General features: G+C 42.0%; 1 protein-coding gene across 2 annotated transcripts; it reads left to right on the top strand.

Annotated features, from left to right (window-relative positions):
• The first annotated feature begins 2798 nt into the window (after window positions 1-2798).
• On the top strand, window positions 2799-37547 carry ccdc47 (coiled-coil domain containing 47). Of its 2 annotated transcripts, XM_060902094.1 has the most exons (13): window positions 2799-2906; window positions 9053-9355; window positions 16791-16874; window positions 16962-17136; window positions 17356-17477; window positions 23907-23972; window positions 24061-24162; window positions 24255-24365; window positions 24474-24559; window positions 29753-29811; window positions 29967-30076; window positions 30157-30324; window positions 36165-37547. In XM_060902094.1, the coding sequence occupies exons 2-13, from the start codon at window positions 9065-9067 to the stop codon at window positions 36243-36245; spliced, it is 1455 nt and encodes a 484-aa protein (XP_060758077.1). In that variant the 5' UTR covers window positions 2799-2906; window positions 9053-9064; the 3' UTR covers window positions 36246-37547. The 2 variants fall into 2 exon arrangements, with proteins under 2 accessions (XP_060758077.1, XP_060758078.1); XM_060902095.1 differs by lacking the exons at window positions 29753-29811; window positions 29967-30076; window positions 30157-30324; window positions 36165-37547 and adding an exon at window positions 25846-29743.
• Window positions 37548-52589: the final 15042 nt, after the last annotated feature.

Genomic DNA, 52589 nt, shown 5'->3' with positions numbered 1-52589 from the left:
TGCAAAGTGTACTGGTCAGCTCGTTTATCAGAAAACTTTAAGAAAAAACTTACAGCTTTATCTCGGTCTTTTCTAAAGCACTGAAACTGGAGACTCCTTCCATAAATGCTCAATAAAATACAAGTTCCTGTGGACATTTGTAGTATGGAAATGATAACATATCAAACGAGTACACTGGTCTGTCTCAGAAACTGGTCTCTCATTTGGGACATTATGGTCAAAAAATAAATTTTCTAATTTTACTTTCTTTTTTTTTTGCATTTACCTAACATTCAATGTTTCTTTTGTCATGTTTAATAAGAATAAAGATAGCATCTTGCTTTATCTGGCCTCCACTGTGGAAATTTTTTTTGATTACAATTCAAATGCTTTTGTAAAATTGATTTACATATAAAATAACTACATCATGAAGAATTAAAGCCCCTCCTTCACAGATGAGAGAAAATATTGAATAAATTTCCTCTTTTTGATCGCTTGGGTTAAAAATGCCAAGTTATGATGACTGAATTGATTATTCACTTAAATATGAATAATATGATACAGTTTGGGTATTTGATATGGCGAAATAGGACACAATGGAAAAATCAAGAACACACCGGAAAGATGAGAATAACGGCGGTGGTAAAAGAACAGCGACTGTACCGGCTGAAGGTCGCACAGGTCTCTGCTGCGGCGCATGAGCAACGGGACATCACTACCGCACTGGGCGAGGCAAAATGACTGGCTGTAGATTCTATCAAAAGTTCGATCTAAATTGACCATGGTTGCAAAATATTGGCCAAAAATATGCAAACACTATGAAATATAAAAGTAAGATGAAAAAGAAACATTCTATTGCCTTATACTGCAAGACTAAAACAAAATAAAACTGTCGAAACTCACCTTTTCAGTGATAACGTCCGAACAGGTCACTCGCGTAACAGAAAGACCGCAAATGGAAGCACGATCAACTTCTAACTGTCGGAGTGGAAAATTCCATTCTACACATGCAAATTGTTAATGTGCGTCCTTCCCCGCACACAAATAACACGCTACGGTAAAAAATAGACCACAACTCATTTTATAGCTCAGAAATTCATACAAGACCAGCTACCATCGTAACATATTCTGTAAGAAACATATTCTATACCAAACTTTCAGCTTTCATTTTAAAAAACAAAATCGCAGATTTATAACTAAATTTTTATATGGCATAGTGATTTTAAGTTACTACTTTTGGTGAGGTCGTGACCTCGACCCTGAGGCTTTCCGTTTAGATCAAAACACACGATCGTATTGGTTTTGGGTCTGCGGAAAATGGCGTTACAGCGGTGATCAAATATTTTGCATGATGTTTTATTCCAGTTATGATTATTCTGTGAGCGCACAAATCCTTAGGTGTATAAAGTTACAACTTTAAATACAATTAATGATAACTGTAGACTTTTCAGTGGACTACAACTTTTTTAAGGGAATGCGATGTAGTCAATCATTTATCATGTCCCAGATCAAGCTGGCATCTCATTCATCTCATTCTCATCTCATTATCTTTAGCCGCTTTGCCAAATTCTGAATATTCACATCAAAGATTTAGTTTTATCTGTATTATTTCTTTCATCATTTTATTTCAAATTAAAACCAACATCACCATTCAAAACTGTATTGACTGTGAGTATATTTAGTGGGGGACCCCCACAGTACCCAGTTTCTGAGACAGACCCATAGACCTGTGATTTGGAGCTGCACTAATGTCTGAGCTGCTGTTATGGAAAATTAATCAACACCTTTTGACCAATGAGGATCAAGCATTCAACAGCACTGATGCATAACTAGATTAGGAAACTGTAGTGTGATATTTACATGATTGTTAAACCTCTAGTGCAAACAAACAAACAAACAAACAAACAAACAAACCCAACCCTAATTAATTAATAAGCAAGGCTTGAATATTAAACATATCATTGCTGATCAACTATATTTGAGATAAGAGAAAATCTAAGACATTTCCACCCTGAATAAATTCTACAGTTACACTTAATGGTATTTTCTTTAATAAGAGCTTGGATATACTTTGAAACCGGAAGCTGATTATTCATAACCGTGGTGTAAATATAGTTAGACTCTTCTTGCGAGATATTTTTGAACTTTTCTGCAAACATCATGGCAAGCCTTGTGAAATGTACGTGTGCGCATGCGTAAAAATGAGATGATTCATTCCAAACGAGTCGGCTCTTTAAGAAGGCTATGTTTTACATGAAGGCTAAGAATCGAGTCTCAGGTATGAGCTGTTTTTTTTTTTTTAATTATTATGATTAATAAATAGATGTAAGAAAAGTCGTTAGTTACACTTTTAGTAATCATTTTATTTAAAATTATTTAATGAAAGCCAATTTTCATCATCTGAGATGTTTATTTGCATGAACTGTTTATTGATGGACTGTATAAGAGGAGGTGATTATCAGTATAAATGAAAATTAATCTTTTGAAGGAAGCACAGACACAACAGACATAATAAATAACACAGTAAAGTTGATACAGGGATGTTTACCATGCACATTTGTATTGTCATGCTGATTTAGTAATGATTTAAACAGATTTTATGAAATGAAATGCACTGCACAGCAATGTTATTTGTAAATTGAGCTAGAAGGTCGATTAGGATTTCATGAAACAAGAAAACTTTGCCAGGTTTAGGGGAAAAAAAAGAAAGAAAAAGAAATGCAGCGAGCTGAATAGGACCTGGTGAAAGAGTCGACTCTTTTTGCTGAGTTGAGCCGAATGATTTGATTCATAGGGTCGACTCTAATGCGCATGCGCGGTGATCATGACAGACCCTGGTAGTCTGGCAATCAACTGGTAACCGTTAGTAGAGGGCCAAGCTTTATATTTATTATTATTTTTTTCTATTAAAGAAGGAAGTACAGCAGGTAAATATCTGAACTGTAAAGCTTTTTGTTTGTGCTTAAACAAATGTCGAAAAAAAGTGAATGTTTCCTCGCTGTTTGGGGTGTTCATATGCTTTAAGACTGGCTAAGCTAGTTAGTTAGCTAGCTGGCTAAGCTAGTTAGCTGTTGCTTCGATTGAGTGTCATGTTATAAAAGTTTTATTTTAAGTACGTAATTTCTGTCACTGGCATATTGAAACGCATATTTTGTGTTTATACACAGAACAAGTGGATACTTGTGTGTAACATTAGCAAGCAACAGCTAGTCAAACTGCTAATGCTAACTCCTAAATTAATGTTACCTCACCAAATAAGCGCACGTGACGCAGGTTTAATTTATCCAGCATTTACTTTCTGGTTAAATTTATCATTTTAAAATGTCAAACAAGCTAAAATGTTTACGATTGGGAACGTATTGTGTCATGTCAACTCTAGCTTAACTAAATAAGTAAGTAAGTCAGGGTAATGTTAGCTAGCTAGCAGGCGATAATGCTAAATTTAGATTAGCTGGACAAATCTGGAGTTAAAGTGGTTTATAATCTGCTAACTAGGAGTACTTGCTAGTTAGAGATCAGTAATTGTAATGTAAATTTCCTCCATCATCAATAAGGTAGTTATTTTTAATATAATATGCCTTATATGTCCTCCTGATTTTTTTTCCTCCCTTAAGCAGTTGAGTGAAGGTTAAATTGACAGTATGAACAGGAATCATTAAGAAGAAAAAGAAGCCTTTATTTGTCACATGCACACTTCAAGCACAGTGAAATTCATCCTCTGCATTTAACCCTTCTGAAGCAGTAAACACACACACACACTCAGAGCAGTGGGCAGCCACACTAGGGCGCCTGGGGAGCAGTCAGGGGTTAAGTACCTTCCTCAAGGGCACTTCAGCCCAAGGCCGCCCCAAGTTAACCTAACTGCATGTCTTTGGACTGGGGGGAAACCCATGCAGACACTGGAAGAACATGCAAACTCCACACAGAAAGGCCTTCGCCGGCCGCTGGATTAGAACCCAGAACCTTCTTGCTGTGAGGCGACTGTGCTAACCACTACACCACTGTGTTTCAATGAATGGAAACTCTAATCCTTGGCTGAATAATAACACATGGCTGTAGACTTTCAGTCGTCACTAAGCGCTTTAATCCTGGTCTGGGTCTCAGTGGATCCAGAGACGATCCTGGGAACACCAGGCGTGAAGCATCTCTCCTCCTGACATCCTCCTTTTTAGCACCTCCCTTATCCTCTGGATACTTTCCCTCCAGCTTCAAACGGCCCCACCTGAGACTCCTCTGTCATCCAGAACTACTGTCATTTCTTTTTTCTTCTCTTCTCCTCTCTGAGTGTGCTGTTGCTAACCAAATCTCGTCTTTTCTCTCACGGAATAACCTTCTTGGCTGTTTGCTGAGTGTTTTGTACTTCAACTGAATATTATTCTGTCATTTGTTCATTCAGCACTCGAACTTTCTTGTCTAGACATTCAGCACGTCGTGTCCCTGACTTTTGCACTTCTTGTATGCCGCTCTGGATAAGAGCATCTGCTAAATGCCATGTAATGCAATGCATAATCCCCAGATGGGACACTGATCCATCCCTGGGGTATCCACTGATTTTTAATCCTGTCTTCGTGTGATTTAGCCCCATGTTTAAATGTGAATGAAGTTGATCTGACACATGTCTGAGTTCTCATTCTAGATTTAAAGAGAACAGAGTTTGTTGTTTTTTATATATATATATATATATATATATATATATATATATATATATATATGGGCGGCACGGTGGTGTAGTGGTTAGCGCTGTCGCCTCACAGCAAGAAGGTCCTGGGTTCGAGCCCCGGGGCTGGCGAGGGCCTTTCTGTGTGGAGTTTGCATGTTCTCCCCGTGTCCGCGTGGGTTTCCTCCGGGTGCTCCGGTTTCCCCCACAGTCCAAAGACATGCAGGTTAGGTTAACTGGTGACTCTAAATTGGCCGTAGGTGTGAATGGTTGTCTGTGTCTATGTGTCGGCCCTGTGATGACCTGGCGATTTGTCCAGGGTGTACCCCGCCTTTCGCCCATAGTCAGCTGGGATAGGCTCCAGCTTGCCTGCGACCCTGTAGAAGGATAAAGCGGCTTGAGATAATGAGATGAGATAGATATATATATATATATATATATAATGAGTGATTCCACGCTTATGGGTACTGAAATGGGGACATGAACTTATTTTTAAAAATTCACCTACAACCATTTCTTTTTTTACCATCAGGTCACGAAACATGTAATCTTTAATGAATGATATGTTAAAAGATAACTTTAATTTTCTGAGATGTAATAAAAACATATTTATATGCCAAAGTCAGAACATAACAGAAGTGTTGTGGACATTATATATTCTCAATTTTAACAATGTAGAATTACTTTTTGAAACATAGGAAGGTGATGTTTTAGCAAATATAATTAATAAACATGTGTAGTAGAATAAACATACACATTCTTTCAATAAGATTAACATGGTATAGAGCTAGATTGTAATTAATTTGTAACAGACGCGAGATGGACAATCGTAACAGAAGTAATGTAACAGACATCATTTTGGAACTCATAGGCTTGACTTTGGCATATAAATACGTTTTTATTACATCTCAGAAAATTAAAGTTATCTTTTAACATATCATTCATTAAAGATTACATGTTTTGTGACCTGATGGTAAAAAAAGAAATGGTTTTAGGTGAATTTTTAAAAATAAGTTCATGTCCCCATTTCAGTACCCATAAGCGTGGAATCACTCATATATTTTAAAAACTCCAAGTTTGAACTTTTTGACTGGATTTTTCATTTGACTTGTGTCAACTATCTTAAAGTGCATATCACGAGTAAATTCAGGAGCAAGATCAATGTCATTCTCCTATTTTATATTAAACTTTGGTCAAATATCTGTAACATTCTGCATTCTCTGCAATTTTTTTACCTTGCGCAATACCAGAATTGGTCCACCTCTGAAAAAACTTGGCATTTGGATTTCCCGGCAAACATTGATTTTCGTGACGTCGCGTGCGGGACGCCTCCTTCTGAATCCTACGTCAGCGCTGGTTTGTTTATGAGAAAACGACCTGGTGGTTTTCTGCAAATTTCTTCAACGTTATCACGTAATTATTAAAATGGTTAACAGATGTATCGTAGGAGGGTGTAACAACACCAATCTTGATGGGATTAGTACTCATCGTTTTCCAAAAGACCGGACAATGAGAGAGAAATGGGAGCGCTTGGTCTACACAGGCTGTGCACTGAAACCGTGCAAAGCTCGCGCAGCCTGCTGGCGCTTCCGCAGGTGACGTCACGAATCTGGCTCCAGACTCCGTTGGGATTTTTCCAGACGCGTTTTATTTTATTTTTTTCTGCTGTAGACAGATGGTCTTGTGCAAAATTACCCTTCTGGATGAGTGTGTAAAGGGACATGCTTTCATAAAAAAAAAAATTGGTCCAGGATATGCACTTTAAAGTAGTTGAAGAAATTCTGATTAGCTTGCTGAATCAAATCAAGGGTTTGCATGTTTAAATCTATGTAGCTCAACAGAACAGGTTCAGAGGACATTCTCAAGATGCGATCATCATTCTGAATGATATTCTGGTTCGCCGGTGATAATTCAGTGCAGTGTCGAATTCTCATCTTTAGTATTGTTGGACATGAATAATTAATCGCCAGTAATAATTTGGAGTGATTTTTCTCCAAATTTCTCATCTTTAGTATGTTCAGTCGTGTCAGATATGGGATGTTAAACAAACACAAGCAATAATCCTAATTCCAAAGTACGGTGAAAAGCCGAACTGAACTGAAGCGCTTTATGTCAAGGTGTTGTTGGTGAGAGTATTAACTTTGACATGCATATAAACAACAGAATCGAAACCGCTCGTATTTCGGAGCAAATCACAAAAACATCAGCTTCACTTCTACTTGTTATATCTTGGCATTTGCTGATTTTTTTTGAAGATCATCTAAATTGAATAAAGCTATTAGAATCAGAATTAAGAAGTTCTTGTAATGCCTTCTGAAATCACGTATGGTGTTTTGGCCCAACGTGCAAGATTCCTGAAGATGGAGCGAATACACTGGGGATTAAACCATGGGTGCAGATAGAGGGTGGGACGGGTGGGATTCGTCCCACCCAGATTTAAATTCACCTCGTTCGGTCCCCCCCACTTATAGGGAGGAAAAAACGTCTATGCTGTCTTTCTTTGCATAAGGCAAACCTCACGGAAAAATCAAAAGACTAATTACCATTCGGTTTATTGAGGTGCACAGCAGTACATACATAGTTGCAACAACTCGCATAAAACAAAGACTGTTATTCGGTTGGTTGAGCTGCGCAGACTGCACAGGTTGCGAGCTCGAGCTTGGTTGCTATGGTTACCCACAACAAGTTTGACAGGCATATCGGGGACAGCTCCTAGTTCAGGACCCCAACACGGCATGATGAAGGGTGCCAAACCGAAAAGGCAGAAAACGATTGCATCGTTTTTTCAAAAAACAACGACACTAAGTAAACTGTGCCTTACTTTATCATATCACCTTGCAATTTTTTGATAGTCTGTTCAAAGTAATGTCGTAGTGAAAGTAAAATCGTACGGAGTAGAGATGCCTTTCTGGTAGCCTCCTTCTTTCGGTGGTAGCCTGTAGATACAGTGCTCAGAAGGCAGTTTTAAGGGCATCAGAGTATATTCCTCGCACAACACGTGTTGGGGGTGGGGTTGGTTTGCTGGCAGCTTTGTCCCCCCCCCAGTTCAAAAAACGTATCTGCGCCCCTGGATTAAACCGCTGGACACCACACACACTAACACGGCCGATTTTAAAGTCACCAAGCTACATGTTCTTTGGACTGTGTGAGGAAACCAAACATGAGAAGCTCAGGGTGGAACCGGAGCATCAGATTAGTTTCTGTTAAAAGGAATTTGTGACTCTGATCTTTCTTTGAGCTTTTGTGTAATGTATTTTTTTTTTTGCGCAAAATAGGCTTAAATAATTTTTTTCACACATTGTCACAAAGGAATGATTTGGTATTATGTGCAAAGTGCGAACCAAATCAGTAAAATAATCCATAGTATAGCGATTTCATCCAAGCAACAGGTGACAAGTTTTCTGTAGAGGCTTTGCACCGTCACGCCACCGTGACAGGAGGCAGCTTGTAGTGCTTCATTCAGACAGGTTAGTTGTTATTGATCGGTACGGGAAGGTTTTGCTGCATTTTTGGATGTGCGACTCGTTCTGAGCAAAACAAAGACATTTAGATTTTTAATTTAGCAAAAGTGATTCATCATCGGTCTAAATTGACGGTAGGTGTGAATGTGAGTGTGAATGGTTGTCTGTGTCTATGTGTCAGCCCTGTGATGACCTGGCGACTTGTCCAGGGTGTACCCCGCCTCTCGCCCGTAGTCAGCTGGGATAGGCTCCAGCTTGCCTGCGACCCTGTAGAACAGGATAAAGCGGCTACAGAGAATGAGATGAGATGAGATTCATCATTGGGGGGGGGGGAATGAGAGATTTCTAAACGTAGAAGGGGAAAAATGGGGGAAGCCATGGCCTAGAGATTAGAAGCTTTGGGACCAAAAGGTCACTGGTTCAATTCCCTGGACCAGCAGGAATGGATGAAGGGCCCTTGAGCAAGACGCCTGGGTGGGGTGGGGTGGGTTAGGGTCCTGTTCATCGCTCTGGATAAGAGCGTCTGCTAGCTAAATGCCTGTAATGTAACTCGTCTGAATGAAGCACTATAGGCGTGCCTTTTGGTATGGTGTTGCTATGGGGGGGGGTCACGTGACGGTGCAAAGCCTCTATTCTGCATCATTTATTTCCTTTAAAGCTTCCATGAGGCTGATCATGTAGATGTGTGTTTAATTTAATATACAAGACCAGTTTCGTTTGGAGGTGAGACTAAACTGGGCGGGGTGGGAATGAGGGTGCTTTAACTGTCGAACCGTCCCTACTAATCTGATCATCTGAGGTTTTAAGTACAGATGATGTGTAACCTCAAAACATTTTGGTTTACTCTGAACTCTCTCTCAGGCCATGGAAACGTATCTGACCGAGTGTTCGTACACGTCAGTATTTAAACAAAACCTAAAGCTGCGTTCATCTCGGGTCGGTTTTGTTTCTTCAGGCTGAGTGAGTGATGAGGAGGCGCTATCTTTTGCTGCTCCCTGCGCTCCTGCTGCTGCTGGCTCTGCCTGACACCAGGGGGCGCTACAACGACGACTTCGATGACACCGAGGACCAAGCTGAGTTCGACGACAACGACTTTGCTGAGTTTGAGGACGTTGCCGAGGAGCTGGAGGTCGAGCCGGAGAACGAGTCTCCAACCAGACAGGCGCCTTCGTCCTTCGCTCAAGAGGACGACGACGAAGATGAAGCCACGGTGGAGAACGAGGACGGACAAGACGAGTTTGAGGATGGAGATGGGCAGGTGAGCCTGACGCACCTTCACGGCTGAGTCGGAAGCTGATCCCTGGGGTGTTCTAGTCTTCGGCTTGTTAACTGTCTTATGTTCCTGACGGGGTTTATATTTTGTGCGACTTTCATCACAGGTAACCCAGGCTGACGGTTTGTATAAGATGATGTATGTACTGTATACAAATTAATATAAAAAAATAAACGATTGTCCAAATTTCACAAATAAAGCTTAGATTGCGAGAAAGCAAGTGTACTTACCGTTTCGTGCACGTATTTGGTCATTTTAAGCGTATTTTAGCCATTTTTGGGGACCCCATACTCTTCTGTTACCTAAAAAGATAGAAGGTTGGAGACTCCAGCGAATCACCACGCCAAGTCACTCTGCTTCCACCTGATTTGATTTTTTTTTTTTACTAAAAACGAGAATTCTTCCAGATTTAAACCCACCAGGCAAAAGAAGAATGTCTAAGGATATCCAGGAGGTATTTCAATACAAAACATCTTTTAACTAATAGTATAAATTTCACCGTTTAATTACGAAAAGCAACAGGCCAAACTTCTTGCCACGGAAAAGCCGGACGGAAACGAGTACGTTACGCCACAGGAAACCCGAAACCAAACATTATCTTGAAGCTGATTGGACCGTTACGAACAATAGATAATTCAAACACTCTTACTAGGGCAAAAGTAGTCCGACAAATCAAAGCTAAGCGGGGGAGGGTACAGTATGAGGGCAGCCAATCAGAAACACACCTGACGAAGCAGGGAAAAGTGTTGGCAATTTTAAATCCCAAACCGGCTCTGTAACAACTGTAAATAAACCAAAATGTTAAACAAAAAGCAAGCTACGGTTCTTCAAGCAGTCAACAGTGGCCACAATAATCTTGTTGGCAGCCCTGCTGGGACTGGAAAGTCATTCCTTGTCAAAGATGTAGTTGGGTCACTAAGATCTCAGGGGAAAAAAAAGTGGTTATCTTGTGCTCCACTGGTATTGCCTGCACTGTCTATGGTGAGGAATTTCGCCTTTTTGTCTGGACACTGCACAGTTTCTTTAGCCTGGCAAGCCAGACTAAATGTGAATATTTAGTCTGGCTTCGATCCGTAGACATTTCCGACAGGTGTAGGAGGAACAACCCGCTGTCTTTCAAACCGTCTCTGTGTGTATAGGCCAACGCTCTGACCAATCAGCGCAACTGTGACGTAGTCAGAGCGACAGAAAGCAGTGGGGGAGACCTTGAAATAAATAATTTTTCAAAATGCGTGTTAATTAATAAACAGGTTCTAGATATTAAGAAGTTTGGAGATAATGACCACAAGTTTGGAGTCTGTACCACATACTTAACATACACTCTTATTTTTTTCAAGTGTTTTTCAAGGGTTTGCTTAAACTGTTTTTGAGAGTTTTTATTTAGTGGTGTTTGGTGAAATAATTTCCCTTAAATTTAAAATAATGGGAAAATAAGAAACAATCAAAAAGTAATGTTTCAAAGCTGTTTATTAATTCTTCGTACTGCACAAACTAGCCCCATCCTTTTGGCTACGAGCGGAGCCAGCTGGTAGATCAGACTTTTGCCATAGCCGGTCGTCAAAACAGCGAAAACGTCCTTCTTGAAAAGGAATGAGCGGAGAGCCTCTTCCTGCTCATGTTTCAACGAAAACTCCAAGTCTAATTCTTCTAAAACTGATTCCAAAGCGGAGTCAAACGCGCGCTGTTCACTAGCGGTAGCCATCTTTCCTGTTGCGCTTTCTCCAGCGTCGCGCAGCTTTGTCGTCACTCCTGCAAAAGCCCGCCCAAAGAATCCAAACAAAAACCTTGCGTTGTGATTGGCGGGCAAGATTTGATGCCCGGGGTGTTTTTGTTTATATGGTGCGAGGCTAGACCCACTTGCTAGGCAGGGTTCTCGCCAGCGCTTTATATGGTTGCGGCCCGCTACGCTAAAATTTCAGACCGCAACGGTAATTTCCCCCCGCTACGCTAAATTTTTAATATAGCGTAACGGTTGTTTTCAGTTGTTCATCACCATCGCCAAAAGTTTTTTTTTTCCTGCGCACTTGAGCAGTTTTCAAGGTGTCAAAATCAGCCTACGTTTGTTAGGAAACCCATGCCTGGAAATCAGTTCCGAGAGAGAGAGAGAGAGATCCTGGCGATAACTTTCTCTTGAGCTGGACTTCGGTGAATGACAATGGATGACGGACCCCCTCGCAAAAAAAGAGACATTCGCTCTTTCTTCACAGTTAGAAATGTAAGTGCACCACTTCTACAGGTTTTCCATCACGCTTGAAAACTTAACCCAAAGCCCTTTGATGAATGAAAACGTCTACTTTGTAAGCAGGTTTAGCAATATGACAGGGCGCACGTATCGGATGATTAGCGCTAATTTACTGGATCCCACTGTGGCTAACATTAACACACTGGTAATCTGCCTGCATGCCATCCATCGTTATATTTCTATAAGGAGACAGGCACAAGAGAGGTTGGAGGAGATGAAGGAAAGGACATAGGAGGCAGAGGAAAGGAGGTAGCAGATAAACGGGCAGAGGATGGAGGTAGGCCTAGTGGGGGAGAGCCCGCTGTTGGAGATAGAGGAGGAGATGGAGGAAGACGAGCAGAGGCTGGAAATTCACAGGTGAGAATGAGGTTAATGATATGATTTTAGTCATGGGATTCAGCTCCAATGTGCCAAACGTGATCGCCCTTGTGGCTTTAAATCAGAGAATTAACAGTGGTTACAATCAAAGTTACTCCCGTGGTGTTAACAGAAGACGGCGAACCAAAACAGGAGAAAATCGGGCATCGACCCGTTGTGGAAACAAGAATTTAAATATGAATTTAAATACAAGAATTTTATATACAACATAAAAAATGCAATTTATCCCCTCCAGGAACGTCAAATATGGCCAATTTTGGGCATGATTTTTCAAAATCTCCGCACCATCCCCCCGCTCGGTCGCTACGCTCCCTCGCCATAACCCATTACGCTAAAAAAAAATCCTGGTGAGAACCCTGCTAGGCAAAAATAATTTTGGCCGCTAGGCGGGTGGGTCTAGTTTACTAGGCTACAGTTTCTTTGGCATTGGAACGGCTGATCTCCCAAGCTCAATGGTCGTAAGTCGTGCTCTCACCAAAAATCGAGTTTGTGAACGTGTAAAGGAGACTGACACTATTATAATTGATGAGATAAGCATGGTGAGTCGCAGAATTTTTGAAATCGTAAATCACATTGTAGAGGCTTGTTCTTAGTGAGACCTTGAGAAAGGTGCTATAGCTTACACTGACGAAGTCTCTGACCCAAAGTAGCTGTTTCCACTCTCAATGTCCATGTGCCTTGTAATAAATCCACTTGAAACGTCTTGAAAGTTGAACTTTAATCCTCGTTTTAACAGTTACAAAACACACATGAACTAACTAAACTAGCTACTAATGAAATAAAAAGGTTCTAATGTCTGCCGGAGATGCAGAGAGCCAGGTAAGAAAAACTGTTCGCTTCCACGGCTCCTCACGATCTACCATGAGAAGCGCGAGACCGTTCCTATGGTAGCCGAGTTGGAGCCGTGGAAGCGAACAGTTCAACATCCATGAACTTTATGACGACGAATCGCTTGTCAAGTTTTCGCCTTTTGGTGGGAAACGGCTCGTTTTGGCTACTACTTTTGCCCAAGGTGAAGTTTACATTAGACCGTATCTGTCTCGTTTTCTTCGCGGATGCACTGTCCGTTTTCATTAAAACGCCGGGAAACGGGAATCCGCCAGGGTCCACGTATTCAATCCAGATCGTGTCTGGTCCGGTGCTGTGTAAACATTGCGGATACGCTGTGCTGAGCTCTAGCTGGCGTCGTCATTGGACAACGTCACTGTGACATCCACCTTCCTGATTCGCTGGCGTTGGTCATGTGACGCGACTGCTGAAAAACGGCGTGGACTTCCGCCTTGTATCACCTTTCATTAAAGAGTATAAAAGTATGAAAATACTGCAAATACTGATGCAAATACAGCCCATTGTGTAGTTATGATTGTCTTTAGGCTTGCCATCCTTCCACTTGCAAGTGGTAAGTGACTTGCGCACAGCAGCTCAGTCCCGAATCACTGCTCGTGCACTACACTCGCGCACTCTGTGAGCTGCGCAGGGTCGGAGTGCGCACCCTCCAGAGGGCACTCGCTGTTCAGGGCGGAGTGATTTGGAGCACAGCCGCTGAGGAGGAAGCGATGAGCCGCACTGACACATTTCAACTTGCGTGCCGAATTAGTCATGTGATTAGCGTATCCGTGTATTGGCGTTGCTGTGTGCACGCTAATCGTTTTTAAAAACGTTAATCTGATGATCCGCTGATACGGTCTAATGTAAACCCCACCCTAGTAAGAGTGTTTGAATTATCTATTGTTCGTAACGGTCCAATCAGCTTCAAGATGACGTTTGGTTTCGGGTTTCCTGTGGCGTAACGTATTCGTTTCCGTCCGGCTTTTCCGTGGCAAGAAGTTTGGCCTGTTGCTTTTCGTAATTAAACGGTGAAATTTATACTATTAGTTAAAAGATGTTTTGGATTGAAATACCTCCTGGATATCCTTAGACATTCTTCTTTTGCCTGGTGGGTTTAAATCTGGAAGAATTCTCGTTTTAAGTAAAAAAAAAAAAAAAAATCAGGTGGAAGCAGAGTGACTTGGCGTGGTGATTCGCTGGAGTCTCCAACCTTCTATCTTTTTAGGTAACAGAAGAGTATGGGGTCCCCAAAAATGGCTAAAATACGCTTAAAATGACCAAATACGTGCACGAAATGGTAAGTACACTTGTTTTCTTGCAATCTAAGCTTTATTTGTGAAATTTGGACAATTGTCCAAATTATTCATTTATTTTTATATTAACTTTGTATACAGTACATACATCTTATACAAATCGTCAGCCTGGGTTACCTGTGCTTTCATAAACATGGTTTAGAAAGGAAAAGCAATATCACTACGTTCACACTGCAGGCTGAAGTGACTCAGATCCGATTTTTTCGCCCATATGTGACCTGTAACCGATCTTTTATTGACAATATGACCGACACAGATCCGATTTTTTTCAAATCCGACCCAGGCCGTTTGGATATGCGGTCCTAATTCCGATTCCTATCCGATCTTTTCATATGCGACTTCAGTCTGAACTGCCAGGTCGCATTCATCCGACTTACACGTCATCAACAAGCCACAAACGTCACTATTCTGCGCTGAAGTAGGCGGCGGGTCTCTCAAAAAAAGTTACAACATGGCTTTGATGTTCCTTTAAACGGAGGTTGCAGTCACTACCCCGCCGAACGCCTGAGCCAAAACCCTTGCCCTCTTCCTTCTCAACCTCCTCCTTAACATCAGGCTATTGTGCATGTTCTGGCTCCGTCGCAACAACAGCTGCATCATCGCCAGGTACTCCATGCTGGCTACTGTCATACACAGGAAACTTTAGGTTACTTCCGTAAACACTGGCCATGCTCACTGCGTGTGACGTCGTCGTATCCTGCAATGCGCACGCGGAACACTTTTAGGCCGCTTTTCGTTCATGCTGAGGATCACATACAAGTCGCATATATTTGTTAAAGGAAAAGGCAACTTTTGTACAAAATCGCCACAAATAGATAGATAAATATATAAAGTAATCGATCATGGAATTTATAGAGAAAGAACAGACCGCATAACAGTATCTTTTAACTTTTAATAATATGGGCTTGCGCTGAGCTCAGCGAAGATGCGTTCCGCCATATTGATCTACTGCGTGACGTCATGCGGCCCACCACTGAAAAGAACTCTTCAGTGCTTCATGGTAATAAGGTGGTAAACCAGTACAATCGCTTCTTCAAAGTTTCACCAAATGGTTTTATTTATGCAACTTAAAGCTCATAATACTGTAGAACTTTGGTCGAGTAAAAACACGGAGCAAAAACATGGCTGAATCCTGAATGACTCCTATTTGGATTTGTCCTACCAAGCCTACTGCGCATGCGTGAAGCGGCGCGGCTCGGTTTTCCCTTTCGGGCGCTCTCGTTTTCTGTTAGAATTTGGTAAAGAAAAAAAAAAAAAAAATTATTTACCAGCTTACCGGGTCCATGAACATAAATCTGACAGCTGACAAGGTCGGGATATAAACGAATCGAATACAAGCCACCCGCCGGGACTCCTAATCACAGTGATCTGCTTGTAAACACTGTTTTCATGGGCCCAGTGACGTCACAGATCAGAGGGAGGCGCATTAACGAAAGATTCTGATTGGTTTATAGTTGCCCACAATCTCAAAATGGCTGCCTCCTCCAACTTCGACTCCTCTGTGTCAATTCATGATTTCAAAGTTAAAAATATATTTTTCATGTTCGATATATAATGGAAATAATTAACGGAATTGATTACGTATATGTTTTTCTCCTATTACACACCTGGTTTTGTACAAAAGTTGCCTTTTCCTTTAATGTGAACGACCTCACAAAAAAATCGGAATTGAGCATTAAGGCCGAATCCCATTTCACCCCTTGGACCAACCCCTTGGCCCTTCCCCTCCATTTTGCGCGTTCACGTGAAGGGGTAGGGGTATCCCAATCCCAGTTAACGCGGAGGGGAAGGGGTAGGGCTTCTGTACCCCTCCAAACAGAGATTTTCCTGGAGCTGACTCCGAACGAAGGGGTTTGAGTGATTTCCCACAATGCCATGCGGATTTCAGCGAGATTTCATGCGGATTTCAGAAAGATGGCGGTTCCCGCGGCGAAAGATTGTCATAAATGTATTTTCTCCATTATTTACGTGTTTTAAGTTGTTATCCAGAGGAAACACGCCGCTTGATTCGCTTTCGAGCTGAGAATGAGCAGCGATTTCTGAAATCCAAGCTGCTGCTAAAAAGCTTTGGGAGTGAGTATTGTTTTCGGTTGCTTGACTGCGTACGTTTTGTTCTGTTATTCTCGCTTTTATTGTTTACATGAGTGTTCTGACACCTCATTCTGTCGGATGTGGTGCACGAAGCGCCAAAGATATCCCATTCAGTGGTGTTAGTTAACAAATCACACCCTGCCAGCAGAGATTTCTGGTTCTGGCTCTGACTGTAGCGGCTGGTCGCAGCCAATGACGCATTTGGTCGCGTTTTGCTAACGTAAACGCTGACGGAGGTACGCGATGACGTATGCGATCGTTGAAGGGCTATCCCAATACGTAGGGGTTGAATTTCAAGCCCTATCCCTTGTAGCTCAGTTTCAAGGGGAAGGGCCAAGGGGAAGGGGTAGGGGTAGAAATTAGAATTGGGATTGGGCCTAAGCCTTGCAGTGTGAACGTAGTGTATGAGTCCTGTGGTTAGGGAAGGTGAAGAGTACATGGGTTTTAATTAGAATTAGACCATCTGCTTTATTTTCAATCGAGATTTATTCAGAAATGATTCATTAGAAAGCACTCATATGTTCAGGATCCCTTTAATTTAACTGAACGCAGCTATGGGCTTTTACAGGATCAGGATACTTACGACAACGAGGAGTTTGAAGGCCACATTACGACCAGCCCGTCCAACAAGGACACACTCATCTACCAGAAGGTAAGAACGTCGTGACAGTCGTGCATGCAAACGTACCACGCTTACACATCAGTACTCGATGACCGATGTTCTACTAATGCGTGTTAGGTTCCAGCACATCTGCAAAACAGCTGGGAGAGCTACTACATGGAGATCCTGATGGTGACGGGACTCCTGGCTTACATCATGAATTACATTATTGGCAAGAACAAGAACAACAGGCTGGCTCAGGCCTGGTTTAACTCGCACAGAGAGCTGCTGGAGAGCAACTTCGCCCTCGTCGGTGAGCATCTCGCTTCCTCATGACCGTTCTCAGACTTCCCTCTGCTTTACTGTCTCGTTCTAAACTTGTAATCAGGTTAACGTTAGGTCACGGGTTATGTTACACTGAGTTCAGGGTGGTGATATTATTGATTCTGCATAGTTTTTAATGACACTTTTTTTTTCCCCTTATTGTCGAGATTGATCACTTTGAGGCTGATTTTTGTTCTGTGATATCCAGGTGATGACGGGACGAGTAAGGAGCCCACCAGCACGGGGAAGCTGAACCAGGAGAACGAGCATATCTACAACCTGTGGTGCTCAGGACGTGTCTGCTGTGAAGGCATGCTCATTCAGCTCAAGGTGAATGAAGGGTTCAGCCAAAAATTAAACATTCTCCTCGGTTTCTTAGCCAAGACATGTTTCTTTCACTTCGTACTGGATCTAAATCCATTTAAGTCTAAATCTATCACTATGGCTGGGCACCAGAAAGGCACTAGTTGAAGTATATTGGTGCTACAGAGTACTGAAAAGTCTAAAAATAAATAAATTGGTGCCAATTTCAATACTTTATTATATAAAGGAGAAAAAAAGGGATGTAATTTCTGGCGTTCGGCTCCTTGATACGTTGGAGTCCGCTTGTACGTCGTAAAAAGGGAGGAAGCGAGTTCCTGGTGCAATAAAGTCAGTTCATAACTTGATGAAACAGGTTAACAGTTCACTGATCAGCTTTCTGATGTCTGCAAGACAAAATTAGCCCCTGTGATGATTGTGAGTGTGTGAACATGGCTATCGGAGATATTTCCTTCAGCTCGCATTATATTGAACGAGTTGTTCAGTATCATGCTAGCTGAATGGAGCGTATGAGATACCATGAAAAAGCCATTATTATTGTTAGAGTGGTGCTTGAAAGTTTGCGAACCCTTTAGAATTTTCTATATTTCTGCACATTCTAGTGAAGTTATGGCATGTCCAATGCGTCTTTGTCTTTCAAAATCTTCTGTATTTAACGAAACAACCCTGGCGGCCATGTTTGTTTACAAATCGTCCCAGTCGCCTGCGCCTCCGACGTGCGATGTCGTAAACCATATTCAACGCTCATTCTCCATTGTGTACAGGGTGTCCGCGGATCCTTAAAAAGTCTGAAAAAGTCTGATATACAGTATATGGCGTTTAAGGCCTTAAATAGCCTTATATTTTGCTAATATTTCGAAGTGTGGCATTAATTTTCATATGGGTGGCATTAAATTTCATCGGGGCACAAAAATGTTTGTACATTTTTTTTTTTTTTTTCCGTGCTAACGTTGTTCAAACAGCGCATGTCAATGTGTAACAAGAAGATGGCAAAAAGACCGCTCTGTACTAGGGGTGTGCAAAAATATCGATACGGCGATATATCGCGATACTTTGTCTTCCGATTCGATATCGATACTCAAAATTTGAATATCGATATTTTTTCAAATAATAAAATCATCCCCAAAGTATTCCTTCCACGCCTCTGCAACATCGCGTGGCGGTCAGGGACAGTGCCTCTGGAGTGGCAGACTGGGGTGGTGGTCCCTCTTTTTAAGAAAGGGGACCGGAGAGTGTGCTCCAATTATAGGGGAATCACACTTCTCAGCCTCCCAGGGAAGGTTTACTCCAGGGTACTGGAGAGGAGAATTCGACCAATAGTCAAACCTCGGATCCAGGAGGAACAATGCGGTTTTCGTCCTGGTCGTGGAACACTGGACCAGCTCTATACCCTTCATAGGGTGCTCGAGGGTTCATGGGAGTTTGCCCAACCAGTCCACATGTGTTTTGTGGATCTGGAGAAGGCATTCGACCGTGTCCCCCGTGGTATTCTGTGGGGGGTGCTTCGGGAGTATGGGGTTCGGGGCTCTTTGCTAAGGGCTGTCCGGTCCCTGTACGAACGGAGCAGGAGTCTGGTTCGCATTGCCGGCAGTAAGTCAGACCTGTTCCCAGTGCATGTTGGACTCCGGCAGGGCTGCCCTTTGTCACCGGTTCTGTTCATAATTTTTATGGGCAGAATTTCTAGGCGCAGCCAGGGGCCGGAAGGAATCCTGTTTGGGAACCATAGGATTTCATCTCTGCTTTTTGTGGATGATGTTGTCCTGTTGGCTTCTTCAAACCAGGACCTTCAGCATGCACTGGGGCGGTTTGCAGTCGAGTGTGAAGCTGCTGGGATGAGAATCAGCACCTCCAAGTCCGAGGCCATGGTTCTCGACCGGAAAAGGGTGGCTTGCCCTCTCCAGGTTGGTGGAGAAGTCCTGCCTCAAGTGGAGGAGTTTAAGGCCCAATCCCAATTCTAATTTCTACCCCTACACCTCCCCCTTCCCCTCCGCCTTCCCCTTGGCCCTTCCCCTTGAAACTGAGCTACAAGGGATAGGGCTTGAAATTCAACCCCTACGTATTGGGATAGCCCTTCAACGATCGCATACGTCATCACGTACCTCCGTCAGCGTTTACGTTAGCAAAACGCGACCAAATGCGTCATTGGCTGCGACCAGCCGCTACAGTCAGAGCCAGAGGCAGAACCAGAAATCTCTGCTGGCAGGGTGTGATTTGTTAACTAACACCACTGAATGGGATATCTTTGGCGCTTCGTGCACCACATCTGACAGAATGAGGTGTCAGAACACTCATGTAAACAATAAAAGCGAGAATAACAGAACAAAACGTACGCAGTAAAGCAACCGAAAACAATACTCACTCCCAAAGCTTTTTAGCAGCAGCTTGGATTTCAGAAATCGCTGCTCATTCTCAGCTCGAAAGCGAATCAAGCGGCGTGTTTCCTCTGGATAACAACTTAAAACACGTAAATAATGGAGAAAATACACTTATGACAATCTTTCGCCGCGGGAACCGCCATCTTTCTGAAATCCGCATGAAATCTCGCTGAAATCCGCATGGCATTGTGGGAAATCACTCAAACCCCTTCGTTCGGAGTCAGCTCCAGGAAAATCTCCGTTTGGAGGGGTACAGAAGCCCTACCCCTTCCCCTACCCCTCCGCATTAACTGGGATTGGGATACCTCTACCCCTTCACGTGAACGCGCAAAATGGAGGGGAAGGGCCAAGGGGTTGGTCCAAGGGGTGAAATGGGATTTGGCCTAAGTATCTTGGGATCTTGTTCACGAGTGAGGGAAGGATGGAGCGTGAGATCGACAGGCGGATCGGTGCAGCCTCCGCAGTGATGCGGTCGCTTTACCGGTCCGTCGTGGTGAAGAAGGAGCTGAGCCAAAAGGCGAAGCTCTCAATTTACCGGTCGATCTACGTTCCGACTCTCACCTATGGTCATGAGCTTTGGGTAATGACAGAAAGAACAAGATCGCGGATACAAGCGGCCGAAATGAGTTTCCTTCGCAGGGTGGCTGGGCGCTCCCTTAGAGATAGGGTGAGAAGCACAGTCACTCGGGAGGAGCTCGGAGTAGAGCCGCTGCTCCTCCACATCAAGTGGAATCAGCTGAGGTGGCTCGGGCATCTTTTTCGGATGCCTCCTGGACGCCTCCCTGGGGAGGTGTTCCAGGCATGTCCCCCCGGGAGGAGGCCCCGGGGAAGACCCAGGACACGCTGGAGGGATTATGTCTCTCGGCTGGAGTGTGTAGTTATGTATGTGAAATGTAATTTTACAGTGGTCAATAAATTCTGGTTTTCTTCAGTGACACAGATATCGTGATGTGGTTGAAATTTCTTGCAATATATCAATTATCGCAGAATTGCTGTACCATGATGATATCGTTATCGTGGGCAAAATATCGCCATAGTTTCATATCGTGAGGTATCTGGTGATACCCAGCCCTACTCTGTACCTAAAAGTACAGGCGTCACACAACACTTAGGGGGCGGTGTTTTCCTTATAGTGTTGTGGGAAAAGACGAAGAAGTGGTTTCTTTAGCGTGGCAGACATGTAGGATGGGGAAGTGTAAGTTTAGGGACAAGTGGCTTGAGGACCAGAAATATAGCTGTTGGTTGTCAAAAGCAACGTCCGAAAATGAAGCTCGGTGTAAACTCTGCAAGAAAGACAGACATAAAGTTGGGAACAATGGGCTCTACTGCCCTTGACGCTCACATGAAAGGGGAAAAGCATAAACGCTTTGCTGCCAGTCAGGTAACAACAGTTCCCATGCAGATGTTTGCAGCACCGGTTGCAAACGTTAGCGCAAAGCCCGCTTTCCCTTCGGTGCCTACTTCTCCCAGCACAAGTGCCTTCGGTGCTTTCGCCTCGACCGCTACACTTAAGGCTGAAATACTGCGGGTTCTGCAAACGATTGACCGACACCACTCCTACAATTCGAACGAAGACGTGGGCACCGTCTTCAGGGCAATGTTCCCTGATTCTGAATATGCAAAATCGTTTACTTGCGGGAAAGACAAGATTCTGTTCGTAAACTGGAGATGCACTGATTAAAATATAAATATGCTTTGACCATAATAGCCTAGAGTCTGATTTTTTTTTTTTTTAAAGTATTTTTTCCCCGCGGTAGTGGTCTTATTTTTTATTCTCACAGGTCTTAAAATGGCCTTAAAAAGTATTATTTTTGGTTATCAGAAATGTGCAGATACCCTGTGTGTAGAGTGACGTAATACACGTAGAATAAGCAATATGCGAACAATATTGCATACTATGAAACCCGCTAGCAGGGAATAGAACACGTTTTTATTCCATCGAAAATAGGGATGTTAACCGATGACCGTTTGACCGGTGGTTGACCGAATCAACGTCAACCGGTTAATTTTTTTTTTTTTTTGGTTGTCGGTTAAAAAAAAAAATCAATCGTTTTGAAGCTGCCGATTTTGGAGCGGAGAACCTGGAATTCTGTGTTGTAAATGCTTGGGGCATGCCATGCGGTGTAAGGACGACAGCTGACAAATCAGAAACACCCATTCAGTCATGTCCCGCTGTCCCGCCCCAGTTGAAGACAGCTGCCACTCGGCGAAAGAAAAGTCTAGACACAGGCTTTTTAGCTTACAGATTACTATTCTGTTTTTTTTTTTTTTTTAATTATTATTAGAAGGCACATGGAGTTTAGTCCTGCCTTGGCCAGTGCATTCTGAAAGTATGTTTCGGTCTGTAGCCAACAATGCATGTTATTGCAGATCATATCTCTCCACACAAACTAAAGGCGCAGATGCCGACTTTTGGAGGGAAGGGGAGAGAATGAAATGACAGCGGTGTCGGAGGGGGAGTGACAAACGCAGCTTTTATGTCTGTGAGCCAAGTCGGTGACGGCTTCAGAGCAACTTCAATACCATGCAGTAATGGCGTGTTGATATTGGTAACGGCGTTATAACGATTGTAGCTAATTAATTAGATTACCCGGCGTTATAACAGCCTTTATTTTAATGCTGTTATTCCCATCACTGAATGTTATGTACTTCTTCTAGCACTTGACTTTATTTTCAGCGCCATCACAGCCAACTGAAACCGTCTCTAAGCTGGAGCCATTTGTCCTCCGCTCCAATACAAACCCCTCGACATCAGTGCCGCGTTTGACTAAATGTTTCGCGGTGTAGAAAAGGTAATCTGAGTGGAGGGCAGCGACTGGGACTGAATGCGCGGATGCTCGCGGTTAGATTTACAATAGATTCTAATAATTCCAATTCTAGAATTTTAAACTTGTAGGTTAACCGACTTTAACCGGCTAATGAGGCTCGGTGGTCGGTCAAGATTTTTTTTAGTTTTCGCCATCCCTAATTGAAAAAGTTGTATGTATAGGGGTTTTTCACCTGACGTCACAGGGTCACGTGACGCCCCGGTGTCCGCCATTTTGAAGGTCAAGCTAGCTAATGTCAACAACATAGTAGCTGGTATGTTACTGTAGCAATGTTTACGTTCAGTCAGTTGGATGACTGTTAAAACCTTTCAGTCTCAAGTTTTTCCTTTACTGTATTTACTAGTTTACTGAGCTAGCGCGCTAGCTCGGGCAGGCTGGGAGCGAGCGCGCTAGCTCGGGCAGGCTCCGTAAACTAGTAAATCCAGTAAAGGAAAAACTTGAGACTGAAAGGTTTTAACAGTCATCCAACTGACTGAACGTAAACATTGCGACAGTAACATACTAGCTACTATGTTGTTGACATTAGCTAGTGCTAACAGCTAGCTGCTAGTACACTGCTACAACACAGACACCGACCCTAATAATACAGTTCTTGGTCATTGCCTGGTAACAGCAAATTTATAACGGGCCATGTCTCAACAGACTAAGAAGTTATTTCAATGACATTTAATAACATTTTGTTTATCCTGAGGACCGAAAGTAAATGAAAATGTGAACAAACCTTAGCTGTAATAAGATGGCGACCACCGGCTCCAGGGACGACCCGCTGATGTAGGCATGTTACCCAGCCTGACACAAAATATTTGTAGGCATCCAAACTCGTATACGCTTTCAGATCAATACCTGTGTATGGCGATGGGTTTTTAACGACATAGGTATACAGGTATCATGTGGGCCGAAGTCAGGTAAAGACAAGGGCTTCGTGTACTTCCGTACGTCAGTGAACAATCCTGGTGGAAGCAGGTAAACGTCGTTCTCTAAGCCTGCTAACCTCAATTTTTGCAAATACCTCTCCCTCTGCTCGCCCTGTAAATGCCCTACGTCGCTGGATAGTGAAGGTGTTTTCTGCATCTCGCTCCTTTTTCTTTTATGTTTTTCGTTTGTCGCCTTCCTCGCATTCAAACTGATTCGAGCCGTGACGTCCAAAATGGCAGCATCACATGACTTGGTCACGTGGGTGAAAAACCTCTATAATTGCCACCGATATTAAATGCAGCCTCTGAACTGTTTTGCAGTTTCTTAAAAGACAGGATCTGCTGAATGTGCTGGCCAGGATGATGAGACCTGCTTGTGATCAAGTGGTAGGTGTATATGTTCATACACACACCTGAACTGGAGCTTTTATTTATTTATTTTATTTATTTATTCTTGTCACTTTTCTCTCCACAGCAAATCAAAGTAACTCTGAATGACGAGGACATGGACACGTTTGTGTTTGCGGTGGGAAACCGGAAGGCCATGGGGCGCCTGCAGAAGGAGCTGCAGGACCTGGTGAGGATACACCCCCCCCCTTCCCCTCTGGAGCGAAAGAAAGCTGTGTGTTTCTCAAACTGACTTTTCGTTTCTGTCTTGTTCTCCTCCAGAGCGAGTTCTGCGGGGACAAGCCCAAGTCAGGGGTGAAGTACAGCCTCCCTGACTCTCTGGCCATCCTTTCAGAGATGGGCGAGGTCACGGATGGAGTGATGGACAGCAAGGTGAGGTGGAGGAAAATCGCGACGGAGTTTGACCTATGAAATATTTTCTGCGTTCTAATGTTTCAGGTTTGCTCTCAAGTCAGTTTGATTTGTTTTCTTGTCTCGTAGATGGTACATTACATCACCAACCATGCCGACAAAATAGAGTCCATCCATTTTTCGGACCAATTTTCTGGTCCAAAAGTTATGCAAGAGTAAGTGGTTGTCATGTTTTATGTATGTGTGTGTGATGTTTTAAAGCGTCTGGTTATCTGCACAAGAGACCATTTTCACATGATCATGTGACCTTGATAGGAAGAGCACAGGCCAATATGGTTTCCTGTCAAACTGGTTTTCTTCTGTCCGTCCGTATCTCCGTCTGTCCAAAACGCCCTTTTTTTCAGCAACCACAAATTAGAGCCACTTGGTACCAAACTTCAGCTTGGGGTTCTATAGAGATCTTGCATGTGACATCACAGCCGATCCAGATTGTGACAGACGCCATCGTGTCGGTCAAACGCCATATTCCGCCTTCTACTTCTGCTTTTACTTCTACCTTTTCTTCTGGAAAACCCTACTATATACAATTCTACTACAACGGCTGTGGCTACAAGCTCTCCCTACCTGTGCACGGTTTTTATGTTTTTTGTGTGTATTTTTGCGTGTTGTTCGTCTGTACCAGACTTCAATATCCACTACAACCGTATGGACTTACTGGACATTGGTTTCCAGCAAAAAATGACGGCTTGTAGCGATTTCCATCGCATGCACAACGTTCCGGACGAGAAAAAAAAAAAAAAAACATTCCGGACGAGACCAGATTGCGAGACCAGCGGGGTCTCCGTGGATTGTTATCGGAAGCAAAGTGAAGGAGGCGGCGCCGGGAGCCGAAGCAAAAGTGAGGCTACAGGCAGAGCCGGCCTGTTGACTAAGCTCAGAAAACAGCTACTCAAACCTCCACTGCCAAGCCTCTACCTCTCCAACGCCAGATCCATGTAAACAACACGGACGATTTGGAATTACCTTATTCTATAATCGGCTGGTCAGTGCTATACTCAATACTTAAGTGACTTACCCATCCAGTGAGGATCGTTTTCTTGTTTACAAGATGCCACATCTGAGTCGCTGACAAATCCTGAATTTCTGTAAAGAAAACTGTCCAGAGATTTATAGGCACGCAGTGCTTCACCACTGAACAGCGAGAGAAAGTTGATGAGGTAATCATACACGTCCGGGTATTCCGCTGGCAGTTCAAAATCCGGTCGTGAAAACTCCGTCCGGAAAGCCATAAGGGTCACAAATCTGTAGATCGTTTATTTTAGACATATATCTAGTTATCTGTTCATTAGAAAAATGAGCCGTGTAGTCCGTCGGTTGAAATTGATCCATTCTGTACACGAGTGCAGCAGTATTCAGCGGTGTTTTTGACCGACACGATGGCGGTTGTGTACTTTCCGGTCACGTGACTGCAAGATCTCTATACCGTGTATACCGTTTTCAGGTCTGCACCACATGGACTTACTGTGTCCATCTGTCCCTCTGAGTTACATGTCGGTCCTGGGATCGAGATGCTGGCCTCTTCTGCTCCTCGGACCTGCCTGATCTATCCTGGTGTCTGGTTGGAGTCTCGTCTCATCGCATCGCTCCTGTGGAGGGCGGCCCCATGTGGACAGTTGGGGGTCATGCCTGGAGGACGCTCTGGACTCTTGCAGTGGTGCTTTTGTGGCTGAGGACTGCAGTTGACTTGCTGACTTCGGGACTGCGGTTGTCGTGAACGGTTTTGCGCTCGGGTTTCCGTCGGTGAGGGGTTTATAGCATCAACGAAGCTGACTTTATGTTAGGACTGTTAATGTTATAGTCATGCTGTCTGTTGTTGCCCAAATGAGGATGGGTTCCCTTTTGAGTCTGGTTCCTCTCGAGGTTTCTTCCTCTTGTCGTCTGTTGCCACCGTCGCCACAGGCTTGCTCATTGGGGATAGATTAGGGATAAAATTAGCTCATGTTTTAAGTCGTTCAAATTCTGTAAAGCTGCTTTGCGACAGTGTTTATTGTTAAAAACGCTATACAAATAAACTTGACTTTACTAGCAATGTATTTACAAACTTTTCATAACACTTTTCTCAGCAACTTCAAATCACAACTGCTTGATGTTTGGTACTGAGCTTCAGCTTGGGGTTCTATACCGTTTTCAGGCCTGTCCCACATCGACTTCCTGTTTACCGACTGAATAGATTTACGAAACATTTAGCATGGGTTTTGACGCTATTTCAAGAAGCCAGATGCTATTTCAGAATGGATGCTATTTGAAATCCTCGGGGAGAACACGGCTCTTTACTTAGTCCAGAGATGCCAATCACTACGATTCGTGCATAGTCACTACGTTTTTGACAGTAGCACTACGAGGCTACGACCGTTTATTCAGTTTCTATGGGGTTCATATGATTTTAGCATGGTTGCGGTTCGAAACGCGTGAATCTATAAGGGTTCACGATATTTTGCTGGTGTTCGGTACATTTGAGGCCAATCATCGCTTGATAATTCAATATTTTAACTGTATTTATGGTCAAAGTTTGCTTCGATGGGCGCCGCCATCTTTGTTGACAAGCGTTCTGTGCATGCGCGAATTAATTATCGATGCCGCGATGGAATGTCGAGCAGCCCATGTCACTAGGTATTGAGGGGCTGTCGGGGTGCTGTAACCTCACAAACATGCTACTAAAGAAAAACTGTTGGAACTGAAACAGTCGTCTTCTGAAGTAAATCAATCAGAACTGAATCAGTAATCTGACTTGAAATTAATGAGATTAAAGTGAAAGGAAGTTGCTAAAAATTAAAAGTAATCAAAGTGACTTGACAGATCATGGGAATAAAAAGGAAATACCGTATTTATCCTTATAGAAGCGCCCTCCCTATTTGACGCGCCTCCACGATTTTCAGAGCTAGAATAGTATTTACCAACCATTTTCTTCATTTAACAAACTTTAAATCCAACAAACCACAACAGAGACGTTCAATTTCACTGCTGATTTTTTTTTTTTTTTTACCGGAAATCGCGTTAGTAAACATGGACAGTATAAAATACGGACATTCACTCTGCTGCGGATATCAATACGGGTGGAGACGTACCTTTTGTTTGCACCACTCTTGTACACGTTTACGGTGAACATTAAATGTTTTTGCAGCTAAGTGTTTGCCTTTCTGCTCTGCCAGTTCTACAACCTTTAACTTAAAACTAGCGGTGAAGGATCGTTTCGAGGACGACATTTTGTTTTGTGAGCTCATAAACATCGACGATGACGTGAATTGTGACGTCACTACAAATAGTTTACTTACCAATGTTATCCTTATAAGCGAGCTGGACATTGTTTAATTGACTTTTTGGACATATAACTGTATTTTCATGTGTTTCAAAATAAATGTTTTAAATTCCGATGATTTTGTCATGTTCGATTTTTGTCATTTAAGGGTCGAAATTGACGCTCCCCCTTCATGTTTTGCATCGCGCCCGGGCGCGTTTATTAGGATAAATACGGTAGACATGTTCCAGTACAACTATTTGAGTATTGCTAATTGCGTGTTCCAGTATGTTATCTATAAATATTGATGGTATGTAATCTGCATTTGTGTAGTAAAGTTAAGAAAATAATATTCACTGTTTGAAAGTTGATTGTATACAAATTACCAGAGAAGTCTTTACTTTGTGTGAATGTGGCGAGTTATGAGTATCACTCATGAGAAAATCATGAGTGATTGTGGTTTGGTTTTATTTTTCAGATAATTGAAAAAAAAAAAACCCAAATCAACAATTTTCTCCCCCCAAAACCAACATGTCCCAGTTCATTTTAGTCACCTGTATTCGCTCAGAATGGCCCTAAAAAAGCACCAATTTCCAAAATTTTCTCGGGGGCCTTACAGCGCCCCCCGAACCCCCAGCTGGATTGGACTCGCTATGCACCCTGTGGGCGCACCGCTCGTATGCATGTGTCACTATGCATGTGTCGTATGCATGTGTCATCAGGGCTTTAAAACGGTTCAAGGAACGAAAACGAAAACCGGGAACTTTTTTCTATTTCACATGGAACAGAAACGAAAACAGAAACTTTATTATTTTTTATGTTCCGGAACAGAAACGCTTATTGAAAATAATGGTAACCGGTTAATACTGGTTTTTATTTAGTTCCCCAAAGTTTCCGTAGCCTACAAATAAAAGTCATTCTTCTCCTGCGCAAGTTTCTATGACCCGCTGGGGTTCACTTCCTGTGTGACGTTCGCTGACTGAATGTAGAGAGCGGGAGGGTGGACTACTATCACGTCTCCACATCTTAAATAAGAGGTAAATATTGCAGTCTATCGTTATTCAAAAACGTCAATTTCAAACACGATATCAATATATTTGTCCACGTTAATGAGAGGCTCGCGAACATTAAATGACGTTAACCTCTGTTAGCCTATCAATGCATAGGGCCCGACTAGCCTTTGGTAACGCACTAAACGAATTCTCTTTCATTTTTGGCACTTTTTCTGTTTGTGTAGATGGGAAGACATACTGAGAATCCAAATCGCCAACATTTGAAATAATTGTTTTGAATTATTTCTTGTCTTATTTAATGAAGGTTGTAATAGAATTAGCCTACATTTGGCTTAAGCTGGATGAGACAGGGACATCATTTTATAGCCATTTGTTAAACAGCTGACAGGGAACGTAATTAACCGTTCCGGGAACGAAATTTTTTTTTGTTCTAACCGGTTCGGGAACATCTATTTAATGGTGGAACCCAAAACCGGAAACTTTAAAATTCCGTTTCTGTTTGGAACGAACCAATAGGAAAAAAATTCTGGTTCAAAGCCCTGGTCACTACACATTGATTTCACAAAAGGTTGGCATCTCTGTTACTCGTTTCAGGGTTCATTATTTGTTGAAGTCAACATTCATAATACGTGTCCTATTCCTTCAATTGCTTGCGTTCTGATATAAGCGAGAGTGGGGCTATATGTAAATGAGCAGTAGTTCACAGTTGATCGTTTATCATGTGTAGATATTGTACGGACCGTTTTCTCAGCAGTATGGATACGACCTGGGTTTGAGTCTGTGTACGAGATGACGCTCTGAATGAATAATAAATGCTGTAGATTTTGCAGATATGCTTCATGTTGTAGATATGGGATTGTAAGAGAGACTTCAAGGAACACAGGAAGCGTAGTTTTTGAATATTGTGCGTGCATGGTTAACATGATGCAAATGGAATGAAACGGTATGGTAGAGTGTAGCAGGGAAGTAAAAGTTTAAATCCGTGTACTGGTCTCGATGAAGAGACCAAAGTAGGACTTTAAAATAAAACAAGGTGACGCTTCACGACCTTGATAAAGAGATTATTAATAATTTTTTCTTGCTGTTGTGGTGTGTTTTAGGGAGGGTCAGCCCTTAAAGCTCCCCGAGACCAAGAAAACGCTGCTGTTTACATTTAACGGTGAGAGACGGGAAAAACATCAAGGACTCATCATCATCTACTTTTTCATCGCTTTTTATCTAATTTTGATGTTTTAGAATGCTATACCGATCGGACCAGGACGTTTTCTGTCCAGGTTTGGTATGAAAACTCGGACTTTGTGTGTGTGTCTCTAGTGCCTGGAATGGGTAACACTTCTCCCAAAGACATGGACAGCCTGCTGCCACTCATGAACATGGTGATCTACAGCATCGACAAAGTCAAGAAGTTACGCCTCAACAGAGAGGTGAGTGCACATATATATGCACACGCTTGCAAATATGGACCTAAGATTATTTTATAAAGTGTGTGTGTCTGTGTGTGTAGGGAAAGATGAAGGCAGAACGGAACCGCGCTCGAGTTGAGGAGAACTTCTTGAAGCAGACTCACGCTCAGAGGCAGGAAGCTGCACAGACACGTCGCGAGGAGAAGAAGAGAGCAGAGAAAGAGAGGATCATGAACGAGGAGGACCCTGAGAGACAGCGCCGCCTAGAGGTAGGAGATAGACGCACAAAATAAAATCGAGATAACAGGATAAATGTTTCTCAGGATCAGTCAAGTCGAGTGACCATGAGGCTCATGTTAATCCAGCGCTGGGATTGAGATTTATCTCGTCTTTTGATTTTTTTCATTGTAAACGTGTCACCTTTGATAGATAGCGGTCAGGTTTATTATTTTATTTACAACAACTGAAATGCAAGTTAAACCAGTATAGAGTAGTTGCTTTTAGATAATCACTGCGTTAGTGTTTTTCAAAAAAATTTTTTCCCCCCCTTCCTGTGAAGAAACCAGACTTGGTGTTCCAGCTAGTTTATTTTACCAGGGTGCTGCGTCCTGCTCTGCCCTCAAATACCAGTCCCATCCCCAAATTTACATGCACCCTACTCATAACTTTCCAAGAACCCGGAACATACTTTCCGCCACGGAAAGGAAGCGTGCCGGACGAGCGTAACCGACTTGCAATGTTGAACCAATCGCAACACGCTATTAGGGCGGGGTCATAGATGTGCTCTGTCGACCATTTTTTCTTATTCCAGTCACGAGTCAGTACAAGAAGGTGCATTTGAAAAGCAGCGATGCCTATAAATGCACAAAACACTACATTCAGACTGCAACCTGAAACGACCCATATCCGATTTGTTGTGAAATCTGATTTTTTTGTTAGGCCGTTCACATTACCAATTATATGAGACTTGTATGCGACCTCCAATGTGAACGGAAAACGACCCAGAAGTGTCCCGCATGCGCAAAATGACACGTAATAAGCACATCTACGTAATACGTAAACAACAACAAAAAAAAGCGCACTCTTCATGTTTGCAAGTAAAGCATGGAGATGAGGCGAGACCTGGCGATGTGGTTTTTGTGGTGGCGGCGGCGGAACTCGCACAATAATCTGATTAATGTGGGCAGCAGACTAACGAGACCGAAGGTGTCAAATTACTGGAAATTTCCAGAACAATCTTAGAATCTTGTAATACAGGATGGTTTAACATCCAGGTCCCTACCAAATCAAATCAAGTTTATTTGTACAGCGCTTTTAACAATAAACATTGTCGCAAAGCAGCTTTACAGAATTTGAACGACTTAAAACATGAGCTAATTTTATCCCTAATCTATCCCCAATGAGCAAGCCTGTAGCGACGGTGGCAAGGAAAAACTCCCTCAGACGACATGAGGAAGAAACCTCGAGAGGAACCAGACTCAAAAGGGAACCCATCCTCACTTGGGCAACAACAGACAGCCTGACTATAATATTAACAGTTTTAACAGGTATAACCCTCAACTGTCCTCATGGGGCCGTCCTTCACAGGAGTGGGGCGATAAAACTCCGACCAGACACAGGGCACCAGGATGGATCAAGCAGGTCCGAGGGGCAGAAGAGGCCAGCATCTCAATCCCAGGACCAACATGTAACTCAGAGGGACAGATTGGGGGGGGGGGGAAGAGAGAGAGAAAGAAAACACGTTGTTAGGTATGCCCTAAAAATGACAAGTATTAAATCTGTGTGGTCGGCTCGCAGAGACGAGAGTCTTTACATCAGGCATAACACACAACAATGGCATGTTAATATGGTAAAATATATCATGACCTGCTCTGGCTGGATGCTTGATTGGGTGATGGGAGCACACTCCTCAGCAATGATGAGATGCAGATGGGACCCTTAGGGCTGGCCAAGACAATTCAGTTACGTTTCACCGGGTCTGGGACATGCGACAGAATGTCTGACGGCCGAAATCCACCATTAGCTTGATCAATTCTATAAAAGTCTATTTAAATTCTGAAAACTGTACAAATGTTGTTTTCCACCAAAGAGGCGGGATTAGCCAACGCAGAATAGTGACGTTTGTCTCTTGTTGATGACGTGTAGGTCGCATGAATGCGACCTGTCCGGTCAGACTGCAGTCGCATGTGAAAATAACGGATATGCATCGGAATTAGGACCACATATCCAAGCAGCCTGGGTCGCGTGTGAAAAAATCGGATCTGTGTCGTTCAGATTGTCAATAACAAATCGGATACAGGTCGCATATGGGCAAAAAAATCGGATATGGGTCGTTTCAGGGTGCAGTCTGAACGTAGTCTAAGAGCAGCAAAGGGCTCACGGAACCGAGCATCTCTGTTTGCCAGGACACAAGCAGGTCTAGAAGTTGAGGACGAAACAAACTCAGTCAAAAATTAGGCCTGATGGATCTATAAAAAATAGTCACGTTAACATGTTAGACTAGATCTAATCTAACCGGACTGATATTAATGATTAACGCTATTATTATTAGTTTAAATGATTTGCAGAGAGAAACTTCTAGCTGTAGATGCTTTGCCTGACTTTTTGGTATACTGATTCTTAATGAGCTTCTGTTGATAATTTAATCTCTTCATTGTGTAACTTGTTTTGTAAATTATGTAATGTTTGTGTGTATGGATGTACGTTTTGGCTCTATGCTTTTGTTAACTGTGCTGCTGCCCGTCTTGGCCAGGACGCTCTTGTGAAAGAGACTTTTAATCTCGATCCCCGTGTCCGAAATCACTCCCAACTCACTATATAGCGAGGTCGCTATATTTTGTAGTGCTGTTCGAATGTATAGTGAGAATTATTACGCCCTGTATAGTGCACTCCAAGTGCATCATGAAAAGTAGTGTACAACCGATGGTCACTAACCAAGAAATGTATCCCATCATGCATTGCGGTTGTGCTGGAAAAAAAAAAAGACAGGTGATGGAGAGGAGCAACCAGTGCAGCATCGAGAGTAATGTAGTGTGTTGGAGTGAATGGACAGAGGAAGAAACGCATTATAAATGGACATTCAAGTAGAGGTCTGTGCGGGACAGAATTTTCAGGCCCGCTCCCGCAAAGAATTATGATTTTCAGTCCCGCTCCCACCCGCGCCTGCCATATTTTGTCCCGCTCCCGCCCGCAAATCCCGCATGATGCAGACGTTCGCGTTATTTCTCACGAAAGTTCTTGTCATTGGCTTGGGGAATTAAACATGCTGAGCTTAACTGAGCTCTCCACTGACCGATCCTTCACCTAGCGCACGTAGCGAGGGTGCGCGTTGCCAGGCGGCATGCGCAGCTGAGGCTTTACAGAGATACCCAACACACCTACCAAAATCTACAGTGGATATTAAGAATATTGTACATTGCACATAGCTTATATGTCACTCCTCACATTTACATTCTAGGAAATACAAGTAGGCCTATAAGAAATTTAATATAATTTAAAGACACAGTGTGATGGTGCCCCGCCCCCTACTTTGAGTGGATTTGAGCATAAATATCTACAGCTCATGTTCAGGGGTGTGTTTCCCAAACAACCAACCAAGTTAGCATTAAACCAGTATAGTATGATGCAAGTTTGAACTAGCTAACATCCAAAAAACGACTGTTTCCCAAAGCTGTAGTACCAACTTAGTCTGAACCAAGTTGATTTGAACCAACACCGTTCAAACCACGATGTTTTCAGATGTGTACGCGAGATTAGACCACATCCGCAAATTTAGGCATCTTAAAATGTTATTAATGCCAAATAAAATATCCAGTACAAATTATATATGATAGACATAAATTAATAATTTATAAATTTTATTTTAAACATGTTTTTAGTTAGCGGGACTGCAGCTTATCACCGCTCCCGCATTGTGCACTCCCCCTCCCGCCCACATCTGCAATGAGCTTTCAAAATTTGTCCCGCACCACACTGCTTTGCATCGGGTCCCGCGGGACTCCCGCGGGAGTGCAGGGCTCTACATTCAAGTACAATTAAAAATGGTAAGAGAATAGAAAATAAGCTGAAATAGAATGACTGACAGATAAAATACAAGAATGAAAGTTCCAGTGTAGAAGCAGGAATTATTCAAAAGCCTCAAATTTGGTTTAATAAAGGGCGAAGAAGAAAGTGTTGAGCCTTGATTTAAAATGCAGCAGACACAAAAGTACTTTGTATTTATTGATTCGGGAAATACGCTCAGTATAATATACGTATTTTATTATTTTTGAAAACCCACTAGCCGACTGATCTGGCACGTTTTAATCGTGCGACAGTAATGACGCAAATAACGGTGCGGTGGAGTAGTGTGGTTTTTTTTTTTCCCCCCTTCCCTCTCCTCTGTTTTCCATGAGCTCACTACATAGTCCTCTATATAGTAATTCCCTATACAGGGAGTAGTGAATGAGTGAGTGATTTCGGACACAGGGTGTTTAGTTTTTTTTTTTTCCATCTCTGGTCCTATACAAGTCTTTCCTGGTTAAATAAAATTATTAACTAATGTTAGATTGTCATGTTGATGAGCAGTAGATGGATGTAAGTGCTGAAAGAATTTAATTAAAAAAAACACGCTGGCAAACGGTTGCAAAACATTCTTTCAGCACGTGATGTTCGTGGATGCAGGTGACGGTTCGAGGTGCGCAAAGGCGTGTAGGCGTGACCTGATGAAGCATTGTATTAAACTGGTTAACTTAAGTTTCAGATTTGCTGACTTTATTTTACAAAAGTAATCTACCTTGCATAGTAGGGCTGTAACAATATGCGTATCGAAATCGCGATACACAGAGCCACGATCCGTGTCGCGATACAAGAAGGCAGAATCGCGGTACACCCTTTCAAACTTCTCCTCAGCCCAAAAACAGAGGTGCTTCCAAACTTCAATTTATGAATACTTTACTTTTTATTTAAATTACATTTTAAACTTACTTAAATTACTTTTATTTTTTATATCTATTAGTAAGTCGTTTTTTTCGCCGACCTGCGACAATCTTCTGCGAGTCACGCAACGTCCACACTCACCACTGGCAGAGCATTCATTTCTTTTAAGCGGTCGCCATTCTGGTTGCGACGCGGGGAGCGAATCTGTAAACAAGCAGCTCATTGGCTGGCTAGGTGTGCCACAAGCCAATCACAATCACTTGACCGGAAAGGCATGCAGTGTTGCCAGATTGGGCGGTTTTAGGTGCTTTTTGGCTGGTTTTGAACATATTTTGAGGTGGAAAACATTAGCAATATCTGGCAACACTGAGCATCTGCTTGGGCGGAAGCCTTCTGCGGCAGTTACATTTTGACACGCGAGCAATGTTTCACTATAAAAATTCCGTAATTTCCATCTGTTTTCCGCGATCACAGAAAATCATTGGCCCTATGAGAGTGAGACAGTGAGAGAGCCACCCCCCCAAAAAAAAAAAAAATCTTAACGGATTTACACGATTTGGAAAAATGACTTTTTCAGAACCGAAAAAAAAACAGAGCTTCTGGCTCAGCAGTATTATTTTGAGAAATAAAACAATCTTTGGATATACATTTGTTCATTTTTGCGTACATATTACTCATTCTCTGCAGTGGTCTGAATTATTTGTTATTAAATAGTTAATGTAAGTAAGTAAATGTTAAGTCAAATTTACTACTTTAAAAAAACATTAAAAAAATCGTGGGTGTATCGAATCGTGGGTCAAAAATCGCGATACGAATCGAATCGTGAGTTGGGTGTATCGTTACAGCCCTTATTGCATAGTTACCCAGTGTGGTTAATTTTGCACGATAGATTCTTTATCTATAGTGACGCGCACAAACTTGCCTACGATAATCATCGGCGCACCGCCCTCTTGGAAAGCGAACTGGAACGCTGCAGACTTTGTTTACATATTTACAAAGCAGATGATGTTACAGTTGAAGAAAATGTTCAAATCGTGCCATATTTCACCGGTTGTATCGTATCCCATCACTTCATGCTCTATAGGTGTGTATCATGCATCGGCTCGTCAATCACACACCAGTATGAGAAACTTCTCTTCCATGAAGAATTCTTGTCCATAATCGATTCCTTATTCCGGTGTGTCTCATGCAGGAAGCTGCTCAGCGTCGAGAGCAGAAGAAACTGGAGAAGAAGCAGATGAAGATGAAGCAAATTAAAGTGAAAGCCATGTGAAACCACGCACACGCACACACACTTGCACTCTGCTTCCATAGCTGCTGGCATCTGAGAATGTATCCACTGCTTCCATCAATTACTAATATCCAGATTTGTACCTGACCACCCGTTGTTCACTATCAGGTCATGTTTTATTGAAAGAAATTTTGATTCCCTGTTGCTTCACTGCTGTCCAGATGCGACCGACAGAGTCACTAGTTTATTAACGATGTGTGTGAAGTGTTTTTCTAATGATTGAAATAATATTTCGTCCCAGGGTTATCGCCGTTTCTCACAACGGGCCGGTGTAGATGCGAAAGCTGCACCTAGTCCCTTAAAGGGATCCTCCAGTGGATTTATTTTCAAACTTTAATTTTCAGAGACCAAATAGTGTTTGAGGAAAAATTTAATTTTCTTTAAAATGTCACATAGGCTTCCTGAAGTGGTGATATCATGTAGTGGTCACTTGGAGCAACTCTGCTGTTTATATTCTCTGTTTACATCATAATTTTGCTAGTTTTATGAGGATTTTTATTGAATTTCAGTTTGTAAATAAAAGTATGCGTCGTTGTGGAGCATATATATGCCACGATGCTAAAAATGAAGCACAAGACTTCACGCTGCAAAATCTGTTTTACACGTGATCTACAGAATGTGTGTAGTGTGTGTGGCTGCATGCTCTAAAATCAGTTTTAAACCATGTCTTTCACTCTCTGTTAATCTACCCAGCACCAGCTGTAGATCATGTAAAAAAAAAAAAATAGTGTGAAGTGTCATGTCACGCTGCGAGTTGAGCCATTTTAAACCGAGGTTTTAGAGCACGCAGCCACACACTATAGATTATGTGAAACAATTATTTTTGCAGCGCAAAGTCTCATGTCTGATCCAGTTTGTGTCAGTGAGCCTCTGTTCCAGCTGATCAAGCCCACTTTGCATTTTCTGTGTGGAAATGCAGTCTAGTTCCAGCTTGTGCTTTCTTTTTTTAGCATCATTGCGGCATTTATATGCTACACAGTGAGGCGTACTTTATTTAAAAACTGATAAATTTGGTGAAATAATTGTAAAACTACGATGTAAACTGAGAATATAAACGGCTGAGTTGCTCCAAGCGACCACTACCTGATGTCATCGGCTATGTCACCACTGCAGGAAGCCCATGTGACAGTTTAAAGAGGATTCATTTTTCTCGAACACTATTTGGTTTCCAAAATTTTTTATTTTTATTTTTTTTAAATCTGCGACTACTTTTACTTAAAGTGCCATTCCACCATTGGATGTCGTCTTTGGCATAAAATACAATATATTTTATGACAACATGACTAGACAGAGAAATCTTTTAGCTTCAAAATGATATATCAAACATAATTTTTTGACAACGACAAGTATATTAATTTTGCGACCAAAGTCACCTACCCTTTTAATTTCCGCGCGGTAGTGAAACGTGATGTCATCGGCAGGTTCCCCTTCTTGTGTACCACGTGTCGGTCTATTTTTAGACCAGGAAACCCCCAAAGTGAGAGAGTCATTTCTCCTCGTATATGGGGGCCAAAAAAATAGCGAAAAATTGAGTAAATCTTTCAGTTAGCTAGATTTATTGGTATTAGCTAGATTTATTGGTATTATTTTTATCGCGTTCTATCCGCCATTGCTGATATGTGCCACGTCACACATCACATGGTACACAAGAAGGGGAACCTGCCAATGACATCACGCGCGGAAATTAAAAGGGTAGGTGACTTTGGTCGCAAAATTAATATACTTGTCGTTGTCAAAAAATTATGTTTGATATATCATTTTGAAGCTAAAAGATTTCTCTGTCTAGTGATACCATTTATATATGTTGTCAAAATATATTGTATTTTATGCCAAAGAATACATCCAATGGTGGAATGGCACTTTAAGTTTGAGAATAAATCCGCTGGAGGATCTGTTTCAAGAGCAAATTTAGTTGAAAGTGAAATCCGATGTAGCTTCTGATTAGTTGAATGAAAAACGAGGGAGTTGAATTTGAGTTTTGTATTTGGCAAAAGTGAAATCTAAAATCCAAAGATGATTTTGACGCTAAAGGGTTTGAGAGTTGTTTAAAATTCAAAATGAAGTGTGCAAATATAGATAGATGAGATTCACTTTAAAAGTAACGTCCTGGTAATTTCCAAGCAGAAGCAGTCGAACAGTCACAAACCCTTACAGGGCGGCACGGTGGTGTAGTGGTTAGCGCTGTCGCCTCACAGCAAGAAGGTCCGGGTTCGAGCCCCGTGGCCGGCGAGGGCCTTTCTGTGCGGAGTTTGCATGTTCTCCCCGTGTCCGCGTGGGTTTCCTCCGGGTGCTCCGGTTTCCCCCACAGTCCAAAGACATGCAGGTTAGGTTAACTGGTGACTCTAAATTGACCGTAGGTGTGAATGTGAGTGTGAACGGTTGTCTGTGTCTATGTGTCAGCCCTGTGATGACCTGGCGACTTGTCCAGGGTGTACCCCGCCTTTCGCCCGTAGTCAGCTGGGATAGGCTCCAGCTCGCCTGCGACCCTGTAGAACAGGATAAAGCGGCTACAGATAACGAGATGAGACGAGACAAACCCTTACAGTAAGTGTGAACTTCATGTTTGAGATTTTTGATCGCTGACTTACAAACCACCGAATTCAATTTCAGTACAGAATTCAGTATCCGATGGTTTGATACAACTTTAAAATCCGAGCACTCAGATTGCATTTAAATTAAAATCTCTAATGCCACGATTCTAACTCCGTAAACACAACCTGCAGCTGTTTTACTGGGAGGAAAAAAAAAACAAAAAATGAAAAACACTCCTGGTTTAGTAGCAGCGTTTGAGCAGCCACCTTTAATTAGTGCGCTTTAATCTGTGAGAGATTATTATATATAGGATGTAGGACCATGTGAAAGCAAATACACTACCTTTAAATCCTTTTATTTCGTCAACTGAATTTTAACAGCAGTCTGCGTGTGTAATTTTGTCTCGGTCATGTGAGGATAGGAAAAACTTTAAAATGGATTTATTTAAGCTACTAAACTGCCAGTGAAAGATTTGAATCTTTTAAAGTCTGGTTTATTTTCTTGATCTTGATCCTAATCCAGTTTATTATTGAGCGGAAAAACACACAATTCAAACAAATGATGAATGAGAGAATTTCAGTCGTACGGAGATTAAATGGATTGCGAAAATAACGAGTTTTAAAGTTTCACTTTGTAAGGTTTAAAAATAAAATTCTGTAATTATTAGAGGTCTAGAAACGGAAGATGCTTTTATAGAAATTAAAATGAATATAAATCAATGATGCATTGATTTGCAATATGATCATGCAACGGATCTGGTTTCGCAGATTCAGTTCAGGCTGCTGTTTAAACATTTCTGGCCCTGAAATTAGCTCCACCCCTATCTTCTCAGCCTTGTGGTGTTTTTTTTTTTTTTTTTTTTTAAACTCTAAGTGACTCACAAGAATTCTAATAAAGGGAATGTGAACGCTTGATGTTTTCGTTTGTTACAGCCCACTTCTCGGGCTACACAGGACTCTAAAAATGACAAACTGCTCCTTTAAGTGTGTTTTTATTTATGCAGAGAAATACAGTAGAACTGGGTCAGTCCAGAACTTCCGCATCACCTGAATGCTTCCCTTGGTCCTACACTGAGCTCTGCAGTGTGTAAGGGTTCTTCCATATCAGACGGTGATGTCACTGTAAAACCATGCCTCGCCTGTGTCATCTCGATCTTCACACCTTCGCCCTCTCAGAGCTGGAGTTTACCCCGCTTTCACCTGCTGGTTTGTTATGAACGTGAAACTGGGGAATGAGGAAGCACACAGTATGATTTATAATACTGTCCACTTGTAAAATCCATCAATACTGTTTTATAGACAAATGATTTTTCCTTTTATTCATGAGAAAGGGCTCAGCGTGTCCATGTCATCGTTGACCCGCTACATTCAATATGTATTTAATACAGGTTTTTTTTTTTTTATTTGTTTTACAAGTGTGGTTCATTTTGTCACATGGATGTGTTTATGTTGATGCTCATGAGATGCGCTTCATTTCAACCTGTTTCTGTACTATTTGTCTTTTTGTCCGAAGAGACACTGAGCAAAATTGAATAAATCATGCACTGAACAGTTTAACTAAAAGGTTTCTCTCCCCCCCCTTCAATTAATATGTGGTTTATATGGGCAATTCTTCAGCAGAGAGGCTTAAATTATTAGTATTGACTTAATTTGTCAGGATACTGTGAGTTGGCCAAGTGGTTAACGTGTCCGCCTCTCGACCAGGAAATCGCGAGTTCTACTTGCGGTCAGGTCATACCAAAGACCATCATAAAAATGGTACCTACTATCATCGGGCAATGGCACGCTGTGATACAGATGCGAGTGGGGAGTCAAACTCTCGCGGTTACCAGAGGACCAGCTCCCCCGAACGGAGATCGGCACCGCCGCACCCATACGCCTTAGAGTTGGTTAGTACTGGGACAGGAGACTACCTGGGAAGGCCAGATTCTGCCATGCGAGGGGCTTTGACTTTTTTTTTTTAATTTATTTTAACTTGTCAGCCCAGTGATATTGCAAAAGTACGGAATCCGCGGCAAAATAGACTGAAAGCCATATTTAAAAATCATTATCCTGATTATAGCAACGTCGCTTCAGAGAAATCTTGGTTTGAATTTTTAAGAAATGAAAGTTTTGTTTTTTTCCCAGATCCGTTACTGCCTCTTCTTTCCTCATAAAAGATTTTGCGTTCAAAGCTAAAACACGGTTTTTTCTCTGCTTTTTTTTTTTTTAAATCCCCGCTGGCCGAAAGGCCCAAAGGGGGATTATGTGGCGATGTCTGTCTGTCCATCCCAGGAAAGGGTGCTCACTTTCGGGAAATCAATGACCCTCACAATTTTTGGAGGAATTTCACAAAACTTGGCAGGATTCTTTGTTATACGTCAGTAATACACTTATTGCAATTTTGTTAAATTCGGTCACATTTTACCAGAGTTACAGCCCTTGATTAACAAAACTATACTTTTGACAATTTCATGAGGTTTTTTTTTTTTTTCTTCTTTCTGACATCAACTCCTCTCACAATTTTTGGACAAATTTCTCGAAGCTTGGCAAAAGGCCTTGTTTATATGACGGTAATACGCAGATTGTGATTTAATTTCGTTTGTGAAAATTTTCCCAGAGTTTCGACCCTTGATTAAATAACTTGTACTTTGACAGTTTCATGAGGGTGGACGTTCTTCTGAAATCAGCTCCTCTCACAGCTTGTGGAGGAATTTCACCAAACTTGGCAAAAGGCTTTGTTATATGACAGTTATACGCAGACTGAAATTTCATTTAATTTGGGTGAATTTTCCAAGAGTTATGGCCTTGATGATTAACGAACTTGTACTTTGGCAATTTCATCAAGGTATGCTTGCTTTCTGAAATCAACTTCCCTCACAATTTTTATCCCCCGCTGGCCGAAAGGGGATTATGTCGTGGCACAATGTCCGTCCCGGGAAGGGTACTCACCTTCTGAAATCAACTCCTCTCGCAATTTTTGGAGGAATTTCATGAAACTTGACAGGATTCTTTGTTATACGTCGGTGATGCGCATATTGCAATTTCGTTCAATTCAGTGGCATTTTACTAGAGTTATGGCTGAGTTGCCAGCAGGGGATACTGTGCACTCGGAGCACTCCTTTTAAAAGAAAAGTGTCAAAACATACCCTGTACAGTGTGAAAGTTTTATTTAATACCATTATATTGAGTACTGCAACTTAAAAACGTTACCACACTCTGCTGTGACTGTAATTCCGTTACCAAAGAACTACCCAATATATGTTTTTTAGATGTGGGGTGGTACGGCAGTGCAGTGGTTGGCACCATTGCCTCACAGCAAGAAGGTTCTAGGTTCAAATCTCATGGCTGACGGGGGCCTTTCTGTGTTGAGTTTGCATGTTCTACCCGTGTCTGTGTGCGTGGGTTTCTTTCAAGTGCTCTTGTTTCCTTCCACAGTTCAAAGACATGCAGGTTAGGTAAAATACCCAGTGGGGTTGCACAAGACGGTGCTTACTTGGTGCAAGTCCCAAGCCTGGATAGACTGGGGAGGGTTGCGTCAGGAACGGCATCCGGTGTAGAAACCTACGCCAAATCAAATATGCGGAACAGATCCGCTGTGGTAATGGTAATCCTTCATGGGAACAGCTGAATATGTTTTTAGACGTGAAGGTGAAATCAGGTTACACATCATGCCCAGTGTTCTTGGGATAGGCTACGAATTCACCATGACCAGGATGAAACACTTACTTACTGAAGCTAAATCAATTGATAATGCCAGTATTGAACGATAAAATAAGCCACATTTAATGTTGAGCATCGACATCAGTGAGATGTCAAGTCATGTGCAGCAGAGTTAATATAGTTAATGAAAACTAAGCTGAGAACGAGCAGTGAAAGAAGTTTTGTTCCCTGAAATGAAAAGAAATAAAACCTAATAGGCTAATTACTACAATGAACAAAGCAACACGAACTAAAATGAAATACAATTGCAGGTAAAATCAGCTTTGCTTTCACATTTGTTTCATTTTCCGGCTTGAGACAGTAACGGACTAGTTCTAAATGTGGCAGTGATGTAACTCCAGCTGCCGTAAACCTCCAATGATTAAGGCCCGATCCCACAATATCAGTAACTATAAATAAATCAGTCTCCTGCAGTTTATGTGGTCAGTGCTCACACCAGACCGATAACGATCCCTATAGCCCAGACCTGGGTTTATCTGGGTTTATTCTGGAGCCATTTTTCCAGGCCTGGACCTGATCTGATAAAACATCTGAATAATCAGTTCATTGTTTACGTGTGATGTCTGAGCACGTACTATTTTTCCTGAACATCCTTGTTGCATCATGAAGTCACTGAATATGGATTCATGGAAAATAAAAAAATATATAATATACAACCCCGATTCCAAAAAAGCTGGGACAAAGTACAAATTGTAAATAAAAACGGAATGCAATGATGTGGAAGTTTCAAAATTCCATATTTTATTCAGAATAGAACATAGATGACATATCAAATGTTTAAACTGAGAAAATGTATCATTTAAAGAGAAAAATTAGGTGATTTTTAAATTTCATGACAACACATCTCAAAGTTGGGACAAGGCCATGTTTCCCACTGTGAGACATCCCCTTTTCTCTTTACAACAGTCTGTAAACGTCTGGGGACTGAGGAGACAAGTTGCTCAAGTTTAGGGATAGGAACGTTAACCCATTCTTGTCTAATGTAGGATTCTAGTTGCTCAACTGTCTTAGGTCTTTTTTGTCGTATCTTCCGTTTTATGATGCGCCAAATGTTTTCTATGGGTGAAAGATCTGGACTGCAGGCTGGCCAGTTCAGTACCCGGACCCTTCTTCTACGCAGCCATGATGCTGTAATTGATGCAGTATGTGGTTTGGCATTGTCATGTTGGAAAATGCAAGGTCTTCCCTGAAAGAGACGTCGTCTGGATGGGAGCATATGTTGCTCTAGAACCTGGATATACCTTTCAGCATTGATGGTGTCTTTCCAGATGTGTAAGCTGCTCATGCCACACGCACTAATGCAACCCCATACCATCAGAGATGCAGGCTTCTGAACTGAGCGCTGATAACAACTTGGGTCGTCCTTCTCCTCTTTAGTCCGAATGACACGGCGTCCCTGATTTCCATAAAGAACTTCACATTTTGATTCGTCTGACCACGGAACAGTTTTCCACTTTGCCACAGTCCATTTTAAATGAGCCTTGGCCCAGAGAAGACGTCTGCGCTTCTGGATCATGTTTAGATACGGCTTCTTCTTTGAACTATAGAGTTTTAGCTGGCAACGGCGGATGGCACAGTGAATTGTGTTCACAGATAATGTTCTCTGGAAATATTCCTGAGCCCATTTTGTGATTTCCAATACAGAAGCATGCCTGTATGTGATGCAGTGCCGTCTAAGGGCCCGAAGATCACGGGCACCCGGTATGGTTTTCCGGCCTTGACCCTTATGCACAGAGATTCTTCCAGATTCTCTGAATCTTTTGATGATATTATGCACTGTAGATGATGATATGTTCAAACTCTTTGCAATTTTACACTGTCGAACTCCTTTCTGATATTGCTCCACTATTTGTCGGCGCAGAATTAGGGGGATTGGTGATCCTCTTCCCATCTTTACTTCTGAGAGCCGCTGCCACTCCAAGATGCCCTTTTTATACCCAGTCATGTTAATGACCTATTGCCAATTGACCTAATGAGTTGCAATTTGGTCCTCCAGCTGTTCCTTTTTTGTACCTTTAACTTTTCCAGCCTCTTATTGCCCCTGTCCCAACTTTTTTGAGATGTGTTGCTGTCATGAAATTTCAAATGAGCCAATATTTGGCATGAAATTTCAAAATGTCTCTTTCGACATTTGATATGTTGTCTATGTTCTATTGTGAATACAATATCAGTTTTTGAGATTTGTAAATTATTGCATTCCGTTTTTATTTACAATTTGTACTTTTGTCCCAACTTTTTTGGAATCGGGGTTGTAATACAAACCACAGATATGTGATTTTTCTGCGAAATATCAATAGTAAATTCATGAAGTACACACACAAATGCAGGTAAGATATTTTAATTACCAACTTTGGAATTCAAAACATTTGTTTTTGACTAATTAATTAATTTATCCGTAATGCATCGTTCGTATAAAATCTGTAACCAATCTGTAAAATACCGAAACATCCGTGACCAATCCGTAAATTATTAGCATCCGTGATGCTTCTGTATTAAAATCCATAACCACTCTGTGTTTTGTGTCCTCTTTTTTTTTAATTATATTTCCGTAATCTGTGATCTATCCGTATTATATCAACCACCGGAGTGTGTGCATGGGTTGTTCTGGAGTCCAAGCTGTACAGTACGACCCGGAATAATAATGTGCCTCTACTTGGAAAAAACTTCCATGACTATTCCTAAGTTGCATGCGTTTATTTCCCTGAGTGTCAGGACCAAGCGATTATTATAGTTGTGGTGTTTCTGCTCCAGACTGGAACTAAATTCAGGCAGAGGGACAGTCGGAGTTGGAGTTATAGTTATCAGTGTTGTGGGACCGGGGCCTTAAGAAGAAGAAGCAGGTCGAATCTGTTTCTCATATTACTATAGTGCATTAGTTTTCTGATCGTAATGCTTAAAGTTGTTGAATGTCAAAGATGAATATTTCAGCACTCTGATTCCAGAAACATGAATAAGGCCGTGTGTCTGTGTCCTTGTCTTTCCATGTACAGGAGGAAAAACAAGTCCTCCAAACCTTCACCTCATTGAACTCTTCAGAAAGTCCCTCAAAGTAAATCTGTCTTTGGAAACGGTTCAAAAACTATAATACAGCATTTCATAAAGAAGCAGAGCCGCTGTGGGGACAAAAAGCAGCCTGGTTTCCTGTTTCCGTCTATAAATCTGTCTACATTTATTAGTCTGTCAGCCCCCGGGTATAAAAAAAAAAACAATCTCACACACGTAGCAGAACAAGGAACTGAAAGGATTTAATGGACCTGGTTTTAAATATCACTGACATTTGAGAGAGAACTATATCTGTGTGTAAGATTTAAGCATTTCCGTTCACACTGAACCATGAAGAAAGAATTTATCCCGTCCTGAAGTTGATTTACTTTTCCGTAACGGCACATCTGAAGTTGATTCCTTGTATCTTGCCAGAATTTGCCAACAATGAGAATTTCCCATTTAAAAAGATAAACACGTTGCATATCGTAACTGTTTAAATTTACGCTTAATGTTGTGCAAGTTGGTTCCGGTTATCGCTCACGTTATCGTAGCTATAAACAGAGGTGGACAAAGTATCCAACTTCATTACGAATTCAAAGTGCAGATCCCGCTGCTCAAATGTTACTCTGATACAACTGAAAGTTGTCCAGTCAAATTTTTACTTAAGTTAAAGTACTTGCTTTTAAAAATACTTAAGTATTAAAAGTACATTTTCTGCCGTTGCATTATTGCTACAACACTTACAAAACCTAACGCCGTTACCAAAGACAGAAATGTGAATTCACAAAATGAACGCATGCTGTGCCATCATGGTGGTTTAACGTTAAGCTAGCTAGTCAGTGACGCTCCACCTGAGATGCTAGCAAACGCTTTTCAAACTCGAAATCATATTGGGTAGCTAACGCTACTAGAAAAGAAAGATTTCTACATTCTGTTTATTTGGCAAGATTATGCTAAAACATATATTTCTGAAAGGACTTCAGATAAGTTAACGTTATTCCTGTTAGCGTAACTCCATTTTTACATGCTAACTAACAGTGTCCACGTTAACTAGCTGTGTGTTGGCGTTAGCCGTGGACAAGGCGACGGCAACTTGACGGACAAATCCATAGAAAGTCATTTGACTAACCGGACTGCATAGCTATTGTAACATTATCGCTAGCTCTAAAAGCACAGACAACTTCACTGCAAGCTTTCTCTTGGAATAAAACGTTTATTTACCTCAATATGCTTCTGCAGGTTGGACAGCGAGTTTTTGTAGGCCGTGATGTGGTTCGTTTTTGGCAAACATTTAAAGAGTCTCGAGTCTGAGAGGACTTGGGGCATTGGGGAAAGTGGAGTTACCTTTTAATCACCATTGCTCCCAGGTCCGCTCTGACCGAGAGTGGTAGCACCTGCCTGGGTTCCAGCTATGGGTTAAATAGTACATCACCAATAAGGTGCTGGCAGCAGGGCGCTTTTCGGTGCAATGTGGTAGATGAACCCAACAGAGTCAATGACGCACCACCAGATGGCATGCAGAAGAGCCACTCAAATGGCCACCGGATGGCATCACTCAGCAAGTCAATTGTCAGGTCTGTGGCACTTTTGTGCACCCGTTGGCATCAGGTCTGGAGGGCCAGAGAGACAGCATGATGGGGGCACGACATCGTTTGTCTTACCGTGCAAGGTGCTTCGTGAGGAGAGGAGAATAGTATACAAGAGCTCACAAAACCAAACCAGACATTCCATGGCGGCTCGGCCGGGCCATTCGTACCGCCGCTGCAGGCGACTCTGTCGCTCTGGTGCGGGCCTCGCGGCCCATCTGCGTTTCTGCGCATCCTAATGAAGCAGTCATCATCGCTAGCGATGGACAGCCAACAATAAATCACTCTCACACCAGCCTCTCATTCTCATTTCTTCCTCTCCTGAAATTAATAGCGAGTACAAAAGAATGCAGCTTTTCATATTACTGGGACGTGTGTAAAAGCTCTCGGTCCTCAGGACGTCCTGGTACAAAGCGCTGACACGGGAGACTCCTTCCTGAAATGTTCCATAAACGTCTACGATAATAAATAGAAAATCTCACCTTCTCACAGAGAATATATTTCTTTTGTCAAATGACATTTTAATTCGTCTTAGATTAGGTGCAGCTTGTCATCATGTTACACAGTCCCTATGTCCGTTCATAATAATTTATTACATTTATATACCACTTTACAGTTCAAAAAATGCAAGCAAATAATCCTTCAAGTCTAAAATCACTACAGAATAAAATAAATAAAAAACCCCATTAATTTTCAACAAGCAAGTCAAAATCGAAGAAGGATAAGCTGATTTTTAAATAAGGTTTTCAATTATTTCTTGAAATTAACGTTTACACATGACTTAAAGGAGAACCGAAGGCAAATTTTTAAAATCAAAATTCTATTTCTTATTAAATATCGGAATGCGTGTTTGATCACTATTTTGTCGCTGCTATAGCAAGTTATGAGTGTTTGAAATATGCTCTGTAATATATCAGTCCATATGTCAAAGCGATGGCCGTTAACGAGATTTGTTGCAACCTGTGTGAGACATCGTAGGACGGAAGTAAAACGTACAGCGGAACTCAAAGTCACCAACATCTGCCAACGTTGTCAAAAGACGCGCGCGCCCTCTTTCGAATGCTGATGTAATCGAGCCGGAAGTTTTGTTTGTTTTGATAGCAATCAGGAAAGTTTGAAAAAAGTCGGCAGTAATCGTCATTTAAACTCGTTTTTGTACAATATTTAGTTTGGAAAACAGTTTTCAAAATGGCGGCACTGACACCTGGCTGACACTTCACGTTTCGAAGTCTCGTACAAGTCTCGTGAAGATCGCGCGGATAAGCGACGCCTGCCGTGGACCAAACGAACTAAATTCAACACGGCTAAAAACCGAACAGGCCAATAAGTATAATATCTAACTGCAATTAGTTGCCAATACGAGTCACGATATAAGGTTACTAAAACCGAAAACGTAATTGAATAACACGTTAATTAAGAAATAAAGCAAGTTTAAAAATGACTTCAGTTCTCCTTTAAGTTCTCTCAGCAAGGTATTCCATAACTTGGGACCTGTGCAGATTTGTTCTTCTACCAAACGAGCTTTTCTTGATATTGGGAACCATTGTTGTTGTCTGCTCTAGTTCTCTTTCGGAGCCTCTTTGTAATAAGTTCTTAAAGGTATGATGGAGAAAGGCCATTCAGAGACTTGAATATCATGACCAGGACTTTGTACTGGATCTGCTGATGTCTAGGCAACCAGTGGAGTTGTTTCATGACAGGTGTCGAGCTCATATTTGAAACGTTGTGAAATTAAACAAGTTGTTACTATAGAAATCAGAACGAGGTCGTTAATGTAAAACCGCGATTTGTAGCTGTGCTACTGTCTGTCCGAGCTGCTGTTAAAGGAAATTAATCAACATGATATGACCAATCAGATTAGAGAACTCAATTGTGCTATAGTGTAATAAAATTTATGTCCAACATGTTGAGGAAAATGTGATGAGATCGATCAAGAGATCTTTGGCAAGAAAAATCACCATCAAGACAGTGGAGTTCATTCGGATGTTGTGTTGCTCTAACGCTAATGCAAAGTTCAGGTCTGGACGTCTACGTAATTAATTCTAATTACAGCCAGTTTACTTTCAGATGCTTTGTAGAGATTAAAGGAACAGTCCACCGTATTTCCATAATGAAATATGCTCTTATCTGAATTGAGACGAGCTGCTCCGTACCTCTCCAAGCTTTGCGCGACCTCCCAGTCAGTCAGACGCAGTCAGACGCGCTGTCATTCCTGTTAGCAATGTAGCTAGGCTCAGCATAGCCAATGGTATTTTTTGGGGCTGTAGTTAGATGCGACCAAACTCTTCCGCGTTTTTCCTGTTTACATAGGTTTATATGACCAGTGATATGAAACAAGTTCAGTTACACAAATTGAAACGTAGCGATTTTCTATGCTATGGAAAGTCCGCACTATAATGACAGGCGTACTAACACCTTCTGCGCGCTTCGGCAGCGCATTGATACGGAGCTCAGATATCAATGCGCTGTCGAAGCGCGCAGAAGGTGTTAGTACGCCTGTCATTATAGTGCGCACTTTCCATAGCATAGAAAATCGCTACGTTTCAATTTGTGTAACTGAACTTGTTTCATATCACTGGTCATATAAACCTATGTAAACAGGAAAAACGCGGAAGAGTTTGGTCGCATCTAACTACAGCCCCAAAAAATACCATTGGCCATGCTGAGCCTAGCTACATTGCTAACAGGAGTGACAGCGCGTCTGACTGCGTCTGACTGACTGGGAGGTCGCGCAAAGCTCGGAGAGGTATGGAGCAGCTCGTCTCAATTCAGATAAGAGCATATTTCATTATGGAAATACGCTGGACTGTTCCTTTAAATTTGACTAAAACTTGGTGCAACCTTATATAAGTAAACTAGCATATCTTTTATTCTATCCACATTCACTGGATATGAGCAACCGTGCACTCTGATTGGCTGCTCTACTACTAGGATATCAGATCATATATACCATGAGTAGAAAGAAACAAAATGGTGGCGCGTATTGCTGAACCAACCATGGGCGCGATAAAAACTTGAAAACAAAACCCCAAAAATACAAAAAAAAAAAGGCAACAAAATATGGAATGAAAGTATTTGATGGTAAGAACATATCTTTTTTTCAAGAATTATTATAGCATTTTTCATAAATTGCTCCTGTCATTTCACCAGTTTGTTTACGTTCTTCATCTTTAAGCATTAAAACTAGTTGATTTTTTTTTTCTTTTAAGACAGGTTGAAAAGCTCAAAGAAGTTTGAGAATTCCAGAACCGAAATGTCCAAGGAAGAATTAAATAAATGTCTAAAGCTGTTCTATACCTTGGCACGACAGCAAGATGGCATTTTCTACAAAAAACGAAACACTAAAGTCAATTCGTGCAGCCATCGATAGGTTTTTAAGAAGTCCGCCTAAGCAGAAATGATTTTGTCGGACTTTTTGTATAAAGTTTTTATTTACCGAATTTGCAAAAAGTTAAAAGTAAAAATGCTCTGTCTTTCTCAAAATCCAGTGAATGTGGCTAGAATGAAAATTATTCCACTCAATCTCGTCGTACAGTACATGGATTATAGCGATCAGCTCATGTGTGACTTGATTTCGTGGAATAACTGTTAATTATATAATTTACTAAGTGCCTAGCTATGATTACACACTTAGTTTCCGTAAACTGTACAGGAATATGACTGGCATTGCCATCTCAGAAAACTTCGGCAAGAACATAATCACCCCTCCCTCAAAACACATAAACCTCTTCAAGTCCGTCGGTGCGATGTAAGGATAGATGTAGAAGTACACTCTCGGAACATAGTACACCAGCAAGCTCACTAGGATACTCAGAATGATCCGGAAGGCTTTCCTCTTGGCCGGGTTGAGGGTTTGGCTGCCGTTTTTGGGACAGCTGGAGGACAGGGCTCTCAGCGTGGCGATGTTGAAGATGATGCTGGGAAGAATGGTGTTATAGAACAACACGGAGAAGACTTGTTGAAATATGTCAATTTCATAAACAATAATGATGGCATTCATGGCCAAGGCGTAGAGCCAGCCGAAGGTGATGACCAGCCACTCCCAATGGCGCAAGGGTTTAGCAGTCATGTAGGTGACGGGATGAACAATGGCGAAGTAAAAGATCATGCAGATGGCAAGTAAGAAGACGGGCCTTGCTGTTAAGGTCGGGCTGTAGACAGCCATGTAAAGGTTTCTGGAGAAGTAATGAACAGAAAATCTGTCGTCCAGAAAACGCAGCAAATTAAACACGCATAGGAACATGTTGGTGAAGTTGATTTGTAGGAGGAAGATTTCGGCTGATGAGAGGCTCCTCGTTTTATATATTCTGCTCAGAAGTTTCACAATGACGACAAAGGTGGTGGGAAAACTGAAGAAAAGCAGGATGGTATTCAGCACTATGTGAACGGTGACCACAGCTTTGTTGCAGGAGCCCAAAGTTCCATTTTGCTGTTGGTTTAGCGTCAGGTTTTCCATTTTAGAGTTTGTCGTTTATCTCGAAGTCCTTTTTATTCAGTCATCAAATGTTCGTATTCGGACATGCATCCAACCAGAAACCGGCTTGTATATTTTCTGACCCCACAAATCCCCACTGCTATTGTCCAATAAAATACCGATGCCAAAACATCAGATGAAAAAAGTTACATTTGTTAGAATGATCACCATCATTGAGATCATCATCATCATCAGCAGCACCACTGTTCTGTCTCTTCTCTGCTATGGCACTTGCGATGCAGCTTGATTTATCTGAGGGAAAAAATACTTATATAGTCTACAAACATCATGGATTTGCATTTCATGTGCAACCAACAATTTTAAATAATCCCTGACTGGTTTGGGTCATGTTTTCTTATGGTTATGTTTTCGCAGCTTCTAATGTTACATAGCATTTTATTTGATTAATCCAGTGAAAAGAAATCCAGGCGTACACAAATACGCAGATGACAAGAGCATTAACGTTAATCGAATGATCTGCTTAATACTGTAACCCATCGATTGTGTAAAAAATGGAAAGCGCTTCATCTCTAAAAAGTGAAGCCATTACAGGTTTAGCGCCCCTGCTGGTTTTTTACAGGAGAATTTATTTGCTCCGCCCCGTCTTTTTTCCATGTCGCTTTTCTCATCTAAACTGTCTTTCCATCTATGGTGTCTAATTTTCACTATGCTGATATCTGCGCGTATTTTATTTTCCTTCAGAAATTAGTTTTTGAAATGTTATTCTACTATATTGTAAGTAGGCACGAATACACTTGGGAATGATGCAGTGTTGTAGGCGAATCACTAAACCTCGAGTCCAAGTCCAGTCTCAAGTCCCCAGTGTTCAAGTCTGAGTCAAGTCAAAGTCTCATCTCATTATCTCTAGCCGCTTTATCCTGTTCTACAGGGTCGCAGGCAAGCTGGAGCCTATCCCAGCTGACTACGGGCGAAAGGCGGGGTACACCCTGGACAAGTCGCCAGGTCATCACAGGGCTGACACATAGACACAGACAACCATTCACACTCACATTCACACCTACGGTCAATTTAGAGTCACCAGTTAACC

The sequence above is a fragment of the Neoarius graeffei genome, chromosome 20 (assembly GCF_027579695.1).
Source record: "Neoarius graeffei isolate fNeoGra1 chromosome 20, fNeoGra1.pri, whole genome shotgun sequence".
NCBI lineage: Eukaryota > Metazoa > Chordata > Actinopteri > Siluriformes > Ariidae > Neoarius > Neoarius graeffei.
The sequence above is the reverse complement of the archived record's forward strand: the minus strand, read 5'-3'. Positions and strand labels throughout refer to the sequence as shown.

What these genes read in the sequence shown, in the direction of transcription:
- ccdc47 (XM_060902094.1), top strand. Translation starts at nt 9,065, where the DNA reads ATGAGGAGGCGCTATCTTTTGCTGCTCCCTGCGCTCCTGCTGCTGCTG. An exon ending in GAGCAACTTCGCCCTCGTCG is followed by an intron (nt 17,137 to 17,355) that starts GTGAGCATCTCG and finishes TGTGATATCCAG; the next exon opens with GTGATGACGGGACGAGTAAG. An exon ending in GCTGCTGTTTACATTTAACG is followed by an intron (nt 29,812 to 29,966) that starts GTGAGAGACGGG and finishes GTGTGTCTCTAG; the next exon opens with TGCCTGGAATGGGTAACACT.